This window comes from Dendrobates tinctorius, unplaced genomic scaffold (genome assembly GCF_039654945.1).
Source record: "Dendrobates tinctorius isolate UK_male_01 unplaced genomic scaffold, ASM3965494v1 ptg000047l, whole genome shotgun sequence".
Lineage (NCBI taxonomy): Eukaryota > Metazoa > Chordata > Amphibia > Anura > Dendrobatidae > Dendrobates > Dendrobates tinctorius.
The window spans coordinates 4,263,756-4,335,844 of NW_027361715.1; positions in this window are offsets into that span (position 1 = coordinate 4,263,756).

Here is a 72,089-nt window from a genome sequence, read left to right on the forward strand (position 1 = left end):
AGACACCATGTCACGTTTGAAGAGCCCCTGATGTGCCAAAACAGTGGAAACCCCCCACAAGGGACACCATTTTGGAAACTAGACCCCTTTGGGACCTTATCTAGATGTGTATTGAGCACCATGAACCTCCCAGGTGCTTCACAGAAGTTTAAAACTTTAAGCCGTGAAAATAAAAAAATTAAAAAAAAAACAATTTTCCCCACAAAAATCTTTTTTAGCTACATATTTTGCATTTTCACAAGGGCAAAAGGAGAAAATGGACCCAAAATATTTTTACAATTTCTCCTGAGTTCAGCGATATGTGGTTGAAAGCTACTTTTGAGGTACAGTGCAAAGCTCAGAAGGGAAGTAGCGCCATAGTACAGTTCAGATTTTGCTGCACTTGTATGAGGGTGCTCTGTTACATTGACAGAGCCCCTGAGATGCCAATGAATTTATCTAGGGGTGCAGTGATTATATTGACATCACAGGTGTTTCACAAACCTTTATACAATTGGGCAGTGAACAAAAAATAATTTACATTTTTACCACCAAGATTGTGGATTAGCCCCAAGTTTTACATTTTCACACTGAGAAATGGGTAAAAGTGGCTCCAGAATTTGTCCCACAATTTCTGCTGAATGTAGAAATACTCCATATGTGGCTGTACAGTACTACTTTGCCATACGGAGTGACTTGGGAGGGACAGAGGGTTATTTTCCTCCTTGGAGCGCAGATTTTCCTAGACTAGTTTGTGGATTCCATATACAAAGCCCCTAAGTGCTAGAAAAGCAGAATCCCTTTATCTACAGATGTAGTGACAATTTTGACTTCTTGGGTGTTTTCCAGAAGCAGGCAGCAGTGGATGTGGCTGAGTGAAAATTGCAAACTGCCATTGTAGTGATCAGTACGCTGTGGTGACCAGTACATTGCAGTCACCAGTATATTATGCCCAGCACATGCTTCTGGAGACACGCACCTGTAAATTAGGTGGGCAGTCACCACAACAGAAATGTCAAACATATGGGCGCTATATGTGGTTTAGGCACACTGGGGCTCAGAAGGGAGGGGTGGGCATTTGGATTTGGGAGTGGGGAATTTGCTGAATTTCTATTGGTGGGTGAGGAGCCATTTTGCTTATCCAGAGCCTTTGTGCTACCAGTAATGTGGAAGCCCCCTATATTTCCTTTAGCTCCTTCACAACCAATGACGCCACATAGGCGTCATGAAAACTGGTACCAATCTGACCAGTGACGCCTATGTTGCGTCATGACTTTAAAGCAGCCTCTGCAGGTCGGGTGACCTAGGTCACTGAAAGGTCACCCGACCTGCAGATACGGGGGGCTTTGTACTTCACCACGGGGGGCATGACTTCGCCCCCACATGGCTACGATCGCTCTGATTGGCTGTTAAAAGTGAAACAGCCAATCAGAGCGATAGTAATATTTCATAATTGAAAATTGATGAAATATTACAATCCAGCCATGTCTGACGCTGCTGTAGCATAGGATATGGCTGGTGACACCGATCCGACCCCCCCCACCGGTTAACGGGGCGATCTGCCCCCCGCCACTGAATGACAGCGGTGATGTGCCGCCGCTGTCATCATCTGCCCCCCCGCCTTCCGATTGCCCCCTCCCACCCCCGGTACTCACCGAGTGCCGCTATGGCTCCCGGTGTCCCGCGGTCCCGGACCATGGGCGCCGCCATATTGGAAAATGGCTGGCGCATGCGCAGTGCGCCCGCCAGCTGCAATTTCCTTTCATTCATTTTGATCACTGTGATAAACTCTCACAGTGATCAAAATAGAATGAAAAGTAAATAAACCCCCCTTTTATCACCCCCATATGCAGGAACAACTAATAAAATAAAGAATTTATTTTTATTTTTATTTTTCCATTAGGGTTAGGGTTAGGGTTGGAAAGAGGGTTAGGGTTGGAACGAGGGTTAGGGTTGGAAAGATGGTTAGGGTTAGAAATAGGGTTAGGATTGGAATTAGGGTTAGGGTTAGGGTGGAATTAGGGATAGGGTTGGAATTAGAGTTAGAATTAGGGTTAGGGTTGGAATTAGGGTTAGGGTTGGAATTAGGGTTAGGCTTGTGGTTAGGGTTATGGTTAGGGTTGGGATTAGGGTTAGGGGTGTGTTGGGGTTAGGGTTATGGTTAGGGTTGGGATTAGGGTTAGGGATGTGTTGGGCTTAGGGCTGTGGTTAGGGGTGTGTTGGGGTAAGGGTTGAAGTTAGAATTGAGGGGTTTCCACTGTTTAGGCACATCACAGGGGTCTCCAAACGCGACATGGTGCAACCATTGATTCCAGCCAATTTTGCGTTCAAAAAGTCAAATGGTGCTCCCTCCCTTCCAAGCCCCGACGTGTGCCCAAACAGTGGTCTGAGCCATACACCATTATACCTACAGACTTTAATAATACCAAGGTATGCCTCATCAGCAAGGATGGAGGAGAAACCTCAGAGGCGGTCTCAAGAGATCATCTAAAAGTGTGCCCTGATCAACTGAAAGACAAAGAGGAAGTCCAAGACACCCCCTCGGCACACAGTAGAGGTGGAAGAGAAGATCCATACTATCCTTGGAGAATTTCCTCGATCGTGGACACAAGCGAATCAGGCTATAGTACCAGTACTAACCTTTCACCAGCCTACTGCACCAGATGAAGCAGAGACTCTTAATGAAATGGCTCCAGTAACAGATGCCACATCTGCAGTGGAAAGTGGAAATCTGCCCCCTACTAGCGGTGAATCGGTCAGTCTCATGGTGAGTCTAAGGGTGAGTGCACATGTTGCGGATTGTGCTGCGGATTTATCCGCGTGGATATGGCCAAATCCACAGGTAAATCCGCAGGTCAAATGACCTGCGTTCTACCTGCGGATTTAGTGCGGATTAGCCTGCGGTTTTCCCCTGCGTTTTGTCACCTGGTGATGGAGCAGGTGTCAAGCCGCAGTGGATTCCGCACAAAGAATTGACATACTGCGGATTTAAAACCGCAGCTAATCCGCGCGGAAAAAGCCGCAGCATGTACAATGCGTTTTTCAATTTCCATTGACTATAAAGATACTGTACAATGCAGCAGAAATGGCTGCGGATCCGCAGGGCCAAATCCGCTGCGGATCCGCAGCAGAATCCGCAACGTGTGCACACACCCTAAGAGTCAGGAGAAGGCAGTCCAGAATACCAATACTACACACTTATAGCTTAGTGACTAGTGCACTCGCTGCACCAGCAGTAGACACTAGAGAACAGGTCAGGTCATCGGAGATTCCTGTACTGCGTAGATCCACTCGTAGTACCAGAGGTCAGATCCCTGTCCGTTATAGATAATACATAATGTAAATAAGTTAATAAGAATGTATAGTTGTAACCAATAAGCATGAGAGTCTACAGAGACTTACTGTATGAACTTTTTAAGTATTCGTAATAACCAGTTGAAGGACAATTGGGCCAGAGGACTATGTGTTGTCAGGACTTTATTTGTAAATAGTCACCACAACTTGGCCTTGAAAATAAGCCGCCGGTGTGGTCGAAAAACCAGGTCCATCTACAGAGTGCCCTGTAGCCACACCCAGGGATGACACACAAAGTGGGCTAAGGCAGTTCTCACCAACCAAACCCCAGGTACAAGGACAAAGACAATTCCTGGATGGCAGCGTAAGGACTGCTCACTGCAGTAATTGTGTTATTGATTTTTTTAGGTTTTGATAATTTTTACATTTTTAAGACTTTGTAGATTTTTATTTATGGTTGTTAACATTTCTTGTTATGTTACCTCAGTCTATGAGTACTGAATTTCACTGGGGGGAATGTGGCACCCCAGAGTCCAGTTGCCACGGTGACTTTGCCTCCCTCTAAGGGGTGATGTCATGCCTGGAGGCAAGGGGGTCCCCATGCCAGATATTACAGTGTACATGTCAATTCCTGCTCCAGGCCAGAAAGGGGAGCTTCCTTATAAATTATGGCCAGCAGGTGGGGTTAGTGAGTCAGAAAGAAGTCAGCTGAGAGAGTAAACAGGGGAGTTGTCATGGAAATGGGAGCCAGTTGGCACTCGGGACAGGACAGTGATTGAGGAAAGTTGGTAGTTGGTCTGTGGAGAGGGAAGGGACAGGAGCAGAGACAAGAGCTCAGGGGAATAAAAACTGCATATAGCTGATAAAAAGGGACGCCAGAGTCCTTGGCTGGGTGGGTGCTGTATGCTCTGACAGTCGAATCTGGAGGGCAGGGGACTGCAAGCTCCCTGACCACACCGAATAAAAGCTGCATATAGCTGACCCCAGGGTGGAGTGTGTTGTGAGCTCATTTTCTCGTTCACCTTTGATGTCCGATGAACTCCCTCTGCTGGTGAAAGGAGGTGGTGAAACTGATTTGGATGGGAGAAACCTGTCACCTGAACAGGTGGATTGCGATTGGACATCCGGAATCTCTGAGTGGATATAAGGCAGCCGATGCCCTGTAGGGTTGCTGGTGATTTCTCTGCTCTGTGCTCTGGCCTCCAGTTCAGTTCCTGTCTTCTAAAGCTAAGTTTTGCTCTGTTATTGTTCCATGAGATTTTGTCTGATTTGCTTAGTTTTGTGTTCTGCCAGCCCCGGCTGGGGCTCTGCTGAATTTCCATTTTTGTCCCTGATCAGTTAAATCTCTTTTGCTCTGTCTTCAGAATATATCGGAGTGCTGATATAGGGATTTTGAAGTCTAGTGACTTCAGGGCCGTTTTTCCTATCAGACGTGTTGGGACATTTTTGGTAGGGTTTTTGTGGATTGCAGCCAGCATCTTTTCTGTCCTTTCCTATCTAGTTAGTTGGGCCCCATCGTTTGCTCTGCCTGTCTTTCTGTCTGTGTTTGTGTTTTCATCTGTTTTCACCGACAATACATGTTGGGGGCTGACTATTGCTTTGGGGTCTGCTCTGGGGCAGTTTAGATTTCCCCTTTCTTTCTTTAGGCTTATTTAGTTCTCCGGCTGTGAAGAGGCATCTAGGACCACCGTAGGAACGCTCCACGGCTACTGTTAGTTGTTGTGAATAGGATCAGGGGTCTGCAATCCGCTAGCTACCAACCTCTCCGGTTTTCTTGACTTATCTTGCATTTTTGTTTTTTCCTCCTCCGGTGACTCATTCATAACAGGAGTGCTGACAGAAAGGTATGCCAGAGTCCTTTGCTGGGCAGGTGCTGTACACCCTGACAGCCGACTCTAGAGGGCAGGGCACTGCAAGCTCCCTGACCATACTGAACACTTGAAGGAACGGCAGCAGACTAAGAGCCCGGGACTGACAGTGAAAAGGACAGTGCCCGTGATATAGGCTCATGCTGTCTGCCATATAGGTTAGAAACCATCACACAGGAGAGGGACGCAGCTTAGCTACAAGCAGCAGGGACCCAAATAGAGAGCGCAGAAGGAAGGTTCCCAACCCCACCTGGCAGGGTGGATCCCCTGAATGCCTCCAGACAGACCGGACTCAATCCGTCATCTTTAATTGGTACCCCAGATTACATCTACTTTTAAGTAAAAGGTAAAGAAAACTGCACCTCTCTGTGTCCTTCACTTATTCTGTGTCCTTCACTTATTCTCTGCACCCCAACATTCACCACCATCTGAACAATCAAATATATTTGGGGCCGCTGCTGACTGGAGCCCCGCTCTACCCATGGGGAGCTGAACCATCTTTGCTGCATCATCATCAGCCCCAGTGTACCAAAACCGCAGCGTCGGCCACCCATTGCCAAACACCACGGGTAGCGTCACGATTAAATACCACATAACTATCCTCTATTTTATGCCAGGGCCACGGAAAAGGATCATGGCCCCGTGACCTCTCCCATAGAACTGTCCGGTCCGATTCCGGGTACCCCACGGCCCTGGTGGGCACCTCATTTGGCGTCACAAACAGGAGCTTCGGAGCCCGGCATAGCCGGGTACTGTGTGCCAGAGACTTTATTAAATTGTGTGCCAGAGACTTTAATAAGCTTTCAAATCACCGCCATAACTGCATCACATGGTGCATGTGATTGAGTTTTCAAATTCACCACCATAACTGCATCACACAGTGCGCTTGAGCAGAGAGGAGAGTGCCGTCGTGGGCGGAGCCAGAAAAAGAACATGAAGCGAAGCCCTGCCCTCGCTCTGACGTCTGCAGGTGAAGTGAAGCTGGAGCTTCGCTCTATTGTGAGTGAGTGAAAAGCAGGATGTCTTGACTTGGATACCAGGAGGAGCTCAATCCAGACCGTCGGAGAGCAGCTGCTCACAGCGGTAAAGGTAAACGGAGCTTGGCTGAGGTTTACTGAAGGGGAAAGAAAATGCCCAACTCAGAAGGCCATACTGAACACTTGAAGACACGGCAGCAGACTACGAACCTGGGACTGACAATGAAGAGAACAGTGCTCGTGATATAGGCTCACGCTGTCTGCCATGCAGGTTAGAAATCATCACGCAGGAGAGGACCACAGCTTAGCTACTAGCAGCAGGGACCCAAAAAGAGATCTCAGAAGGTCCCCAACCCCACCTGGCAGGGTGGATCCCCTGAATGCCTCCTGACAAGCCGGACTCAATCCGTCATCTGTAATTGGTACACTAGATTGCATCTACTTTCAAGTAAAAGGTAAAGAAAACTGCACCTCTCCGTGTCCTTCACTTATTCTCTGCACCGCAATGTTCACCACCATCTGAACAATCAAATATATTTGCCCTGGGGCCCTGCTCTACCCATGGGGAGCTGAACCATCTGTTATGCATCATCATCAGCCCCAGATGACCAAAGCCACAATGCCGAACACCACGGGTGGTGTCACTATTAAACACCACATAACTATCTTCTATTTTATGACACCGCCAAGGCCATGGAAATGGATCACAGACCCGTGCCCTCCCCCATAGAACTGTCTTGTCCGATTCCGGGTACCCCACAGCTGCTGTGGGCGCGTCATACACCACTGCTAAGCCCCACACCACAGATAATAACAGCAAATGGACTTCAAACGCCAAATGTGGCTGACACCAGAGAACTGCTCCTGCTTGGCTAGTCTCCAGAAAATAACTGTATCACCAACAGTCAGCTGATGCATCAGGCGACCTTTCACCGGCTGGTGGGAGTAGTCACCACCCACATCAGCTACCCCAGCAGCACTGCAATAACACAAGATTGCCAGCGGGGAAAAACTGACATTAATCCCTGATGGTCTAAAAGGAAAAAAGTTTCAACTGAGTGGAACCAGAGCTGCCACATATCCAAAAATGGATCGTGACTAGTGTTGAGCATTCCGATACCGCAAGTATCGGGTATCGGCCGATATTAGCTGTATCGGAATTCCGATACCGACTTCCGATATTTTTTCAATATCGGAAGTCGGTATCGGAATCGGAAGTTCAAAGTTGATTGACAGCCTGACGTCATCATGATGCGCGGTGTGTGCGCATCATGATGCGCCGTCATTTCGGGCCTTCCGGGGGTCTCTGCCGGCCTGCCGGGGGGCTGTGCCGGCCTGCCGGGGGGCTGTGTGGACTGCCCGGGGTCTGTACCGGCCTGCCGGGGGGCTGTGCCGGCCTGCCGGTGGTCTGTGCACCCTGTGGGGGTCTGTACCGGCCTGCCGGGGGGCTGTGCCGGCCTGCCGGTGGTCTGTGCACCCTGTGGGGGTCTGTACCGGCCTGCCGGGGGGGTGTGCCGGCCTGCTGGGGGGCTGTGCTGATGTCCGGGGGTCTGTGCAAGCATCGTCCGATGGGACTACAAGTCCCATCTGGCGATGCCTGCTACCATGACAGTGATTGACACATTAGCCAATGATGGAACAGTAGTAGTCCCATCATCCGGCTAATGTGGTAAATGTTAAAAAAAAAAAAAAAAAATACTACATACATACTACATGCATGCTACATACATACTACATGCTACATGCATACTACATACATACTACATACATACCACATACATACTACATATATACTACATGCATGCTACATACATACTACATGCTACATACATACTACATATATACTACATGCATGCTACATACATACTACATGCTACATACATACTACATACATACTACATACATACCACATACATACTACATATATACTACATGCATGCTACATACATACTACATGCTACATACATACTACATACATACTACATGCATGCTACATACATACTACATGCTACATACATACTACATATATACTACATGCATGCTACATACATACTACATGCTACATACATACTACATATATACTACATACATACTACATACATACCACATACATACTACATACATACTACATACATACTACATACATACTACATATATACTACATGCATGCTACATACATACTACATGCTACATACATACTACATACATACTACATGCATGCTACATACATACTACATGCTACATACATACTACATATATACTACATGCATGCTACATACATACTACATGCTACATACATACTACATATATACTACATACATACTACATACATACTACATGCATGCTACATACATACTACATGCTACATACATACTACATATATACTACATGCATGCTACATACATACTACATGCTACATACATACTACATATATACTACATGCATGCTACATACATACTGCATGCTACATGCATGCTACATACATACTACATACATACTACATGCTACATACATACCACATATATACTACATACATACTACATACAATACATTCATACAATACATACATAGACATACAGTACATATAACATAGAGTAACATACTTACCAATACTTGTCACATTGTTCCCCGAAGCCATTGTCTTTTACGGAATAAATATTAACATAACAAACCACAAAAATACTCACCCACGATCCGAAGCAGTCCACGAGTGTGTCCCACGACGATCTTGGGTAGAGAACTGCAGCATCAGCTGTTGCTGCAGTTCTCTACGGGCTGCAGGAATCCAATGACGGAAGGTAGGTATCCTTCCGCACTGTATTCCTCCGCCACTTAAAAAAAAAAAAGTCCCAAGTCTCACTTTATGCCATTGCTGTGTGGGACAGCAATGGCATAAAGTGAGACTAGGGACTTTTTTTTTTTTAAGTGGCGGAGGAATACAGTGCGGAAGGATACCTACCTTCCGTCATTGGATTCCTGCAGCCCGTAGAGAACGGCAGCAACAGCTGATGCTGCAGTTCTCTACCCAAGATCGTCGTGGGACACATTCGTGGACTGCTTCGGATCGTGGGTGAGTATTTTTGTGGTTTGTTATGTTAATATTTATTCCGTAAAAGACAATGGCTTCTGGGAACAATGTGACAAGTATTGGTAAGTATGTTACTCTATGTTATATGTACTGTATGTCTATGTATGTATTGTATGAATGTATTGTATGTAGTATGTATGTAGTATATATGTGGTATGTATGTAGCATGTAGTATGTATGTAGTATGTATGTAGCATGCATGTAGCATGCAGTATGTATGTAGCATGCATGTAGTATATATGTAGTATGTATGTAGCATGTAGTATGTATGTAGCATGTAGTATGTATGTAGCATGCATGTAGTATATATGTAGTATGTATGTAGCATGTAGTATGTATGTAGTATGTATGTAGTATATATGTAGTATGTATGTAGCATGTAGTATGTATGTAGCATGCATGAAGTATATACTGTATGTAGTATGTATGTAGCATGTAGTATGTATGTAGCATATATGTAGTATGTATGCAGCATGCATGTAGTATATATGTAGTATGTATGTAGCATGTAGTATATATGTAGTATGCATGTTGCATGCATGTAGTATATATGTAGTATGTATGTTGCATGTAGTATGTATGTAGTATGTATGTTGCATGTAGTATATATGTAGTATGAATGTAGCATGTATGTAGTATGTAGTATGAATGTAGCATGTATGTAGTATGCATGTTGTATGTATGTAGCATGTAATTTTTTTTTTTTTTTACATTCAACACATTAGCCGGATGATGGGACTACTACTGTCCCATCATTGGCTAATGTGTCAATCACTGTCATGGTAGCAGGCATCGCCCGATGGGACTTGTAGTCCCATCGGACGATGCCTGCACAGACCCCCGAAGCCTGCACAGCCCCCCGGCAGGCCGGCACAGCCCCCCAGAGCCTGCACAGCCCCCCGGCAGGCCGGCACAGCCCCCCGGCAGGCCGGCACAGCCCACCGGAGCCTGCACAGCCCCCCTGGCAGGCCGGCACAGCCCCCCGGCAGGCCGGCACAGACCACCGGAGCCTGCACAGACCCCCTGGCAGGCCGGCACAGCCCCCCGAAAGGCCCGTACAGACCCCAGAGAGGCTGTACAAGGGAAAAACAGGATTTTTCTTATTCCAATACCGGAAGTCCCATAGACTTGAATGGGACTTCTGGTATCGGAATCGGCGATACCGATACTTTTTTTAAGATCGGCCGATCCATTCCGATCCGATACTTTGAAGTATCGGACGGTATCACTCAACTCTAATCGTGACACATAGGTTCTGTCTGAATCACGTATTTCAGAGATTTACACAGAAACCCCAGTGCCAGCGCTCAGCGCAGACCGCAGGATAATTGTGCGCCTAGCCTTACTGCGATCTTTGGAAGGTTGAGTGAAAAAAATTAACAGCATGTGAAGAATTGATTTTATTTATTTTTTTATGCCGTTCCTCATGCAGTATAAGTGATTAGGCAACTTTAACCTAGGATCGGTGCGATTACAGCGATACCATATTTATATCTGGTTTTTACATTTGGCTGCTGTCACACACTAAAAAGACACTTTTTATTGCGAAAACTAGTTTTTACATCACCATATTTTGAGAGCTATAATTTTTTAATATTTCGGCTGACAGAGTCATGTGAGTCCTTGCTTTCTGTGGGACGAGCTGACATTTCTATTGGTACCATTTTCGCGCACATGACATTTTTTCATCACTTTCTATTCCGATTTTTTGGAGACAGAATGAACAAAAACCAGCAATTCAGGAATTTTTTGTCTTTTTTAACACATTTTATTGCACTATATGTTCGGCGGTATGATGATAAAGCATTGTTTTTTTGCCTCGTTTTTTATATATTATTTTACGGTGTTCACTGAAGGGGTTAACTAGTGGGAAAGTTTAATAGAGCAGGTCGTTATGGACGCGGTGATACCAAATGTGTATTTTATTTTTATTTACATAAATAAATTTATTTATTGGAAAAATATTTATTTTTTTGTTTATTTATTTAGAGATTTTTTAAAAATATTTTTACACTTTATAATATTATTTTTTTAAACTTTTTTACATTGTCCCAGTATCGGATATTACTATATAACATCAGATCCTGATCAGACACTCTGCACTGCAGAATATCAGATCAGCATCTGACAGGCAGGGAAGGTGGCATGCTGGCATCTGCTCTCAGCAGGAGCTCATAAGCCACCTTCCCTGCAGGACCCGGAAGGTCCCCATGACCATTTTGGTGCCAGGGGTCTCCAAGGAGACCATCGGGACATAGCGATGCGATCGTGATGTGCTGATGGAAGCGCAGGGAACCCCCTCCCTGCGCGATGCTTCTCTATGTCACTACCACTACTGATAGCGGTATCAGAGGGGTTAAATGCCCACAATCTGTGCTAGCACCGATCGTGGGCATTGCTGCAGGGTGTCAGCTGTCACATACAGCTGACACCTGCACGTGGTCACTGCGGTGCTCAGCGTGAGGCCGCTCGATTGTGCCACCGTACTAGTACCGCTCTGGGCACAGAAGCTCCTCCCGCAGAGCAGTACTAGTACGGTGAAGGTCACAAAGTGGTTAATAAAGTTCATTTTTATCCTTTTGTCACTAAATTATCATCTGAGAGCAGCATGATGTAGGCAAAGAGACCATGAATCCTCTGATGTATCACTTAGTTTGCTAGGTGTAGCAGTTACAACACAATCAGAAATTTTAGATTTAGCAATGCAGCAGAGCTGAGATAGCTAGCCCCGCCCACATTAGGCTCTCTGGATATATATTTTCAGTGAACAGCTCTCAGATGAGGAAGCCAAATCCTGCTGACAGATTCCCTTAGGTTAAATGTGTCACTTAGGCTGGTTTCAGGCTAGCGCATTTTACATGCAGCGCACGGCGCCGCTAAGCCCCGCCCCGTCCGGTCATTTCCTCCTACTATCACACACGGCTGCATGCGATCTGCGCACCCTATCTTTAGCATAGGGTGCGCAGACCGTGCGCTTGTAGGATTTTTGCGTGTGCTGCGCACTTTTGAAGGTGCGTCGGTGTGCGCCGAACGCACCATGTTCATTTTGGTGCGCTCGGCGCACCTTCAAGAGTGCGCAGCGCACGCAAAAATCCTACTAGCGCACGGCCAGTGCACGGTCTATGCTAAAGATAGGGTGCGCAGATCGCATGCAGCCGTGTGTGTGATAGTGGGAGGAAATGACCGGACGGGGCAGGCAGGGGGCGGGGCTTAGCGGCGCTGTGCGCTGCATGTAAAATGCGCTAGTCTGAAACCAGCCTTATATTTTCTTTATACTAATTAAAACCAGTTAGTAATCAATTCTATTTTTTCTATAAGTGTTGATTGTTTTACTTTATTTTTGGTACGTTATTATAGGGAGGTCAGGTTGCTTGAGATCCTAACAGCATTTAAAATATATTTACAAGAGCTATATGGACCACAGGAAAAAAATGGTGTGTAAGATGTTTATTAATTTCTATGGGAGAGTGTTGCTGGCATCATTGGCAAGCTGTGCATTGGTCGTTGTACATGGAGGGGAAGTGGGGTGTGGGAGCCACGACCATAACCTAAAGTTAATGGTCTAAACCTTTGCCTCTATATGTAATGTTATCAGTCATTGTAATCCTGCCTCTGATGATATTAAGAGGACTTCGTTACAGATCAGGAAATGTCAGCTTAAATGAAACTCAAGATTTCCCACTTTTTTTAATTTCTAGATATTAAAGTGGAAAATAAAAAAATACCCTACTTTTTTTTTATATTATCATAAAAACTTTGCAATAACATATTCCCTTTGATCTTTCACAGAAGTTTTACTCTAATAAACTAGAAGAAAAAAATTCCCATCGTACTCACACTTGGAAAACACCTGTCTGTATTTTCTGGAGTGCCATTCTCATACTGCGGAAGAACCACAAATGTCCAACAAATAAAGAAAGAATTGATAGGTTCATCAAATAAAAAAGTTTAGTTTTCAAAAACAGAATTTGATTGAAAGATCCTTTCATCTTCTGGCCTTTATATGATTTGTCTCTGAGCTTGTGTCCAGAGTCTAGCTGCTATGATATCTCCAATTCACTGCGCACATAGACATCCTGTCTGTATATAGTACATATTCAAATGAAGCTGCAGCAGCACTGAGGCAATTGTAGAGCAGTACTGAGCAGTGCGGCTGTGAATCCAGCACTGTGGTGAGAAAAACAGTCAAAGCAAAGCAACATTACCATCTCTTTGCTTTCATCTCTTGCTTTGCTCCTCTTTCATACCCCTTTTCTCCTTTTACACTTCAATTGGTAACTGTAATTGTTTCCATTAGGCTAGTTTCACACTAGCGTTTTGAGGTGCAGCGCACGCTCGCCGGTCAGCTCCGCCCCTGCCACGCCTCCTCCGGTCAGCTCCGCCTATCGGCGCATGACGTTGCATTCGACCTGTGTACCCTACCATTAGCATTGGGTACGCAGGCTGTGCGCAGGTACGCTTTTGCCGGCACATGCGTCCTCTTGACGGTGCGCCAGCCGCGCCAAAATGCAACACGATGCGTTTGGCGCAGGTCGGCACACCGTCAAAAGGTCGCATGCGCTGGCAAAAGCATACCTGCGCATGGCCTGTGTACTCAATGCTAAAGATAGGGTACACAGGTCGCATGCAGCGTCATGCGCCCATAGGTGAAGCTGACCGGAGGAGGCACGGCAGGGGGCGGAGCTTCACGGCGAGCGTGCACTGCACCTCAAAACGCTAGTGTGAAACTAGCCATAGTAAAATAGTTATTTTTTCTTGGGCAATATGGATTTTAGTTGTTTTTTGAAAGAACAGGAAAACTATTCACTCATAAATGCAGAAAGACACATTAATGCAATGTTTGTTGAAATGACATTGATCAGTTTAACCTTTTTATCCCTCTATATAATATTTCAGACATGTAGAACTACAGCAGACAAACGACTCATGGCAACTTATCGACTCTCCATGGTCACATTGTGGTGGTGACGATGGGTGCTTGCGTAACAAGGGCGACCAGGGGAGGGTAATCAGAGTTCTTAAATGCACAGTACAGGAATAGAGTCCACTGAGCCAACTGTCTGCGAGAACTCAACTGGTCCCTGGTACATAGACAGTTGGGACCAACACAACCTTCCTCACAACGTACCTTGTTCTTGCTTCAGCCGCAGCAGCCAGGGCAAAAACAGAGGCAGAAGAGGCAACCGTTGACCAACGGGGAAAACTTGTTTAATGTAAATGGATATAAAGAATAAAGCAACAAAAATACATCACTGGAGTCCTGATATTTCCCTGACGCTGACTACACGCGTACCCACAACGGCTGCATAGCCAGAGATCACAAAACTCCACACTCTGGAATCTCGGTGCTTAAGACCCCTTCAGAATGGGGACCTCATGAAGTCCTGGAGACCCGTGGTGCAGTCCTTTAATCCTTATTATGTAGTCCTTCAGAATCCAGGGCCACAACTCTCTCCTGTCCGGAGGCCTGGTAGTCCTCTGGTCATATACGTGTGCCCTGTTCAATGATCTGGGCAGTTCTGGAGGGAAACAGCAGTTTCCTGTGGCCTTACTGCTGCTGCTGGCCCAGCCCCCTGTTAACTATTACTATCCCTAACACTTAGGACATTTAAAGAGCACACCACATTAGCACAGCAGGCAGATTGGCCCCATAACATGACATAACACATCATAATACAGATACAGCATATACATTTTATTACATCACAATGCAGGAAACACATATAATACATTGCATTAGGGGAACCACACAGCAAGGAGGAGAGAGTGCACCCGAGGGCACCTGCCACCTCCTTACACTTGGAATGATGCACCCTTTTGCCTGTGCCTTATATGTCACATTCAGTTTTTGACAGCGGAATTTAACATCTAAACAGGCATGGGTTAAACACCAAGCTTGGCTGTTAGATGTAAATGATGGTTGAATATCTCAGCCATCATCTGTCAGGAAAGATGCAGGCTTAGTTTCTGAGCCTCCTGCAAAGCAAGGCTGATCTTCTGTGCTTCTATTAGAAAGAATGGAGAGCCAGTGTGCATGATCGACTTTTGCTCCAAATCTGAGCCCTGAATCTCAGGATCAGTGTAAGCCACTGCAGTTAGACCCGCAAAGACCAGAAAGTTGAGCACGCCTGATTAGCAATTTATTTATTTTTAAATGGAATCTGTCACCTATTTTTGGGCCTATCAGCTGCCAGCACCGCCATCAGAATGCTGTAGATAAACTCCCGATGTACCCTGAAAGAGAAGAAAAGTTAGTTATATTACACTCACCCAGGGGTGGTCCGGGGCCTGGTCCGGAGGGAGTCGTGGTCCAGTCCGGCGCCTCCCATCTTTATGCAGTGACGTCCTCTTCTTTGCTTCCCGTCCCAGCTCCGGTGCAGGCACACTGCTCTGCCCTGTTGAGGGCAGAGCAAAGTACTGCAGTGCGCAGGAAGAGGTCCATCGCCTGCGCACTGCAGTACTCTGCTCTGCCCTCAACAGGGCAGAGCAGTGCTCCTGCTCCTGCGCTGGGACGGGAAGCAAAGAATAGGACATCACTGTTAGAAGATGGGAGGTGCCGGACCGTACCGTGACACCCATCGGACCAAAACCGGACCCGGACCGCCCCTGGGTGAGTATAACATAACTCGTTTTTCTTCTCTTTCAGGTTACATCGGGGGCTTATCTACAGCATTATGTAATGCTGTAGATAAGCCCCTGATGGCGGTGATGGCAGCTGATAGGCCCAAAAATAGGTGACAATTAAGGTAGATTCATGACTGTTCAATGAAAAAAGTTAGTATGCACCCTACTATGAAATAGTTAAATTTTATTGAAAGAAAAGCCTAAAAAGCATAAATAGATGGTTCAGCAGGGAGGTTTTCACCTGTCAAATGTTAGCTGGGCAGCTGCTGCCAAGCATGCGGTATACATTTTTCCACAGAATTTGGCAAGGCAAAGGCTTATCTGTTCCATGCAAAATTATGTATATGAAATCCCAATGCCGACACAAGACTACCTAAATATTACTTCCAGACAAAATTTAACTGAAAAAGACCTGTGTACAACTAAGAGCAAACATTGAAATCGATCCTTCGGATATCATTCTCAAAGATCTTCTAGAAGTGATATAATAGATGCAAAGAAAATATCGGCAAACAGCTTATTTTTAGTTACAGATGGTAAAAGTTACTAAAATAAGCTCTTCAATAATTACCGTACTCTTTACTTTTATAAGTTTGAAGGATGTTATATTTCTGTTGTTGCTTGGAAGGTAATTCGAATGTGCAGTGGGAAAAATAAGTATTGGATACACTGCCTAGCTTGCAAATAATGGAGAGGTCTGTAATTGTTATTGTAGGTACACTATAACTGTGAGAGAAAGAAACTAAGACTAAAAAAACAAAAAATCGCATTGTATGATTTTTAAATAATTAAATTGCAATTTATTGCATGAAATAAGTATTTGATCACTAACCAACAACAAGAATTCTGGCTCTCACAGATCTGTTAGTTTTTCTTTAAGAAGCCCTCCTACTCATTACATTATTATTATTATTTATTATAGCGCCATTTACTCCATGCCACCTTACATGTGAAGAGGGGTATACATAATATAAAACAAATACAGTAGTCTTAAACAATACATGTCAAGAGGACTGGTACAGAAGGAGAGAGGACCCTGCCCACAATCTTCAAAGGATGGGTGAGAATACAGTAGGTGAGGGTAGAACTGGTCATGTACTGGTTTGGTGGTTACTGCAGGTTGTAGACTTGTCAGAAGAGGTAGGTCTTCAGGATCCTTTTGAAGGTTTCCATGGTAGGCGAGAGTCTGATATGTTGTGGTACAGAGTTCCAGAGTACGGGGGATGCGCGGGAGAAATCTTGTATGTGATTGTTGGAAGAGCAGATAAGAGGAGTAGAGATGGAGATCTTGTGAGGATAGGAGGTTGCGTGCAGGTAAGTTCCGGAAGACTAGGTCACAGATATATGGAGGACATAGGTTGCGGATGGCTTTTGTAAGTCATGGTTAGGGATTTGAAATGGAGTCTTTGGGTAATGGGGAGCCAGTGCAGGGATTGACAGAGGGGAGAGGCCGGGGAATAGCGGGGGGACAAGTAGATTAGTCAGGCAGCAGAGTTTAGAATAGATTGGAGGGGTGCAGGAGTGTTAGAGGGGAGGCCACAGAGCAGGAGGCTGCAGTGGTCAAGGCAGGAGATAAGCGCATGGACTAGAGTTTTTGTAGATTCTTGGTTGAGGAATGTATGAAACCAGGAAATATTTTTGAGCTTAAGTAAGCAGGAAGTAGAAAGGGCTTGGATATGGGGTTTGAAGGAGAGATTAGAGTCAAGGATTACCCCAAGGCAGCGAGCTTGAGGGACTGGGGAGAGTGAGCAGCCATTTACTGTAATGTATAGGTCCATTGGGGGGTCGAGTGAGATGGGGAAAGATGATGATTTCTGTTCTGTCCATATTGTTACGGAAATGTAACGGAGAAGAAGGATGAAATAGCGGACAGACATTGTGGGTTTCTGGCTAGTAGGGAGGAAATATCTGTTCCAGAGAGGTAGATCTGTGTGTCATCAGCATAGAGGTGATACTGAAAGCCATGAGATTCTATGAGCTGTCCCAGACTGAAGGTGTAAATGGAGAAGAGCAGGGGCCCTAGGACTGAACCTTGCGGGACTCCTACAGATCGCATTTTATTAATTGCACCTATCTGAACTTGTTACCTGTATAAAAAAAACACCTGTCCACAAATTCAATGAATCACACTCCAACTTGCATGGCCCATGTGCTGAACTTGGTTGTACAGCATTTTTTTAAAACCTACCTTGACTTGTCAGACCTACTTGCCAAGGTTCACCGTGTCTGCGACCATTTCCGAAAGTCATCTCAGGATTACACTGGTCTGGCTTTATTTAATTTACCTCATCACTGCCTGATTTGTGACCTACCCACATGCTGGAATTCGACCTATGTTGGCAAGGCTTAGTGAGCAACAGAGGGCAGTGTCTGAATTACAGCTTCTCAATGCCCCCACACATACCAACTGCAGAATGGGGTGGATCGCTGACATATGTGAGGTTCTTCAAAACTTGGAGTTCTGCACCAAGATGGTGAGCGCTGATGACAATAGTATCAGTGTAACCATCCTGCTGCTCTGTCTTTTAAAATGTTCGCTGCAGAATCTCAAAGAAGAAGCTGTGAATGCCGAGCAGTTGGCTATGGAAAAAGATTTTACAGTGACTGATACCACACAGCCCAGCCTCACACATTATTCTCAGGCCACATTGGGTGATGATGAGGAACAGGAGGAGTAGGCAAAACAGGAGTTTTTGATCTGCACTACAGAGTGGACTCCCAATCCTAGCTTCATGCCTGTCCAGCATGGATGGCCTGTAGAGGAGGAGGAGGCAAGGCATTGTGAGGAGGGGAAGGTGGTTAGTGTTCCTCTTTGGGGATACTGAAAGTTTGACTGTGTAGTCTGTCACACATGGCACAGTTTATGTCCAGATGCCTTTCGCCAGAACCTCGTGTGAAAGACATTTTGTTCACCATGAAATAGTGGCTGTGCACCTTTCTTGAACCACAGTACAAGGAAAAATTTCCTTCTCTCATGTTAGAGGCAGACGTGCCATTCTCAGTACATGCATGCCAGCAGGCCATTGTTGAAGAGTTGCTGAAAAGATTACCCTCAGACAACGCTGTTGTCAGAGTTACTGGCTCTAATCACCCACAAGCAGGGTCAGACTGAGGCACCGGGATACTGGAGCATCCTCCGGTCGGCCCCTCCCCCAGCCTCAGCTCCTGCCTCCTTTATTAGTCCCTGTCCTGCATGTCCATAGTGCCTACAACTGATGGGCCCGCAGTGTGCAGATGTCACACACACCGGCGGCTGGGCACAACTCCTAGACTAGGCACATACTCACCTCATCCAGCTGAGAACACTGTGCCAGCCATTTCCACATCATCCTATAAATCCCAACAATGAAGTCGCTGGGCTGCTCTGTGTGCACATGACCTGTGATGAGGTCACAGGAGGGCAGGCATCAGGGGTCACATAATCAGGGGCCTCAGTGGATGCAGGACTCTGCTGTGCTGGTTGTCATGGTGGATGACGAGGGGAAGTTTATGTGTGGGAACAGGAGGGGTTTACAGTGTGGATGTAGCAGAGCTGTGTGTACAAGGTGTACAGAACGGAGCCGTGTGTGCACGAGGTGTACGGAGCAGAGCCGCATGTTTATGGAGTGTATGGAGCAGAGCCGCGTGTGTGGGGTGCGTGGAGCAGAGCCGCATAAGTACAAGGTGTACGGAGCGGAGCCGTGTGTGTACTTGGTGTATAGAGCGGAGCCATGTGTGTACGAGGTGTACGGAGTGGAGCAGTGTGTGTATGGGGTGTATGGAGCTGAGCTGCATTTGTATGGGGTGTACGGAGCGGAGCCGTGTGAGAATGTAAAAAAAACACAAACAGAACATACAACACATAACATACAGTACATACACATGACATACAACACATAACAGAGTACATACTCACCGCACACACCTAATTCCCCGAAGCCAGTGATCACCTGTAATAAACATAAAACAATAAAGCAACCTATACTCATCTCTACGCTGTAGCCCACTAAAAACGAGGGTCCCACGTCGATCTACCGTGGAGAACAGCTGCATCAGCTGATGCGACCACTCTCCACGGGCTCCAGCGATACAGTGATGGAGATAACCCTCCGCCGCTGTATCACTCCGCCGGAGGACACAGGAATTTACCTGTGACCTACGGCAGCACTACAGTGTGAGAATTTTCTCACGCTGCAGTACTGCCATAAAGCAACTCCAATGACATACTGCAGAGGTTATCTCCAGTCAGTGTGTCATTGGAGGCCTATAGAGCAGTCACATCTGCTGATGTGACTGCTCTACACTGTGTGCAGAATTATTAGGCAAATGAGTATTTTGATCACATCATCCTTTTTATACATGTTGTCTTACTGCAAGCTGTATAGGCTTGAAAGCCAACTGCCAATTATGTAAATCAGGTGATTTGCATCTCTGTAATGTGGAGGGGTGTGGTCTAATGACATCAACACCCTATATAAGGTGTGCTTAATTATTAGGCAGCTTCCTTTCCTTTGGCAAAATGGGTCTGAAGAAAGATTTGACGGACTCTGAAAAGTCAAAAATTGTGAGATGTCTTGCAGAGGGATGCAGCAGTCTTGAAATTGCCAAACTTTTGAAGCGTGATCACTGAACAATCAAGCATTTAATGGCAAATAGCCAACAGGGTCGCAAGAAGCGTGTTGTTAAAAAAAGGCGCAAGATAACTGCCCATGAATTGAGGAAAATCAAGCGTCAAGCTGCCAAGATGCCATTTGCCACCAGTTTTGCCATATTTCAGCGCTGCAACGTTACTGGAGTATCAAAAAGCACAAGGTGTGACATACTCAGGGACATGGCCAAGGTAAGGAAGGCTGGAAAATGACCACCTTTGAACAAGAAACATAAGATAAAATGTCAAGACTGTGACAAGAAATATCTTAAGACTGATTTTTGTTAGGTTTTATGGACTGATGAAATAAGAGTGACTCTTGATGGGCCAGATGGATGGGCCCGAGGCTGGATCAGTAATGGACAGAGAGCTCCACTCCGACTCAGACGCCAGCAAGGTGGAGGTGGGGTACTGGTATGGGCTGGTATCATCACAGATGAACTTGTGGGACCTTTTCAGGTTGAGGATGGAGTGAAGCTCAACTCCCAGTCCTACTGCCAGTTTCTGGAAGACACCTTCCTCAAGCAGTGGTACAGGAAGAAGTCGGTATCGTTCAAGAAAAACATGATTTTCATGCAGGACAATGCTTCATCACATGCATCCAATTACTCCACAGCGTTGCTGGCCAGTAAAGGTCTAAAAGAAGAAAAAATAATGACATGGCCCCCTTGTTCACCTGATCTGAACCCCATAGAGAACCTGTGGTCCCTCATAAAATGTGAGATCTACAAGGAGGGAAATCAGTGCACCTCTCGGAACATTGTCTGGGAGGCTCTGGTGGCTGCGGCATGCAATGTTGATCGTAAACAGATCAAGCAACTGACAGAATCTATGGATGGAAGGCTTTAGAGTGTCATCGTAAAGAAAGGTGGCTATATTGGTCACTGATTTTTTTGTTTTTATTTTTGAATGTCAGAAATGTTTATTTCTAAATTTTGTGTCGTTATATTGGTTTACCTTGTGAAAATAAACAAGTGAGATATGTATATCTTTGCTTTTTATTAAGTTGCCTAATAATTCTGCACAGTAATAGTTACCTGAAAAAACAGATATCCTCCTAAGATAGCCAAATCTAAATCTAAAAAAACCCACTCCAACTTCCAAAAATATTAAGCTTTGATATTTATGAGTCTTTTGGGTTGATTGAGAACATAGTTGTTGTTCAATAATAAAAAGAATCCTCTCAAATACAACTTGCCTAATAATTCTGCACACATAGGGGAGATCATCGTGGGACACTCGTTATTAAAGACGGTGTCGGACAGGGAGTATAGGTTGGTTTGTTTTTTTAAACTTTTTGCAGGTGATCGTTGGCTTTGCTTAGATAAGGGCGTACAATAAAAATTATGAAAAACCGTCTTGTGTTTTATTTCATTAAAATACTTTTTTCATATGAGTGTGTGTTTTTTTTAACCCTTTATTAATATAAGATTAATAATGGATTGGTGTCTTATTGACGCCTCTCCATTATTAACCGGGCTTAGTGTCACTTTCCAATAGCAAGGTGACATTAACCCCTTATATTACCCATATCCCACTGCTACATGGGAGTGGGAAGAGAGGGGCTGAGTGCCAGAATTGGCTCATCTTATAGATGCACCATTTCTGGGGCAGTTGCGGGCTGGTATTTGTAGCCGGGGGGAGCCAACATCCATGGCCCTTTCCTAGGCTATGAATATCAGCCCGCAGCTGTCTGCATAGCCATTCTGGTTATAAAATATAGGGGGACCTCACATCATTTTTTTTTGGGGGGTCCCCTATTTTAATAGCCAGTAAAGGCTATGCAGACAGCTGCGGGCTGATATTCATAGCCTTGGAAGGAGTCATGAGTATTACCCCCTTCCGAGGCTACAAATATTGGCCCCCGGTCATCAGCTTTCTCCCTCTGGTGCAGAAAATTGCGCGGGAGCCCAAGCCATTTTTTTTAATTGTTTTTTTTAAAGAAACTGTTCATTAATAAACATGGATATGGATATATCTATGGATATATCTATGGAAATATCTATAGATATATCTATGAAAATATTATTATTATTATTATTTATTGTTATAGCGCCATTTATTCCATGGCGCTTTACATGTGAGGGGGGTATACATAAAAACAAGTACAATAGTCTTAAACAATACAAGTCATAACTGGTACAGGAGGAGAGAGGACCCTGCCCGCGAGGGCTCACAATCTTCAAGGGATGGGTGATAATACAGTAGGCGAGGGTAGAGCTGGTCGTGCAGCGGTTTGGTCGATCGGTGGTTACTGCAGGTTATAGGCTTGTCGGAAGAGGTGGGTCTTCAGGCTCTTTTTGAAGGTTTCGATGGTAGGTGAGAGTCTGATATGTTGTGGTAGAGAGTTCCAGAGTAGGGGAGATGCGCGAGAGAAATCTTGTATGCGATTGTGGGAAGAGGAGATAAGAGGGGAGTAGAGAAGGAGATCTTGTGAGGATCGGAGGTTGCGTGCAGGAAAGTACCGGGAGACGAGGTCACAGATGTATGGAGGAGACAAGTTGTGGATGGCTTTGTATGTCATGGTTAGGGTTTTGTAATGGAGTCTCTGGGCAATTGGGAGCCAGTGAAGGGATTGACAGAGGGGAGAAGCTGGGGAATAGCGGGGGGACAGGTGGATTAGTCGGGCAGCAGAGTTTAGAATAGATTGGAGGGGTGCGAGAGTGTTTGAGGGGAGGCCGCAGAGCATGAGGTTGCAGTAGTCAAGGCGAGAGATGATGAGGGCATGGACTAGGGTTTTTGCAGATTCTTGGGTGAGGAATGAACGGATGCGTGAAATATTTTTGAGTTGAAGTCGGCAGGAAGTGGAAAGGGTTTGGATATGTGGTTTGAAGGAGAGATCAGCATCAAGGATTACTCCGAGGCAGCGAGCTTGTGGGACTGGGGAGAGTGGGCAGTCATTTACTGTAATTGATAGGTTCGTAGGGGGGGTCACGTGAGATGGGGGAAAGATGATGAATTCTGTTTTGTCCATGTTGAGTTTCAGATATCTAGTGGAGAAGAAGGATGAAATAGTGGACAGACATTGAGGGATTCTGGTTAGTAGGGAGGTGATATCTGGTCCAGAGATGTAGATCTGTGTGTCATCAGCATAAAGATGATACTGAAAGCCATGAGATTCTATGAGCTGTCCCAGGCCAAAGGTGTAAATAGAGAACAGCAGGGGCCCTAGGACTGAACCTTGTGGGACTCCGACAGATAGGGGGCGAGGTGAGGAGGTGGTGTGTGAGTGGGAGACGCTGAATGTCCGGTCTGTTAGGTATGATGAGATCCAGGAGAGGGCCAAGTCTGTGATGCCGAGGGATGAGAGGGTCTGTAATAATAGGGAATGGTCCACTGTGTCAAAGGCAGCCGACAGGTCCAGGAGGAGGAGGACAGAGTAGTGTCGCTTGCTCTTGGCAGTTAAGAGGTCATTGGTGACCTTAGTAAGGGCAGTTTCAGTGGAGTGGTGTGACCGGAAGCCAGATTGTAAGCGGTCGAAGAGGGAGCAAGAAGAGAGATGGGAGGACAGTTCAAGGTAGACATGTTGTTCCAGTAGCTTGGAGGCGTATGGGAGAAGTGATATAGGGCGATAGCTAGATACAGAGGATGGGTCAAGAGAGGGCTTTTTGAGGATAGGTGTGATGGAGGCATGTTTAAAGCTTGAGGGGAAAACACCAGTTGTTAGTGATAGGTTGAAGAGATGGGTTAGGGTTGGGATGAAGACTGTGGTGAGGTTTGGGATGAAGTGGGATGGGATCGGGTCGAGTGCACAGGTGGTGAGATGTGATCTTGAGAGTAGAGTGGAGAGTCGATCTTCTGTAATGGTGGAGAAGTTGGTTTTGAAGGTGGAGGGCTGGGAAGTCGGGAGGAAGGGCTCTGGGGGTTGTTGACCAAAACTGTCCCTGATGTTATCAATTTTCTGCTTGAAAAATGAGGCAAAGTCTTCAGCTGAGATGAGTGGGGAGGGAGGAGGTGCTGGGGGGCGGAGGAGAGAATTGAAGGTGTTGAATAACTGTTTAGGGTTGTGAGACAGGGAGGATATGAGAGATGAGAAGTAGGTTTGTTTAGCTGTGGCGAGTGTGGTCTTGAAAGTAGTGAGGGACTGTTTGAATGCGATGAAATGCTCGTTGGAGTGGGATCTTTTCCATCTGCGCTCAGCAGCCCTGGAAGCTCGCCTCGCCATAGATATATCTATAGATATATCTATGAAAATATCTATGGATATATCTATGGAAATATCTATGGAAATATCTATAGATATATCTATGGAAATATCTATGGAAATATCTATAGATATATCTATAGATATATCCAGTTTCATGAGTTGATGAAAATTGAAAATGACTTAATATTCCTAAAAGGCACAAGTAAAACCAAGAAGAAGCACCTGAAGAGGTGCTGAACTATATACAAATAGAGTGTCTGGATCACTCAGCGTTCATGATCTCCACAATCTGTGCCTAGATATAAAACTGAAGAAACTGGAAAAACTTGATAACAAATACCCTCCTGGGTAAACTTATGAACATGGACTTACTGGAAAAGTCAGTTCAGTTCTCTGATTAGCTTTTCTTCCTATTGACTAGAAGCATCTGGCTTTGGTCGCTTCCAGGGTAGAACTTGGGTAGTCTTCTTTATGGGGTAGAGGAGACTGGCATTATCTGAGATTATCTGTTGCAGAGCTTCAGTTAATTGAGCTGCAGTAACGTTTGCTGACTTTCGTACTACAGTAGCAGTTGGTTGCGAAGTTGCAGCCTGTGTCATTGCTGCTGTTGCCCCCTGTAGGTTAGACGAGACATTTTGTTGTTCCAGGATTGGTTCTTGTTTTGATGCCCCCTGGTGGGCAGACGAGATTAGTTGTTTTGACATAGATTCTTGTGTTGTTTCTTGCGCTATTTCTTGCGCCCCCTGCTGGGCAAGTAATTCGGCGGGAATCCTGTGAACATGGAGGGCATACCATCCCCTGTCAACAAGATGGCGGGTGAAAGAGACGTATTCCCCCTCAAACAGGTCGCGCTCCTGGTGTCCGTGGACTAGATGTGCTTCCACGTCCCGCCGGTTCACAAACAGATCAGGACCCCTCCTGTAGTCCTGAATAAATTCAAACCCCCGGTCGTTGTCAAATCGGGGGACCAGACCCCATTCCATTGGGTCGCGGTGTTCCAGCTGCTCCCTCTGGACCTGCTTCTTATGGAAGAGGTCCCGCTCCGCCAGGGCCTGCTTCGGCTTTTGGCGCTCCCTGTCCTACTGTTCAAACTTGAGCAGCTGCCTGTGGCAGAGCTCCTCTGTGGACAAGGGGAACCCTTGGGCTTCAGCTCCCTGTACTTCCTCACTGACGACCGCCGGCTTGCTACACGCGGTGGTAAGTGGCTGCAAGATGGGAGCAGGTTCCAGTACACCCCCCTGGGTGCCATCCTCCGGTCCCAGGCTATGTCTAGTATGGCCTGACTGGATTTCGGGGTCAGAGGAAGTGCCTCCCAGGTCCCAAGGGAAGTGGACATACCTGCTCCTTCAGGACCGCGGTGATCCTCATCAGCCTCCGGTGATGGGGAGAATTGTGGAGTATTGGGTACTGATGATGGTGGTACCGGGGAAGTGCAGGTGGGTACCGGTGGTAAGGGTACCAGAGGGCTGGCTGGAGGTACAAATGGTGGGGATTCCAAGACGGCGGGTGCTTCCTGGGCAGCCTGGCATTGTCACTCCAGCAGAGCCTGTTTTTCCTGTAGTTTCCTGTGCAGCTCCTCTACTTCTTTCTCCAGCTGCGACAGGCTGAGGTCTGCTGAGGAGCTGGAGCCTGATTCCATGGAGCCGGGAGAAGCTGACATCTCTCCACCACACTCCACAGGCCTCCTGCTGTTCTCCATCATGGCCTCCTGGTACTGTGTCTTCTCTTCTGCTCTTTTTCCCACCGTGGGGCCTCTCTCCACCCCCAAGGGGCGGTGTCTTTTTCCTTTGCCACCATACCAGACTAAGATCCGGACCCCTTTCTGGGTCGGCCATGACACAGTAGCATAGAAGTTCAGGCAGGGGAGGTTCATGTTTTTTCGCACTCTTTCTTGGATGCCGCCCACGATGGCACACCTAACTTCACCGCCATGGCGGCCATCTTTACAGTCAAAATCACAGTCCAATTCACTATTCAATAAATCAATTCCTTTGCACATTTTAGGTTTAGCATTTCTCAAATCAATCAAATCTTCAGCACACAAGACCCGGTGGCTTTGTAATCCTGTTCTTGACATCAAAATGGCTCACTCCCAGGGCTGTGGGGATTACTCTCACTTACTTGGTACTGGGCCGGTGTCTTAAAGGGGAAGTGTCACGGTGGCGGAGACCCGGTCCATTTCCCTGGGTGTCCATGTAGCAAAGGTGGAAATGAATAAAGTTTATATGTAGGTAGTTCATGACGCCACCTGTGGTATCTGGTCAGAGGTGACCAGCGCTGCAGTGCAGATCCTCTGGGACAGATGGTGTGGTGCAACAAAGATGTAATAGTTCTCCACAGGCAGAGCTGTAGTCCCAGGGCACTAATAGTTGATGTTGAGGTAGATGGTGTAGTGTTAGGGATAGAGATGTAGCGGTGCTGAGAAGGCCGGCATAGGAAGAAGGCAATGACACAGCTGAATGCAGTTCCAATACTTTACTCACGTTTCTGGCATAGACAGATGCCCGCTTCAGTGCTGTGTCCTCCAGGTCACGGGCTCAGCCAACTCCCAGGCAGATGGATTAACCCTTCCAGCACACCCTTCCAAATGTGCCTTTTCTGAATGTCTCCTTACAAGCGCTAATCTGAAGTACTTATTACACTCAAGTTCCTCTTTCTTGCTCTCTCCTTAGAACTCCACTCGAATGGCAGGCAGCTGTAGCCTACTTCAGGGACTCCTTACAAGCATGTTCCTGCTCACACACACGTTGCTGCTGTGCTATCAAGTCTTAGGTGGTGTAGGGATTCGCTCTGGTAGGTAATGACAGGGCGCAGTAATGAGGCAACACACAGGCATAAAGTCCACTTTCAGTGGTTTTAATGTTACTTAGTAACCAGCCGGTTAACAGAACATAAGGGAAAAAACCATACACATACTCCAGCTTGGAGAACCACTGGTCCCAGACTCACCCCTTGCACAGGACGGGCTTAACTAAGTGGCTGCCAGGTCCTGCGGCATCCACCAGGTGCCATTCCCAGGGTTCTTACAAGTCTTGCTGCTATAGTCCTACAGCATGTGGATCTTGTATACAAGTTTCAGGCTGAGTCCAGCCAAGATCCTGTAGCTTCCAGAAACACACACCTTGTGGCAATTACCAACCTCCATTACATAGGGCCCAACCCCTCCCACCAGTGAGATAGACATCACATGGGCTGATCACATGACCCTGACATCATCGCAGGTCCTGTCTTTAGGGAAAAACCCAGCCAAACATGAATCTGCTGGGAGAAACATATCTCCCATCCAGTAAAACTCCCTTTACTGTACCACATACCTCCCCCCTATGTTCAACCCTAAGGGGGTGGACACATGACATACAGTGAACTCTGGACAGGGCATCTGCATTCCCCTGTAGTCTGCCTGCGCGATGTTCCACTGAAAACTTAAAATTTTGCAGGGACAGGAACCACCTGGTGACTCGGGCATTCCGCTCCTTAGCTTCACTCATCCACGTAAGTGGGGAATGATCTATCACCAAACGAAATGTTCTCCCCAGCAAATAGTAGCACAATGACTCCAGTGCCCACTTGATGGCCAGGCACTCTCTCTCCACAATACTGTATCGGGTTTCAGCTGGGGTAAGCTTCCGGCTTAGGAAACTAACGGGATGCTCTTCCCCGTTAACTTCTTGAGACAGCACGGCACCGAGCCCTATCTCAGAGGCATCTGTCTGCACAACAAACTCTTTTTTGAAATTTGGAGTGATCAGGATTGGAGTACCACACAGTGCCCATTTTAACTTTGTAAAGGCCTCCTCTAACTGATCATTCCAGTCGACCATCACAGATTTTTTTCCTTTTAAGCAATCTGTTAAAGGCGCGGACAGGGTTGCAAAGTTGGGAATGAACCGCCTATAATATCCCACCAAACCCAAAAAGGCTTTTACCTGTTTTGCGGTGAGGGGACAGGGCCAGTTCTGAATTGCCTCTACTTTGTTTACTTGGGGCTTGAGAACTCCTCTCCCAATGACATAACCCAAGTACGGAGCTTCTTCCAACCCTATGGAACACTTCTTTGGGTTGGCAGTTAGCCCTGCTTGTCGCAGAGAGTCTATCACTGCCTGTACTTTTTCTAAGTGGCTTTCCCAGTCGGTGCTGTACACAATGATATCGTCTAGATAGGCTGAGGCATAGCGGCGATGGGGACGGGGCACAATATCCATTAACCGCTGGAACGTTGCTGGAGCGCCATGCAATCCAAAGGGTAACACCTTATACTGGAACAGCCCATCAGGGGTTACAAAAGCCGTTTTTTCCTTCGTCGCCTCTGTTAGGGGTACCTGCCAATAATCTTTTGTGAGGTCCAGAGTTGTAAAATACCGTGCTTCCCCAAAGTGCTCTATCAACTCGTCAACCCGGGGCATGGGGTAGGCGTCAAACTTTGAAATGTCATTGAGTTTTCTAAAATCATTACAGAATCTTAGAGACCCATCAGGCTTGGGTATTAGGACTATTGGGCTGGCCCACTCACTTTGAGACTCTGCTATGACCCCTAACTGTAGCATAGCTTTTACCTCTTCCGAGATGGCTTGTCGCCGGGTCTCAGGCACCCGATAAGGCTTTAGTCGGACCTTGCCTGTGGCTCTGTGACAATGTCATGTTGGATTAGGGAGGTGCATCCAGGGAGCTCCGAAAAAACATCTGTATTTCGGCTAATGAACTCCCGGACCTCCTGATCCCGTCTAGGAGACAAAGTATCTGCAATTTTGACCGCGGGTTGGGCTTCTCCTGCCTCGCCCCGAGGTAACGGAGCCTTTTCCATCTGAAATGCTGGCAGAGGACTATCCCCACCAAGGTGCTCTCTATCTTTCCAGGGTTTAAGCAAATTAATATGGTAAACCTGTTCTGGCTTTCTCCATCCTGGCTGGTGTGCCTTGTAGTCTACTGGCCCCACCTTCTCCATGATCTCGTAGGGTCCCTGCCACCTTGCGAGAAATTTGCTATCTACAGTAGGCACCAGCACCAACACCCGATCCCCAGGGCTAAAGGTTCTTACCCGAGCCTCCCGGTTATAGACCCGACTCTGTGACTGTTGTGCTGCCTCCTTATGTTCCCGGACCAAGGGTAGGACTGTCTCCATTCTCTCTTGCATTTTTGCAACATGTTCTATCACACTTTTGTGGAGGGTAGGTTAGTTCTCCCAGGCCTCTTTGGCTATATCGAGTAAGCCCTGCGGATGTCTGCCGTACAACAGTTCAAAAGGCGAGAACCCCGTAGATGCCTGAGGAACCTCCCGTACTGCAAACAGCAAATATGATAATAAGAGATCCCAGTCCTTCCCATCTTTGGAAACTGCCTTTTTTAACATGCTCTTTAGCGCCTTATTGAACCTTTCTACCAGACCATCTGTTTGGGGATGATAGACCGATGTGCGCAACTGTTTAACATTTAACAACCGGCAGAGTTCCTTCATAATTTTTGACATAAAGGGGGTTCCCTGGTCTGTTAAAATCTCTTGCGGAATTCCCACCCGTGAAAACATACCCATGAGTTCCTCTGCTATAAGCTTAGCTGATGTGTGGCGCAGAGGAATGGCCTCAGGATATCGGGTAGCATAATCTAGAACTACAAGAATGTGTTGGTGTCCCCTTGCCGACTTATTGAGAGGCCCCACCAGGTCCATAGCTACTCTCTCGAAGGGGCCTCTATAATTGGCAAAGGCACCAAAGGGCTCCGAAAGTGAGGCTGGGGACTGGTTACCTGGCACACTGGACAGGAGCTACAGTACCGTTTAACTTCTTCATGAACCCTTGGCCAGTAAAATCGCTGCAGAATTCAGTCGAGGGTTTTCTTTTGGCCCAAATGCCCCCCAAGTACATGTGCATGCGTTAAATCCATTACCAGCCTCCGATACGTCTGAGGTACCAGTAATTGTTCTATCATTTCCCCCCGTATTTTCTCCACTCGGTACAACAAATCCTGATTCAGCTCAAAGCGTGGCAACACCGTATCTGCCCCAGGTTGTTGGGGTTCCCCATTGACAAACAGTACATTTTCTCTAGTCCGGGCTAACGTAAGGTCTCGGAGTTGCGCTGTACCAAAATTGTCACCTGATACATTCAAGTCTGACAACTCAGGTCCCGGCGGCAAGTCTTCCACCTCTCCAGCCGATACTTCCCTGGGAGAATTCTCCCCCTCCTCCACCAAAGGGAAGGTTATTCCTACAGCCAGCACTTCTTCCCCTGGGCCACCAGGTTCATGCCCCACTTCTGGAGAATGTAACCTGGTTGCCTCTGGTTCCGACAGTTGCTCAGTGGGTGGGACAACAGACGGCCACAGCACAGAAAACAACGGAAAGTCTCGTCCAATTACCACTTCATAATGTAAATTAGTCACAACCCCCACCTCGTGGCACCGCCTCCCCGCTGGGGTGCTGATTACCACTAGTACGGTGGGATAGTCTTTTAAGTCTCCATGTATACACAACACCCCAATTTTCTGACCCGTATACTCGCTGGTGTGTATCCAGCTGGCTCGTACCAGGGTTACAAGACTCCCTGAGTCCAAAAGGGCCACCGCCGGGGTACCCTCCACTTCAACCCGACATAAATGTTCCATATTGGGACCTTTCGGGGTACCCATTACACACATCGGTTCGGCATAGTGGGACTGGCGGTACTCAAAATTTGTGTCCATGGGCTCAGTCAGATGGGGGCAATCAGCTCTCCTATGACCTGGTAACTGGCACTGCCAGCAGATTATGGGGCTCCTTACTTCCCCAGATAAGTCCTGAGCAGCCTTCCTGGGCTCCGCTTGCTGAACCAGGGATGGGGACTTGGTTACCTTCCTGTTACCTTCCGGGGGGTCCCTCCCTGTAGCTCTTTGGTGGCCCCATACCTTTCTATGAGGTCTATCATCTGCATGGCATTAGTAGGGGATGTCTGTCCGACCCTTGTCTGGAGGGAGTGGGGCAAAGCCTTCCAAAATTTATCAGTCACTATGCGGTCCAGCATGGCCATGGGGGACAACACCTCAGGCTGCAACCTCTTTTGTAACTGGTGCAAAAGGTCGTAATACTGGGACCGGGCCGGCTTGGAGGGGATAAACTCTCACTGGTGTACCCGCTGGGCACGCACTAACACATTTACCCCAAGACGTGCCAGTATCTCACCCTTGACGACCGTGTAGTCCGCCCTTTGCTCTGTGGGTAGGTCCTGATATGCTTTCAAAGGTCCTGGAGTCAAAAACGGAGTGAGGAAATCTGCCCAATGGTCCCGGGGTAGCTTCTCTCTCTCAGCGACTCCTTCGAACATCTCCAGGTACGCCTCCACATCGTCCGATTTCTCCATCTTGGGAATCGCTATATGAACCGCTTTCCGGACCTCATGGATTCCCTGGTCAGCTCCTTTTGTCTGCGCTGTTGTGATATGCTGTATCAACAGCTGATTGGTTTCCTGCTGCTGCTGCATAGCCTGCTGCTGCATAGCCTGCTGTCGCATGGCCTACTGTTGCTGCTGCCGCATGGCCTCCTGTTGCTGCTGCATAGCCTGCTGCAGCTATGTAGCCTGCTGCTGCTGTCACATGGGCTCTATGAGTGTTTTTACCGTGGCCTCCATTTCTGGAAAGTTCCCCGCCTGGGTCTCTGCCACTCGTTTCACCCAGGTCATAGGCTGGGGTACAAATCAAAAATAAGAAAAAAAGCCTGGCCTCACTGCTTCTGCCCGCATTCTCCACCAATTGTAGGGATTCGCTCTGGTAGGTAATGGCAGGGCGGCAGTAACGAGGCAACACACAGGCATAAAGTCCAGTTTCAGTGGTTTTAATGTTACTTAGTAACCAGCTGGTTAACCGAACATAAGGGAAAAAACCATACATATACTCCAGCTTGGAGAACCACTGGTCCCAGACTCACCCCTTGCACAGGACGGGCTTAACTAAGCGGCTGCCAGGTCCTGTGGCATCCGCCAGGTGCCATTCCCGGGGTTCTTCCGAGTCTTGCTGCTATAGTCCTGCAGCATGAGGATCCTGTATACAAGTTTCAGGCTGAGTCCAGCCAAGTTCCTGTAGCTTCCAGAAACACACACCTTGTGGCAATTACCAACCTCCATTACATAGGGCCCAACCCCTCCCACCAGTGAGACAGACATCACATGGGCTGATCATGTGACCCTGACATCATCGCAGGTCCTGTCTTTAGGGAAAAACCCGGCCAAACATTAATCTGCTGGGAGAAACATATCTCCCATCCAGTAAAACTCCCTTTACTCTACCACAGTGGGAATAAAGTGGTCACAACTTCCATTCTTCCGGTTTCTGCTGTAGGATCATTAGTATCACACACAGCCTCAAATACCGGCGCCCGGCCTTTAGCACAATAAACTTAGGAGAGGGTTCTGCTCTAGCTCCGATCCCAGTTCTCTCTCCTCCTCACGTTCCGTACTTTTCTATCTTCCTTCTGAACAACTGATCTTTCCTTTCTCTCTTCCCTTGCTAGCAGCTCCAGCTCACAGGAGGCTGCTGCATCTATGTCCTTTCCCTCCTCCCCCAGTGGGAGAACTGACCTAACTTCCTGTCAGCTTTCCCCTCTTAGTGTCATCTAAGTTCCACCCACCACCCAGCACCCTTCATGAACCAAAGCAGCTGCCATAAAGGGTTTTCTGCTGTTCTAAGGTGTCTGTGCTGGATGTAGGTGCTGGAGTCTGGTCAGGTTTTACCATCTTACCTGGGGAGTAGGATACTACACCTAAGGAGGAGTAAAAACACATGTGACATGCACAAGTGTGAACAAGTCTGTAAGACAATGTTCACGCCACCCATTGACTGAAACACAAACAAAGCACAGAATGAAAAATATGCAAAAATACCTTGCAGTAAGACAATAATAGTAGTCAGCAAGTGCTGATAAAAAGATGACAACAATTACAGGGTATTTAGTTGATAACTTTTTTTGCAAAAAAATATATGCCAAGCTGCTCCTCCACGTCAAGGTAACCCCTATCGAAGCAGTCCCTATCTAATATATTTAAAACCTGAACAAGTGAACAGTGTCTAAATGAGCAGGATTAAGACTGGCACTTACCTGTATGGGCTCATGGCATGAGACAGCTCCTTTTGTGCATGTCACACAAGAGAGGGGTGGGGTCTCTCAAATCATGCATAAGCACGGAAAAAACTGGATTAAAAACACATGTGACATGCACAAGTGTGAACAAGTCTGTAAGACAATATTCACGCCACCCATTGACTGAAACAGGTTTTAAATATATTAGATAGGGACTGCTCCGATAGGGGTTACCTTGACGTGGTGGAGCAGCTTGGCATATATTTTTTTGCAAAAAAACGTTATCGACTAAATACCCTGTAATTGTTGTCATTTTTTTTTATCAGCATTTGCTGACTACTATTATATGCCTTACTGCAAGGTATTTTTGCATATTTTTGATTCTGTGCTTTGTTTGTGTTACCTCAGGAGGAGGTGCAGTACCTCTGTGGCGACTGAACCCTCAGGGGCGCCACGTATTTCCATACATATAGCTATAGATATTTCCATAGATATGTCCATAGATATATTTATATACATGTTTCATGGATATTGGCTCCCCCTTGCTACAAATACCAGCCCACAGCCTCCCCAGAAATGGCGCATCTATAAGATAATGGAGAGGCGTCAATAAGACACCGATCCATTATTAATCTTATATTAATAAAGGGTTAAAAAAAACACACACATAAGAAAAAAGTATTTTAATGAAATAAAACACAACACGGTTTTTCATAATTTTTAATGTACGCCCAGATCCAATCAAAGCCATCGCTCACCTGCAAAAATTAAAAAAAAGCACAACCTATACTCCCTGTCCGACGCAGTCCCTCTTTAATTACGAGTGTCCCATGGTGATCTCCCCTATAGAGCAGTCACATCAGCAGACGTGACTGCTCTATAGGCCTCCAATGACACACTGACCGGAGATAACCTCTGCAGTGTGTCATTGGAGTTGCTTTTTGGCAACACTGCTGCGTGAGAAAATTCTCACGTTGTAGTGCTGCCGTAAGTCACAGGTGAACTCCTGTGTCCTCCGGCGGAGTGATACAGCGGCGGAGGGTTATCTCCGTCACTGAATCGCTAGAGCCTGTGGAGAGCGATCGCATCAGCTGATGCAGCTGTTTTCCATGGGAATTCGATGTGGGACCCTTGTTATTAATGGACTACGGTGGAGAGGTGAGTATAGGTTGCTTTATTATTTTATGTTTATTACAGTTGATTGATGGCTTCGGGGAATTAGCTGTGTGCGGTGAGTACGTACTCTATGTTATGTGTTGTATGTTCTGTTTGTGTTTTTGTTTTTTTTTGTTTTTCTACATTCTCCACATTAGCTGGATGATGGGAATACTACTTTCCCATCATCCACCAATGCTGCCACTGTAGCAGGCATAGCCAGATGGGACAAGTAGTCCCATCGGACCATGCCCACAGAGAGCCCACAAAGGCCCCACAGAGCCCGCACAGAGCCCCATAGAGCCCCACAGAGCCTGCACAGAGCCCCACAGAGCCCGCACAGAGCCCCACAGAGCCCACACTGAGCCCCACAGAGCCCACACAGGCCCCACAGTGCCCGAACAGAGCCCGCACAGGCCCCACAGAGCCTGCTTAGAGCCCACACAGAGCCCACACAGGCCCACAGAGCCCGCACAGACCCCACAGAGCCCACACAGGCCCCACAGAGCCCGCACAGAACCCCACAGAGCCTGCACAGAGCACCACAGAGCCCCACAGAGCCTGCACAGAGCCCCACAGAGCCCCACAGAACCCGCACAGAGCCCAACATAGCCCACAGAGAGGCTCAAAGAGCGCCACAGAGCCCGCACAGGCCCCACATAGCCCGCTCAGTGCCCCACAGAGCCCACACAGGCCCCGCACAGAGCCCCACAGAGCCCACACAGGCCCCCAATCGGCCCGGCAGAGTCCGCACAGACCCCCAATCGGTCCGGCAGAGCCCGCACGCACAGCCCCACAGACCCCCGCACACACATTCTCCACCCGCACACACATTCTCCACCCACACAGATAGTTTCCGCCCATTACTCGCATTTCCCATAGACATACAGTGCATTGGACTCGCTACTCGTTACAAGTACCCGAGTATTAGGAGCTACTCGTAACGAGTACAGCGAGTCCGAGTATTTCACTACTCGCTCATCCCTAGTGGGGAGCATTCATACCTCCCAACCGTCCTGGATCCAGCGGGACTATCCTAATTTTGAGAGTCTGCCCACTGTCCCGGCCGGGAACTTACTTTTCCTGTGGACACAGGAGTACACGGTGGAGCCCTGAGGAGCACTTTAAAACTCACACGTGACTTTCCACCAGAAGTGACATGCTGGAAGCTGACCGGAAATGAGGTAATTTCGGGAGGAGATTGTGACGGAACAATGGAGGCACTTCAGGGAATGCTTCAGATCCATCACCGTGTCCTCCACCAACAGCATGGACAGTGGGATTGCCTTGGAATTGGGAGTGCCGGTCATGTGAGTGGATCAAGATATGTCCTGCACCAGTAAGCTCAGGTGAGCATTACAATGGGAGCCGAGCTGCTATAGTATGTTTATAGAATCTTTCTCTCCCTGTTCTTTCTTTCCCTCTCTAATCTTTCTTTCCTTCTTTCCTTTCTTTCTTTCTTTTTTTCTTTCCCCTCTTTCTTTCTCTCTCTCTGTTCTTTCTTTTGCTCTGTGTTCTTTCTTTCCCCTCTTTCTTTCTCTCTCTGTTCTTCCTTTCTCTCTGTGGAGGGTATACTTGGTAGATTTCTTCTTTTATTAAGTTCCACTACGCGTTTCGACGGATAACCTCCATCTTCATCAGGTGGCATGAAACTGTCACATCAGCAAGGGCTATCTGTGGGTGTAACTATGACAAGGAGGGAAAGTTGACCAGTATGGTTAACAAGTACTTAAGTGACCATGCCAGTGTCCTTCCTGATTCTTCAGTGCCCTTTAACTATTGGTTTTCCAAGCTGTACACTTGGCCCGACATCACTTTGTATGCCTTGGAGGTGCTGCCATGCCCTGACACAAGTGTGTTGTCTGAGCAGGTTTTTAGTTCATCCGGTTCAATCATAACGGATAGAAGAACACATCTGTCAATGGAAAACAATTCAGACAGACTGACTCTTCTAAAATTGAACAAGGGCTAGATTTCCTCTGAGTTTGTAAGCCTTATGGATGACAGCAGCCCAATGTAAATGCAGCCCAAATGTTATTCTTGGAATTTGTCTTAACATCCATCCCTTACCATCCAAACTCATTTTGGTCTGGAAATCACGTCCTTCTCCTCCTAATTCTGCAAAAAGTACTTAGTGGTCATATATGTATACCCTACGTGGGTAATGTTTTTAAATTTGTAGATCTTTGTTTATTGTAAACTTGTACTCCCTATCTCTAGCCATTATAATAACTGCAAAATCTATTGTAAGGTCCCCATCATAGTCTCTTTCAGTGTGTATGATACAGACCACCTGGCTAATTTTTGGAAACCTTTGTAGATTGTGCAATGGTCAAATTTCTACTCTCAATCTCTATATATTCTATAATTATTGTCACAATCAATTTTTGGATTTGTGGCAGTTATGGCTCTACTAATTTAAAACTTTTTTCCTTTCAGGCCATAGGGGGTTAATGTCAGCTTTTCCCCCTGGCACCCTGGTGTTACTGCTGTGCTGCTGAGTCAGCTAATGTGGGTGGTGACCTCTCCCTACATCCTTTAAAAGGTCACGTGATGCATCAGCTGACTGTTGGTTATACAGGTCCTTTCTGGAGACCAGTCTAGCAGAAGCAGCTCTCTGGTGCCTGCCACGTTTGGTGTTAAGAGTCCTGTTGCTGTTGATATCTGCAGTGTGGAACTTTGCAGCGATGCACAAGCTAAGTGCTGTAATTTTGTTATCTTGTCCCTTTGTTGCCTGTCACTTCCCCCTGGGTGTTTTATCTGCAGAGGTGAGGCTAGAGCTCCTGACCAGCCAGTGCACTAGCCAGGGCAGATCTAGGTAACAAATAGGGACAAGGTATCCTGACGTTGGCAGAATTTCATGAATCATGTTTTTTCAGATTTTCTTGGCATTTCATGGTAATTTATTTGGATTATATCCTCATATATTCTTCTGACAAACAGAGTCACATGGGCCACCTCCGTGCAGTTCTTCTTTAGTTGCTTAGGGTGAAATCACTGTTTGCTAAACCAGAAAAGTTTTCATTTTTTGCTCAGGAATTGTCCTTTCTAGGGGTCATTTTATCTGCTGAGGGGTTTCGTTTGGACCCTAGGAAGGTACAGGCTATTGTGGATTGGGTGGAACCCTGAGATCTCAAGGGTTTTGCTAATTATTATAGAAAAGTCATTAAGTGGATTTCTCAGGTGGTCAAACCCCTCATGGATTTAACTCGCAAGGGGGCTGATAACAAAATCTGGTCAGCTCCAGCTTTGGTGGCATTCTTTTCTTTGAAGAACTGTTTTATGACTGCTCCTGTACTGATTCAACTTGATTTGTCTAAACCATTTATCGTATAGGTCGACACCTCGGAGGTGGGAGTGGGGACTGTGCTGTCCCAGGGGCCTACCACGTTGACTAACTTAAGCCCCTGTGCCTTCTTTTTGAGGAAATTTTTGTCTGCTGAGAGGAATTATGATTTGGGTAACCGGGAGCTACTGGCCATTAAATTGGCGTTTGAAGAATGGAGGCATTTTTTTGGAGTTGTCCATCGTGTCACTGTCTTACATCGAGTCCTCCAAACGTTTGACTCCGAGACAGGCAAGGTGGTCATTTTTTTTCCCGATTTCAATTTTCTATTATTTTCAGACCAGGGTCCAAGAATGTGAAGGCTGATGCTTTATCTCATAGCATGGATCCAGTTTCATCTCATTCCTCCATTCTTCAGCGCGGAGTGGTGGTGGCTGCGATGTCCTCGGCATTGGAATGAGAGATTAAAGAGGCCCAATCTCTTGCTCCTTCGTCCATACCTGTTAATAAGCTCTTTGTGCCTATTCAGTATCGGTTAAGGGTGCTTCGGGAGTTCCATGACTCGGCTTTGATTGGGCATCCTGGAATCTCAGCCACGCATAAAACTATCACTAGGATGTTTTGGTGGCCTTCATTGGCTTCTGACATCACTGGATTTGTGTCTTCCCGCGAAACTTGTGCTCGAGCTAAAACCTCCCGTAACTGGATGGCTGGGGAACTGGTGCCACTGCTAATTCCAGATAGACGATGCACTCATCTGTCCATGGATTTTATCACTGATTTCCCCACTCTAGTGGCAAAACCGTGATCTGGGTAGTTGTTGATAGGTTCAGTAAACAGGCGCATTTTGTACCTTTGGCGGGTCTCCCTATTGCTGAGACTCTATCTAAACTGTTCAATGAGCATGTGGTCCAATTGCATGGTGTGCCTGTCAGTGGGGTGTCTGATAGAGGGGAGCAATTTGTGGCAAAATTCAGGAGGGCCTTTTGTAAAAAGCTGGTTATCAGTCTGATCTTTTCATTGGCCTACCATCCTGAGACCGACGGTCAGACTGAAAGGACTAAACAGTGTTTGGATCAGATATTGCGGTGTTTTGCTACATCCAGACAGGATGTTTGGTGCTCTGCGGTACGCATGGCGGAATTTGCTTTCAATAATCATGTCAATCAGTCCACTGGTACCTCCCCATTCTTCTGCAACTATGGGTTTCACCCTAACTTTGGTGAGTTTTCTCAGCTGGATTCTTGGTGTCAAGGAGCTGATTCGGCCATACCGCAATTGGGGGAGATCTGGAGAGAGGTTCAGAGAAACAATGGGGAGGCTCATGCCAAGTATAAATTTTTGGCGGGTAAATGACATTCTGTGGGGCTGACTTACCATATAGGGGATAAGGTATGGTTATCCACCAAGAATATTAGATTGAGGACTCCCTCTGCTAAGTTGGGTCCCAAGTTTATTGGCCATCATGAAATTTTAAAGGTGGTTAATCCTGTGGCCTTTCGCCTGCTCTGGCCTCCGTCATTGCGGATCCCCAATGTATTCCATAAGGCACTTCTGAAGCCATCGGTGCCTTCCTCAGGTGAGTCTCCCTCTCACCTGCCGCTTGTTGTGGTGGATGGCAAGACCGAGTACGAGGTGGAACGGGTGGTGGATTCTTGTATGCTCCGCCGTTCACTGCAGTACTTGGTCCATTGGAAAGGTTATGGTCCTGAGGACCAGTCGTGGGTTCTGGTGCATTTGGTCCAGTCGGATCGGTTGGTCCGGGCCTTTTATGCTCATTATCCAGGGAAGCCTGGGTGTCCGATGGCCCCCATTGAGTGGGGGTACTTTTCATGATCCAGTCCAGAGTTTGTTTTCTGCTGTCTTCTCTCTGGACTGGTCATGCGGGGTTAAGCCCCTTTGCCTTATTTTGGAGCTGGCTGGGCTATCTCAGTCTTCTGCAGCCTGCGGGCAAGTGTCAGCTGTAGTTCAAGCTTTCAGGCTAGAGTCGCTGACCCGTATACCCTAGTGATCCTTCTGCCTCTGACTTTGTGTACTCGTGTATGACTGGGTCTGATCTCTGGACTCCGATTCTTGTTTTCCGTCTCTGATACCACGCTCCCCAACTGGCTTTGACTTTGGCTTGTACCCAGACTACGTCTTTTATCTCACGCATTGGATACTACGTCCCCAGTAAGCTCTGACTTCTGGCTTGTCTGACCACTCTTTCATTACCTGTGACACCTGTGCTGCTACTCTGTGCTACTACACAGTGTATGTGCAACCTCTCTTCAGTCACCAGAACCCCCTGGTGGAGGTTGTGCTATACTGCACTGCAGCAGCATATCACAATTTGTCTTTATGCTGCTTGGCTTACATGGCACAGTTCATGTGTAAGTTTCTGTGGCAAGACCCTCGCATGATGATCCAACAATAATTACTGGTTGGCCACCTTTCTCGATCCGCGGTACAAGGAAAACTTTCCTTCTCTTCTTTAGGGGTCACCAAAGAGTTTTACAATGGAATCGTTCAAGAGGGCCGTTGTAGATCAGTTTCTGAAAACATCACCCTCAGACAATGCTGGTTGCAGAGGTAGTGGCTGTTTTCAACACCAAGGGATAATGGGGAGAGCCACGAACACAGGTCCAACAGAGGTGGGGGGAAATGTGCACAAATTGGGCTACTTTCAATAAACAGCTAACATAGAAAAAATTCAAAAAAACTCACACAACAAGATATGGCCTTACCAGAACCCTGTCTGATGACAAATGCACATATAGCAGGATGCACCTGGCCTCCACTAACAGAGGCAAGGGGCAGCTCAGGTGCAAACTACTGATAAAAGCAACCACCCCACACCTAACAAACCATGGTGGGGTTGGCTGCCTAGTAGGAAAAATGCACATAGATAAGGCTTGCATAGGACGTCAGTCACACATATTCAAGTGTGATGCAAAGTGTCTGGTTTGCAACCTATTAATGACGCCCATAGTATTAGCAGGCGGGCTGCTACAGCACTAAAATATGCAACACACAGTGACAGATGCCCCAATAGACCAAGCCAACACCTGAGCTGTGTGAGTTACTTTCAATAAACCACCACTACAGCAAGGACTATGTGTGCCTGTAACAATGACAAGGAGGGAAAAGTTGCAGAACATGGTCAAGGGGTACTTAAGTGAACATACATGTGTCCTTTCTGATGCTTCAGTTCCCTGAACACTTGGCCTGACCTCTCCTTATACGCCTTGGAGGTGCTGGCCTGCCCGGCTGATTGTGTGATATCAGAGCATGTTTTCAGTTCCGCCGAGTCAATCATCACTGATAGGCGCACATGCCTCTCCACGGAAAATGCAGACAGACTTACTCTGATTAAATTCATGAAGTACTGGATATCTCCACAGTTTGCAATCGCTCCAGATGACAGCAAGCCAATCTAAATTCACCAAAAATGCTAATTCATGCTACTGCTATTAACATCAACCGCTTCCCATAAAAATCCGTTTCCTTCCTTTGTCAACCATGACTCAGCCCATAGAGCTAATTTTTACAAACCCTATGCGCATTGTGCAGTGGACAAACCAGGACAGAATTCTTACTCCAGCCTAACTTCTATTTGTGATTGGACTCCCTGGGGTTGGTGGCTTCATGCATTAACCATGACTCAGCCCATAGGGCTAATTTTTACAAACCTTATGCACATTGTTCAGTGCACAAATATTGAATGTAGAGTGGTCCTACCAAACTAACATTTGTCATTGGAGGCGCTTGTGACAGGCTGTCCCTCATTGTGACTGAGATAGGGGATTCATATTCAATAGAAATTTAGGTTTGGTAGTTGTTCTTGTGCATCTGTAAAAGTGGCGTAATACTGCAACAAACTTATTCCCAGAAACCATATGTGAGTCAGAAATGCATGCAGACATATTCTCAAGGCTTTTCCCATTCTGTTTCATCAATTTCCCATCCATTTCAGCCTTTTCCTCAGGCCCCCAGACCCCTTTGTGGGGTCCAGCAGAAAATTACTCGCATTTCCCATTGAATTGCATTGTACTCGCTATTCAGAATGAATAAGCGATTTTTACAAAGTACTCGTTACGAGTATAGCGTTTATGTATATTATGGTACTAGCTTATCACTACTTATAGGATGAAACCTTTTAGAGTCAAAAATTTTTCTTTGACTCTTTCCCTGTGTCTAGCACTCATTACATAATGTCTGTTATGGCTTTGACTTCCTTTTTGCACTCTTGCAAAATTGAGGGATTTCAGATTTTTCTAGGACTAGTCTACTAAACAAGACATCAAGTCTATTGAGCGTAGAATAATCTGCATTTGACGCCTTTATGAACACAGTTTATATCTGATTAGTGCTAAAATTGCTTTAGACAAGTCTAGCTGTAAGATGGCAGACAGATGTGATGTCATAATGTTAAAAAAAAACTTTTCCTGTTTTCCTACTTGGTGGAGTTACATTTTCCCCAAGCTCCTATGACTAATTCAGAAGTCCAAAAACAAGACAATTGTCCTACTATCTATGGCTGATAAGTTAATGGAAAATTTAAAGTCACATTCTAATATTTCTTCAATTCATTGGAAAGTTTTACGCTGAAATGTTTCTATATTTACAGAATGTTGTATGTTTACCATGGGAGCGATTTACCCAGATGTTACATAGCAAAACTTCATGTCTTTTACATTAGAATAAAATTGCTGTTGACAACTATTGCCTAAAAATGTAACTGTGTTTATGATAGCCGCTGTCCATACTGACTGTAACTTTTATGCTCTACAGATGGGGAAAAGTTATTAACTTAGTTTATGAAGTATTCTGGGAATCTTACCAGTTTCTCAAAACATGAAGCTGGCAATAATTATGGTAGCCAGGTTACTCAATTTAACCTATTACTGGACTCCTTTTGATAAAACACTTTATCAGTCTGCACTTACACAGTTGGGCCACTTTCATATGGCAACATTTTGGTAATTATTTTACGAAAGTATTTGTAAGCCAAAAACAGGAAGAAATGAAGGAGTGAATTGTGCCTCTGGAGGCTTTCAGATTATTATACAAAGTCCTGTCCTGAAGGCTCTCAGTCCAACATGAATTTTAGGACCTGAGACAGGGACCAGGTAAACGAACGGGGAAGTTTTAAGAAATTAAATTTCAAGAACAACTATAAAATCTGAAGCCTGGTGTACATTGTTGCCGACATCAACGCCAGCTCGTAGCTGGTGTAAATTTATTTCTGGCACAAGGAAAACCCGAAGGATGTATCAAATTTATTAAGAGTTGTTCATCATTTAATAAATATGGTGCAACGTACGTCCAGTTGGCTGTAGGGTCCAAACTGGAGCATGAAGCATGTAAATCCAGATAGGCTTCTTGTTTGTGGATAATTGTTTCACTTTAACTGCCAACTAAAATACACAAGTTTGAAAGTGGTCCTAGACTGTGTTCACATGGGGAGTTTTCATGCAGCTTTCTCTACTACAACTTTTTTTATGGAGAGGGCTAGATTTGTGCTATTAGTACTTTTTTTTATACCTCTTGTGGTTTTCAGTTGGGTGTATTGTCACTTTACGCAGACATACACCTAACTTATTTTCATTCAAAAGTGAACGCTATGTCATTGTACAATTTTGTTCTCTTTAAGCTAAATAAGTTCAACTTTTTTGTGCTAACTAACTTGCTAATATGTGTACTGTTCATAGGGAAAGACTTGTCAATAACCTGTAGTTGGGCTGGGAAGAGCCAGCCGAGGACAAAGCTAGACTTGTCTGGTCTCTAACTGTGGTCCCCGGCCAGATCTTCTAATTACCACCTCAAATTCCCAAAAAGTTGAGGATGCTGTGGAAAATGTAAATACAACTATGCAATGATACGCATATAATAAGTTGAAATGCATTTTTCCATTCATTTGAAAGAAAACAAGTCACTTAGAAATCAATAGCAGCAACCCATCTGAAAGAAGTTGGCACTGGGATGACAATAGTAGGCTGGACAAGTAAGTGGCACTAATTAAAAACATCTGGAGGGTTAATTTTCAACTGAGCTACAGAACAGTCTATTAAAAAGAGTGAGTTAGAGAGGCAGAGTCTCCCAGAAGCAAATATGGTCAGAGGTTCAACAATGTGGCAACTGCCTGTAAAATTTGTGGAACAATTTCAGAAAAATTCTTTTCAACATAAAATTGCGTCAACTTTGAATATTGCTCCATCTACAGTACATATCATCAATTCAAATATTTCAGAGAAATCCATATGCACAAGGGACAAGGCTGACAGTCAATATTAGATGCTTGTGATCTACGTGCCCTCAGGTGGCACTGCCTTAAAAGCAAGCATGAATCGGTCATGCAGATCACTATGTTGGCTCAGGATTACCTCCAGATATGAACATAGTTTGCTGTGCAATCCATAAACAGAAGCTAAAGCTCTAGTATAGAAGAACCCATATGTCAACACTTACGGTACCGTTACACTTAGCGATGCACCAGCGATCCCGACAACGATAAGGATGGCTGGTGCATCGCTAAGTGGTCGCTAGTGAGCTGCCACACAGGCAGATCTCACCAGTGACATAGCAGCAGTCGGGGGTCGCTACTTACCTGTCAGACGCGGCGATCCTGGCGTCCTCCCACCCGCGTCCACGCGTCGCTCATCTCTCCACAGGAATCCCAGCAGGAAGTGGCCGACGAGAAATGCTCCAGGACAATCTCGCGCGACCAACGATAAGCAGCGGGGGAGCCGGTCGGAGGTAAGTATCAGACATAGCGATATCGCTAGCAATATCGCTTCAACGTCACAAAATCGGTGACTTTACAGCGATATTGCTAGCGATATCGCAATGTGTAATGGGGGCTTAACCCTGCCATGTTCTTTAGGCCAAAACTCATACTCAACAGACGGAGACAAAATGGAAAACTATTCTGTGGTCAGCTGAATAAAAATGTGAAATTTTTCATGGATACCATGGATGCTTCTGCTTTTAAAGAAAATCATGCCAATAAATTAGCTTTATAAATGCTTTTTACATCAATTTATTTCACTATCCCACACATTGCAATAGGGCTTGCAGAAATCCATAAACAATGCCTTTCCGATACGTGGAATTAATTTTTAGTCCTACAATAAATCTGCTATGTGTGAACATACCCTTAAACATTAGTTAAAACAAATGTTTTTTGTTTTTTTCGGTAGAAGGCAACAGAATTGTGCCACCCTGTCTTTAATCATAGGAGACATTGTTAGAAGAGCGCATGATTCATAATGATTCATAATTAGTCATGATTTAGTGTAATAACTACGGAAGGTTAAATAAGTAGAATAAAATATAAAATTTGTGCTGCTTCAAAAACCAAGTATTCACGGTCTATTTGTCCTGGAGTTAGGAAGAACTCAGTAAATGGTCTGTCTCCATAAATTTGATATCTGAATAACCCCCAATAATGCCGTAAATAGTGTATTCTACTCCACCTTACAAACCACAATGCTAATGTCTCGCTGATTACAGGTCGTCAGCCATAGGATATGCCGCGTAGACACGATCCTGTCTGATTATACCGGGAGACTATAATTTACTGTCTGTTTTACAAATATTAATGTGAGGAAATCCACTCTGAAAAAAAAAAAATGACTTCAGCATGCAGGAAATATGAGTAATTTTGAGTACACTAACCTAAAGGAAGAATAGCGAGATGGACAGATGGTTTACATTTAAAAGAAAAAAAATATATGGATATAATGGAATTTTCCGGTAGTGCAATATAACTCATTAAACCTTGTGAATCATAATTTATTTGTGCTGCACAGAAAGCTCCAGGGGCGGTAGAAAAGTTATAAATCTGACTTTTTTTTGCATTGTGCTACATTTCAAAACTTTTTAAGATGATGCCCTCATAATAAGTGTAATCTCTCTGCTACTTTAACATATTATTAGTAAAAAAAAAAATAATCTGGTTACCGTATATGAAAATGCGTTTCTCAAGTATCTTTGGACCTAAAGAAAAATGTCGACAAAGCAAATGTTTAGCAAATACTATAAAACACTTAGCGTAGAATTTCGGCGCAGAACTTTAATTCAAAAAGTAGGTTTCAAATAGAGTTGGGCAAATTTCTTAGAATGGAATTGAATTCTACAAAAATTTTCCAAAGCTCTGGATTCTCCAGAGTTGAGGATGTGGATTTATTTGTAACTTGTTGGGAGTAAATTCAGTAAAATGATATCCAGTTGGCCGTCATTTTTGCTGAACCATAAAGAGCATCACAGAAAAGCAGCAGCATTTACAAATACCAGGTAACAATACTCATGCAGTACTGGATGCAACAGAGCACCATAAGAAAAGCAGAGGTAGTACAGGTGTAAAATACTGATGACACATCTACAGGGTGGGCCGTTTATATGGATACACCTAGGTGGGCCATTACTAAAGATGCAATCCAAAATGGCCAACTTCAAAATGGCTACCATGGTCACCACACATTTTGAAAAGTTTTCCCCCTCACCAACGATTCCCATTTTATTTAGGTTTATCCATCTAAATGGCCCACCCTGTACTCACACACCTATCATTGATAGAGGGGGTACTTTGCATAAATGCACAGAGATGTTACAAAATGAGCAAATGTAAGTACACAGAGCTATATGGTATGATTGATACAAATTTTGATTTGAGTACTTCTTTAATGGTGTATTATGCCTTCAGTTTTGAAATAGTGGTGCAACCTTTCATTTTAATACTAGCTGTGATAATAATTGGGTGACTGCTAGGAAATTAAATTTACCCCATCCTTTGTAAGGCTCAGTAGTCATTTGAAAAACTGCACACTTCAAGTTTATTTTTCTAACCCAATTATGAATAGTTGAGGACAGAGGTGGACACTGACAGCTTGGGGCCTTTGTGAAAGAAATGTGTCTGGGTCCCCCACCCTGCCCGGTATGCTGCTTATGATAAGGGCAATCTGGCAAGGGGACCCCTGGGAGCTTCAGACTCTGAGAAACAAGCCTGATTGCCCTCATTATTACTGCCCTGCAAGCAGGGGCATACGTAGCAATCACAGGACCCCAGAGCAAAAGTTCTATTTGGGCTTCCCCACACCTCTAAAAAATATATACTGTATATATACTGTACATAGAATTTGCTCTGCTGGTTCCAGCACAGTCATACTTGCAGGTCTTGGCACCTGTCCACACTGCCAAACGTAGCAATACCAGGTTTAAAAATAACAATATCACTGTGCTTGATTGGCCAGTAAACTCTTCTGACCTTAACCCCATAAAGGATCTATGGTGTATTGTCAACTGGAAGATGAGAGGCATCTGACCCAACAATGCAGACGAGCTGAAGGCTGCTATCAAAGAAACCTGGGCTTCCATAACCCCTCAGCAGTGCCACAGGCTGATCGCCTCCATGCCACACCGCATTGATGCAGTAATTGATGCAAAAAGGATCCCCCAAAAAGTATTGAGGGCATTTACTGAACATACATTTCAATAGGACACCATTTGGGATTTTAAAATCATTTTTACAGCTGGTGTTATAAAGTATTCTAATTTACTGAGATAATGACTTTTGGGTTTTCATTGGCTGTAAGCCATAATCATCAACATTAACAGAAATCAACACTTGAAATAGATCACTCTGTAATGACGCTATATAATATAGGAGTTTCACTTTTTGTATTGAGGAACTGAAATAAAGTAACTTTTTGATGATGTTCTAATTTTGTGAGATGCACCTGTATACTGTGCTGCTGTTGCCAGTGCTGGCCACCCACAGCCAGACATCTCCTTGCCTGTTCCTATTCTATACTGTGCAGCTTCAGCAATTGCCACTTGTGATAGACGGTTACTTTAGCCACACATCTCCTGTCTGTCCACTGTATTTTATAGCTTAACTGTACTGCTAATGCAAGGGCTGCCGGCGCTAGCCTAATACTGCCAGGTATCTTTTTGGCTTTACCATCGTATTCTATACTGTACAGTTGCTGCCGCTGCCATATCTGCTGCCGATAGATGACAACACATTTCCTACTTTTCCTTTGTGTTACACGGCCGTGCTGTTTTTCTGCTGGGAGTATATTTTAAATGAGCTATTGCATTACCACCAGATACCAAACATTTACCCATAGCCAAATATGCTACGGTCACTTTGATATTACTTTGAGATCTCAGACTGTTACACATCTACCCTGTCCTATTAACGGTTTTGCCTTACATGCAATTTGTTGCAACTTAAATTGCTGCAAATTGAAAATTTTTATACATTTTCTACAAAGTTGTTAAGTTTAAATTTCAAAAGGTTTCATCATCTTTATTGATCTTCATTTGACAAATTATGGGATTTTTTAGAAAATATATTCTTTTCCACTGAATCCCACATTTTTACACAATAAAATTTGAAGAGGGCGTGGGAAAATTTTTCTGATCGTCTTGTACAAACCTAATCTTGGATGACGCGTGTTACATAGTATCTGCATACACTGGAGTATATGGACTTCTGTATAGTGATGCTCCATGCTACATTATTAAATTGATCTCCGCTAGCTCTTGCTATAATCATTGTCACACATTAAGCACACGAGACGCTTCCATGGGATTATTTTCATTACATTCCTTGGTGTCCCTTGAAATGTGTACACTCCGAAACACTTCACAGACCCTTCGCTCTTAACAAATAATTAACTAGGATTGAAGCAGCAGCAGTTTCTTGCATGTCATCTGTTTGATATGAATAATGAGGCTAAAAGGTTAACACGGGGTCACAGACGGTTTCCTATCTTTAAACTTATTTATTCAGTGAAATGAGAAATTGATCACATTATTTTCTATAGAAGAAACTGATTCATTACAATCAAGTTTAAATTGGCAGCTATGGCTGAAGGGCATTTGCAAAACATTATTTATGCCTGAACAGGCAGCGGTAAGGTCATTAAACAACTTGTTATCACCTCACTGACCCTTTCATGACCAATTTTCCAAAAAACGTGCTTGAAACTAATTGGAAAATGACGAAGGTATAAATACCAGGGTTGTATGAATATTGGCAGCAAGTCATGTGCATAACAGTTATAAGGCACACTAAACTCGAGTCTCCGATTGAATATTCAGAAGCTCAATAAAAACAGCAAGGTACAAGACTGATAACAATCTTTAACAACATGGCCAACATCTATGGAACCTCTACCTTACTGTCACAAAGAGAACTTCAGCTACTCCAAGTGGAGGCATTCAGACTGAAGAGGGTTTAAAGACATAAATAAAACAACAGCAATCGCTGGTTGCATCTTTGATTATTATCAACATATGTCATCTCATTTTACACATTATCTCCCCCTTAATAGTTGGGTGCACATTAGCGTTGCCCCCCTTGTTAATAGCTAGATGCATTTTTTGCACATTATCCCCTTCCAGCTATTTACAGAGGTGTGTATGTGTGGGGGATAAATATCTGGATGCACAGTTGCACATTGCAAGGAGTGGGATAATGTACACAAATTGCATCCTGATATTTATTGCCCTCCCCCTGTAATGTGCAAACTGTGCATCCAGAATATGTATCCCATCCACCATAATGTGCTCAACATGCAGCCAGATATTCATCCCCTCTCCCCTGTAATGTATGACTTGTGCATCCAGAATATGTATCCCCCTCCCCTATAATATGCTCAAACTACATCCTGATATTTATCCCCCTGTGGTGCCCCTGAGGGTTCAGTGACCACAGGGGTACTGCACCTCAGCTAGAGGTGTGGAGCTCCACTCTCAGGTAAGGAGGGGGCACTACCCAGAACCCACACACTTACATCCAACACTGTACCTCTCAGGGCCCATGAGGAGCTAGGTAGAGGGTGTGGGTGGAGAAAGTAGTAGGGGAGGAGTCAGAAGGAGTTGTCATGGAAACAGGAATCAGTTGGAGGGAGATAGTTGGTGCTGGGGTCTGAAGGAGAGAGGAGTACGTCCCTAGACTAGCACAGCGTGAGAGAAAAGAGGAAAGAAAGAAGGGGTCCTAGGGGCACGGGAAGTGAGGAATCCACCCGTGGTGCCTGAATCCAGACCGACAGCAGTAGGTGGAGGGACCAGGTCGTAGTAGGGGACCGGCCCCAGACTAGTGGCGAAACTAAGGACTCAGCTAGCTAACCAGAGGCTGCAGTATCTGCATGTGCTGAAGCCATATCTGCAAAGAATCACTGAAAAGGCAACCGTATAGGATCAAGGTGACCCAGAGTACGTCGCCCGACAGGATCCAGGGCTGCTGGCTCGGGACACTGTGTGTGAAGGTGTTGGACAGGAGAAGAGGGAGCCAGCGCAGTGAGACAGCCAAGGAAGGAACATCTGAAGGGAGTTCTGACACAAGGTACCCCAAATTACTTGAGAGCTGGCTGGACCACCAACCTGGAGGACACAGCGCCCTGGCTGGGGAATGCAACTGGAGAACTGTGAGTAAAAGTGTGGAAACTGCACTCCGCTGTGTCCTCGGATTTATTTACTGCATCACCTGCCTTGCACCACAACGACCATCATCATCTCTAACGCCTATAACTGCCCTGGGGCCTAGTTCTGCTCGTGGAGGGCTGTAACAACTCTGCTGCATCATCAACAGCCCCAGCGGTCTCTTTTGCAGCGTTGGCTATCACCTTCATTGCCGAACACCACAGGTGGCGTCACGAATATATTTCCCCATAAACCACTACCCCCTTCTATTATTTACATTGCACGCCCAGGGTCACAGACCGGGTCACTGCTGCTGTGACATATCCCCTAAAGGACTGACTGGCTCCGTACCGAGTAACCCCAGCACTAGGGGGTGCTGCACCCCTCTCTCCTGTAATGTACGAATTGTGCATCCAGGATAGGTATCCCCCTCCCCGTAATATGCTCTAAATGCATCCAGATATTTATCCCCCTCTCCCCTGTAATGTACGAATTGTGCATCCAGATTATGTATCCCCCTCCCTATGTAATATGCAAACTGTGCATCCAAAATATTTATCCCCCTCTCCCCTGTAATGTTCAAATTGTGCATCCAGAAAATTTTTCCCCTCCTCCATTTAATGTTCAAATTGAGCATCCAGAATATTTATTCCCCTCTCCCAAGTAGCTGGATCAGCAATTTTTTGGAACACAAAAAAAAGTAGGGAGGTGACAAGCGGACACATAAAAAAAATCAAGTTAATTTTAGTACCACTGCTGGGCCCGGCTCACCGTCTTGCATCTCCACAGTCCGTGGTCGCCATTTGTCACATGTATAAATTGCAACTAATGGATTCCAGCTTCTGGGCCCTGGGTATAGCTCCTCTCTGGCTGGAAAGCTGCATCAACTAGGAGGTGTGCTGTGCTTATGCAAATCCAGCCAGAGAGTGGTGTTGGTGGCAAAACATTAGGAGTTCCGAGGACTAGGAGGTGCGAAGAGGTTCATGGCAGTGGCAGTGGCGCTGACATTTATCAAGAGGTTCATCAAAGGCACACACACAGAGCAGCCACTGGACTGCACCAGACCCCCATACCTGTCGGGCCCCATAGCAGTCGCGTGGCCTGCCACCATTAGCGGTAATCCACTGGTTCAGTCAATTTTTTGGTCTCCAGCTATATTAGTTGTATCTCCCATACACATAAGCTCTCAATTTACTTAATGCTCTGTGTTCTCTATGAGAGAGCAAGTCATTTTGGGTAGCTGCTTATCTTAGGGAGAACTATATGAGTGGCAGTCCGAAATTAGACATACCAGATTCTTATCTCCAGTCATCTGATCGGGGTCTTCATATTCATTACACCATCAGCTAAACCCATGCTATTGCCTGTTTGGCCTTTGTTAGTCTACTGCATTTTGGGGCCTTACAAGGATCTATTAGCTTACTATGCTGCTGTATGTAAGGGCAACATATTACAGCTACATGTCTGTCCTAGTAGCCATAATGGCACAAAAAAGGCTGATGAGGATAAGTATAGATTTGGTATATTAATAACCGTGAGTTCCTATTAGCCAAATTGAACAAACTTTTGTATGCCATCTTGGCCACTAGAAGTGCAAATTTGTAGGTATATTAAGTTGCTTTTCATAGGGTTGGATAATAAAAGGTTTATCTCATAAGCAACATTTATCACCCTGCACAGACAAGTTGATAAATGTATGATCTCTAGAAGTCCTACCCGGTGAGTCCCCATATGAAGATACAGTACCTTTAGGTTAAACCCTGTAGGCTAAAAGATCTGCTTCAAATCAGTAGGTTGACTGTAATGGTTGGACAATTTGGGTCCTCCAGAGGGAGATATGATTTTTGGAGCCACTCTTCTCAGGAAAGTTAAAGTTAGCAAATTAAGTTGACAACTATAACTTACAAATAAAAACTCTGTAGTGGAGCTACAAAGAAATTGAACACTTCTGGTTATGTTCTCCCACAGATATTACGTGACTACTAGATGTCCAGGCAGCAAGATACCCTATTATTAGCAGATTTTGATGGAACTTTTCATGTTCTCCCCTCAAGTTTAGTGAAGGGTCTGGTTTTACCAGCAAATTCACAGACAATTGCAATCAATTATATGGTTATTGAAATTGTTAAAAGTTATCATCTGCCACAGATAAGTGATGACTTGGGTATTAGTGGGGGTCTTGGCAATGCAAATAAATGTATACCACTGCTTCATTTTTTCAATGCTTTACTCAGCTACGTGGCCATCCAATAGAGAATAAATTGTCCTCCCATCCTATTGGGCAATCACAGAATTGGTGGGAGCTCCTCTAGTGGCACATTCACCTTTCCTGAGGGTACGAAGGCTATCCTGAAGGCTTCTCTGGATAGGTGTTAAGTCATCTTTAATTATGGGAATGACCATTTTTCTGGCTTCAAATGTAAATGGTGTCATAATCAAATTATGGATCTTTCATGTGGATTTTGGACAGGCCAGTTATGGATTTAAGAATGTAGATTATTTATATATACGTTGTCTTTGGATAAAAGATGATTGAAACATTGAAATATTATCATGGTCCGAACCTTAGCAAGTTATCGGAGAAGTAATGACTTTTCAAAATGACTTGTCTAACCAGTAAGTATTTCCTCATAAAATTCAGTGTCCTGCACTAATGAGATCAAATAAGGTGAAGATTATTATATAAGCGATAAACAATTTGTACATTTTTTTCTCTCCATTTGGATAGTCAGGTAAAATATATCTAACTTACCAACAACTGGATGGGGGGAGGAAATACTGACATATAACAAAGTATTAATGCAAAGACATTATAATAAAATAAAAACCTGACATCATAAAAGTTACACGTCATCTGTACAAATCAAGAGTGGACTGAAGCTGGCTCGATGCAATGTTAATTGGAATCTGTTATCCGAAAATGTCCACCAATAAGCCTTTTTATACTGACCTGAGGAATAAATATCTGCAAATCCCCAAGAAACAACTATGTCATGTTGTATACTATAGCTTACACACTGTTCCATTGACCACAATCAATGCTATCATGGCATCTTAATCCCTTAGATGCTCTAGTCGAGTGTTCCCCAACTCCGGTCCTCAGGAGCCACCAACGGGTCATGTTTTCAGGATTTCCTTAGTGTTGCCCAGGTGATGGAATTCTTGGCCATCCAGAATGAAATTATCACCTGGCAATACTTGGGAAATCCTAAAAACATGACCTGTTGGTGGCCCTTGAGGACCGGAGTTGGGGAACACTGCTCTAGTCAATAGCACCTTGCCATCGCAATAGTGTGGTCTTCATTGGTGCCATGACAACTCAAAGCCAGTTGATGACTTTGGGATCTGCCAACTGAGGTGGCCAGATAAGTAGTTAGCAATGTCTTCGTGAAAAAACATAATTTTGCTATTTTTCATTCCATTGGTTAATTACTGTGATGCACCTAAAGGGTTAACAAAATTCCTAACAAAAGGCTTGAGTGATTTGAGGTGTTCTATTTTTATATACTGTATGTCAATTTTAGGAGGTTTTCAAAGGTAAGTGCTTCCAAAAGTCAATTCACAATGGAATAGGTCACTTAAAAGGGTTTGTACATTTCCTTAAAGAAATGAAAAATTGCTTCCAAACTTTTGATTCTTCTAACATAGACATGCGGTAAATGAACTTTATAAACTAACTATTTTTTAGTGGTATGGCTATTTGGTTTAAGATTATAAACATTTAAAGTTTCAGAATTTCAAATTTTTCAAAATTTTCATTAAATTTCAAAGATTTTGATAAATAAACGCAAATCATGTCAACCTTAAAGAAGTTGTCCACTACTTGGACAACTTCTTCTCATGCTTCACACTTGGCCCTAATAAAATAATAAAGCTTATACTCACCTCCCGTCCTGGCACCATTTCCACCATGTCCTCACTTGCTGTCCTCGGCACTCTCTCGCTGTTGTTGTGACTCCAATTAGCACCAGCGTCACTTTCGCCAAACTCTTATCGAACAGAGCATGAAGAGCAAGTCAGAGATCAGCTGATCCCAAGCTTCCTCTATGTTCGATTTGTGGGCACAGTGATGCCAGCGCTGATTGATCACTGGCAAGGCCGGCTCCAGGTTTTCCTGGGACCCGGGCGAAAGAGTCTCAGTGGGCCCCTTTAACACATACCACTATTCATGATGCACAGATACAGCGGAGAAACATAGGTATAGTAATGCCAATGAATTCACCTGCTTCTTACATTACATGAGTTATAGCTATTGTAAATTCTATAATAAGTCAGAAACCAGCAAATCCTCACAACACACAGCTCATTCTCCCCCCGGCTCATTCTCCCCCCACCCCCGGCTCATTTGCCCCCTTGGCTCATTCTCCCCCCACCCCTGGCTCACTCTCCCCCTGGCTCATTCTCCCCCCACCCCGGCTCATTCTCCCCCCGGCTCATGTCCCCCCAGGCTCATTTCCCCCCCCGGGCTCATAACCCCCTGGGATCATAAACCCCCCCAGGCTCAAACCCCCCCTCGGGCATGTCTGGTAACTTTTGCCAGTGAGAGTGCGCAGTCATGAGGTATCACTCATTAAGGTCATGAATATGGGCGTCATGCCTATGAGAGTGGAGTGGCATCCATATTCATGACCTTAATGAGCAGTACCACGTGACCACGTGCTCACACAGGGAGAGGATTCTGGCGCCGGAGACCATTGGAGCTGCAGGCACCACTGGAGGAGGTGAGTATGATGTCTTGCAGAGGGCGGAGGGAGGAGGAGGAGGAGGAGGGAGGCTGAGGGCAGAGGGCGGGGGGCCAACCCCGGACTTATAAAAAAAAGCCTTACTCAGGTACCGAGTGGGCCCCCCGTCTCTCCAAGGCCCTGGCACTTGCCCGGGAGCGTCGGGTGCTGACGCCAGCCCTGGTCACTGGCATCACATGTCACAACACCACGAGTGCCAAAACCGCGGAAATGGTGCCAGCATGGGAGGTGTGTAAAAGCGTTGTTATTTTATGGGGACTAAACAAGAAAGGCTTGTCATAGTAGTGAACAATTCTTTTAATTTATCAATAACATAAAGTATAATGTGTCATGAAAAACCGTTCTCAGAATCACGGGGACATGTTGAAATATTTCAGAGTATCTTCCACATAAATTAATACGTCACATTTGAAAAATTGGACTTGGTCACTAAGGGGCATAATATGTTTTTACAATAAATGTGTATTTTAAGGCATTTTGGTGACATTTTTTCTATTTTCCATATCACTATGCATATTTATTTTTAAAAATCCTGAGAGCTTGCAGTTTTCACATTCTTACAATGAGCTGACCCTTTCTGTTCTTTAGTGATCACTTTTCAGGAGTCGTCACATCATTACTGGCAGAATTACAATGAAAGGTAACAGCTAGTGATGAGCGAGTATACTCATTGCTCGGGTTTCCACGAGCATGCTCGGGTGTCCTCCGAGTATTTTGGCGTGCTCGGAAATTTGGTTTTCGTCGTCTCAGCTGCATGATTTGTGGCTGCTGGACAGGTTGAATACATGTGAGGAATGCCTGTTTGTTGGGGAATTCCCACATGTATTCAGGCTGTCCAGCAGCCGCAAATCATGCAACTGGGGCAACGAAAAATAAATCTCCAAGCACGCCAAAATACTCGGAGGACACCCGAGCATGCTCGGGAAAACCCGAGCAACGAGTATACTCGCTCATCACTAGTAACAGCCATATATAGATAAACAAGAGTTAATCATTGACATTAGGTGATGGTTACAGCTCCCCTCCTCTCCTTCCTGCAAAGTGACCTCTGCACAGATCACAGAATTTGTCATCTTCCATAGAAGTCAATAAACATGTGCAGAATATAGAAATCTCAGTAGCCACAATTACTGTAGAAATATATATGGCGCTCCAGTAAACTATATAAAATTAACCAATAGAAAACAAAAAGTATATGCAAAAGGAGAGCTGTAAAGAATGGAACTTATGAAAAAAATAGTGCAGAGATTAAAAACAGTAAAAAACACAAAAGGTGTCTCCTGATGAAGCTGCTGTGTGTGGCGATACCCGTTGGGCCTCTCTGGCCACATCCTTCTTGTTTTCAAATATGGTTGGCTAAATATGCTTCTTTACTTTTTTCATGTATGGGTTGATGATGTCTTTATTACTTACAAGTTTTCTGTACTCTATTTCTCCATGCATGTTTTTTCTGTCTTGACCAATATAACTGTTGCTGCTACAAACCTCCAGGTTTCTTTTCTTTTCTTATTCTCATCATCTTTTTTAGGCTCTGAAACATATTTACTGCACCCTCATTTTTCAAATATTTTTGAATGTTACTATATTATTTTTGGGGGTATTGCTTTTTTATTTTTTTGTATTCCAGCTACTGTACATATCTGTACCCAATAGTCTGGTTTGAGGGTGTGCTCTTTTCTTGGTCAATATCTTGGGCTGAATTATAATAATCAAATAATAATCAGAATATTTATATAGCACCCAACATATTCCACAGCACTTTACAATTAAGCGGGTACAAGTACAGACTATAACAACATTACCGAGTAACACAAAATTCACCAGTTACAGGAGGAACGAGGGTCCTGCTCGCAAGCTTGCAGTCTATAAGGAAATGGGGGGACACAATAGAATAAAAATTGCTTGTTGTGTGTGGTCCAACCATAATTATAATAAATAAGGGTTATGATATAAAGCTGGATCCGGTCACCAGCCAGTATCTGTCTAAGTACACTTACCAAGGTGCATGGAGGATGTGAACACAGATCAATAGGAGGGTCCGGTTTCTGACGAAAGTTTAGCAAGTGGGAACATGGAAGAGTTAGATAGGCCTGTATAGTATGTGTTTTTAAAGAACACTTAAAAATATGAGCGCTAAGTATTAATTGAATTGCCAAGGTTAGAAAATTCCAGAAACCTGTTGCAGTATGGGAGGAGTTTTGAAAAAAAAGTGGGAGGTTCAGATTATGGAGGATGTTAGTCTGAGATATGTTATTACTTACACCTTTGGTGTTTTTAATTGTTTTATTTGCTATGTTTTATTGATTTTATAGCATAATAAAAATTTATTTTTTGGATTCAGTTATCCTTTTGCATATACGTTTGTTTTCCAACATACATCTGCATTTTGCTGTTACTTATGGTCTACATAACTGCTGTAACTCAAATCTCTTTGATTAAAGAAACTCTCTAGATGTCCAGTAAAACAATCATATATGGAAAGCAGAGTTAAAAAAAGTCTACAATCAGAAAATACAGTGGGTACAGAAATTATTCAGACCCCTTTACATTTTTCACTATTTGTTTCATTGCAAAAATTCTACATTTCTGTTTTTTTTCCGTCAAGATGGGGTGCAGAGTGTACATTAATGAGAAAAAAATGAACTTTTTTGAATTTACCAAATGGCTCCAATGAAACAAAGAGTGAAAAATTTAAAGGGGTCTGTTAGGTGTTGTGGTTCTCCCTCTGCACAGGAGGAATCCTGAGCCTTGCCTTCTCCCATTCAGTCCCGGCCACAGAGGAGCCTGCTCAGCAAAGACATCATTCCCAGCATCTTGCTCAAGCTAGTGCTGTCTGGTTGGTTGCTGCTGCCATCCCTGGTTCAGCTATAGCAGCCTTCACTAGCCAACAGCGAGCAGCTCCTGGGACTAAGTCCCTTTTTCACTCCACTGAGCATGCCCGTGGCTCGGCCTCCCATTGGAGTTCAGGGGTCACATGCGCAGGTCCCGTCCCTGTTCTGATTGGACCATCAGGAAGGTCCCGGAAGGATGCTGCTATAAAAGGTTTGCATGGTGGCTCGGCCATGCGCTAGTATAGACAATATTAGTCAGTGGTATGTGTGATGATGGATGCATGAGACTGGTGACTGACTCCTTATGACTCCCTCCCTCTGGTTGTGCTTGTTATAGGGTTTAGAGTTAGAGTCAGAGCCAATGGGTGGCTATGCTCTCACCACCGTGCACCAAGCGACAGCACACACTAGCATCCGGTGGTGTCATTCTGCACGAGGCACTACCATACCGTGCCAAGTCATTGCACCCGCCAGTGCAGCGCCATGTGCAAGTTGTGCGCTGGTTAGTCCAACCCTGGGCGATTAGTGGTGCATGCCAGAGTGGCGCCGTGCACACTTGCATGTTACTTGTTTACTTGTATATTTATATTGCTTCCTTGCTGGCATCGCAGCCGCGGCGCCGAGCACTGGTGGTCTAGAGGGACCCTTTCCCTTGTCTCTGGAGCAGGGTCCTATGACCATTTAGTAGCGCTCCCCCTGCTGAGTCCTGTGAGGTTAACAGGCTCTGGCACTAGTTCCAGCGGCTCTGTGAAGTAACAGAGTTCGCTCCTGTACACACCGGGTCAGAGGTTAACCCGCCGGTGTTCAGGTAGGACTCCGCCATTACCGAGCAGCAGTATATCATCTCTGCACGATGGACCCCGGGTTGCGATCGCACTCTCTTATATTTTATATTTAGTGTGATCCGCAACCCTAACAGGGTCTGAATAATTTCTGTACCCATTGTAAGTGGCGATGAGCAAACCCGAATTGTAAAGTCCAGGGTTTCTACCACAACTTAGAAGAGAGAGAGGGAAAAGGAGAAAGCAAGTTTGCATAATAACTATGTTATTTCATGGCCATAGGATCAGAATCCTGCAAACATCTTCCTACCTGTCATCATCCATGGCATCTCTTTTGATTGGTATGCATTACAAGTCAGAAGTTGTGGGGGTATTCTGGCATATAGGAGAAGGTTTGCAGGAGCCTTAATGGCCACTAAATACTGATATTGCAGCTGCATCAGGAAAACACAAATCAATTTGAAAATCTTTTATGTATTGTGCAAACAATATAAAGCAAAAAACATGGAATTCAGAACTTAAATCATCAGCTACAGCTGTGGTGGTGCCAACAAGACCTAGGTGCATTACAGTAGCAGTAAGGCATTTTGTGCTATGAGCAAATCTTGGCAGCTCCCCTTCAATGATATATTCAGGACTTTATGGAAAACAATAAAATGTGACTAAACACTAACAGGCCGGTAATCGCAACTTACGTGTTGTGCATAACGCCGTTCTTCCCCGGCACAGAGCGTTCACAGACCGTTCCTGCCAGGGATTCAGCTGCCTATTATGACACGATGGGGTGGGACTTCCGCCGTGATTCTGATTGACAGCCGACTCTCCCAGTTAGGCAGCGAGAATCTGGCTGCCAATCAAAATTATCTCAGAAGTCCCACCACATTAACAGAGGTGATCGGAAAAGAAGCTTTCCTTCTGTAGACGTGATGTCAGCAGAGGCTGATGACTCCCCGGCAGAAGTGGTCTGTGACCGATCTGTGCCGGGGAAGAATGGTGCCGTGCACAACAGGCAGGTAAGCTGCCATTACTGACTGTCTGTTACGGGCTGGCGGAACGCACCAAATAATAAAGATGGTATTTAGGTGCGTTCGCAGCCCGGGGTCCACCGTGCAGAGGTGTTAACTGCTGCTCGGTAATGGCGGACGCTATATGGCGGTATAATAACGGGACACACGGGGTTAACCTCACTCAATGTGTACAGAGGCGGACTCTTATCTCTCAGAGCCGCACAACCACCAAATAATAAATGCCGTAGCCTGTTATTGCTCACAGAGCTCGGCAGTGTGAGCGCTAGCGTATAGTCACAGAACTCAGCCTTTAGACCACAGGACTGAAGTCCCTCTAGACCGCTAGTGCTCTGCACCGCGACTGCGATGCCAGCAAGGGTTAAATCACGTGTGCAAGTGTGCACAGTGCCACTCAGGTGGACGCCACTAATCACCCTGGGTTGGGCCAGATAAGCGCACGGGTTGCGCAACGCGTTGCACCGGCATGGCTGCCACTTGCCGCGTTTCGATAGTGCCCTGCAGTGGGCGACATCATCGGACGCTAGTGTGCAGATGGCTGGTATGCACTGTGGCCTATAGACTAGCCACTGACAAGCGCTGACTCGGACTCTAAACCTTAACCACATTCGTATTATCAGAGGGAAGGGGTTTCATAATGAGTCAGTCACCAGATACATGCATCCATCATCATACACTCCAAACTATTTCAGTCTATACTAGCGCATGGGCGAGCGGCTATAAAAAGCCACGGGCGTCCGGGACCTTCCTGGCTTCTGGAATGGGCCAATCCGAACACGAGCAGGACCTGAGCACGTGACCCTCGATCTCCAATGGGAGATCACTCCACGGGCATGCTCAGTGGCCCGACATGAGGACATAGTCCCTGGAGAATCTCGCTGCTGAGCAGCATGTATTGTCATAGCTGTGGCAGAGGTGGCAGCAGCAAGCAAACCCACGGAGTTGGCCTGGGCAGAGCATTGGGACCGACAAATCTGCTGAGCAGGCTTCACTGTGGCTGAAGAAGAATGGGAGACCGCTGGGTGCAAGGCTCTGGATTCCTGCTGTGCAGTGGCAGGAACCTGATGCCTAACAATTCCCCCCCTCCCCTCTGAGCGTCGCTACGCTTAAATGCCACAAAGAGGAGCGGAGCGTGGATGTTCTCTACTGGCTCCCAGGTCTGAGCCTCTGGACCATGACCCTTCCAATAAACGAAATAAAACTTTTTGCCCCGCATCACCTTTCATCCCATGATGGCATTGACCTCAAACTCACCCAAAGACAAGTCTGATGTCCCAGCAGATGACTCAGAGAACCGGGACAAGTGAACAGGCTTAAGGAGGGACACGTGGAATGTATCAGAGATAGCCAAGTGTGGTGGAAGGGCCAGACGGTAGACCACAGAGCTGATCTGCTCGAGGACCTTGAAGGGGCCAATGTAGCGCAGTGCGAACTTAGCGGACTCTACCCGCAGCCTGATGTTTCGGGCGGAGAGCCACACCAAGTCGCCAGGGGCAAAAGTCGGAGCAGGGCGCCGGTGTGCATCAGCGGAGGTCCTCATTCTCTCCTTGGAAACCCGGATAGCATTCTGGGTGGGATCCCAAATGTCGCGTGCCTCCACCGCCCAGTCTGCCACCCTGGAGTCGGTGGATGACACGGACATGGGCACAGGGAAGCGCGGATGCTGGCCGTAATTTAGGAGGAAAGGAGTCTGACCGGTGGAGTCGGCCACAGCATTGTTTAAAGCGAACTCTGCCCACAGCAGCAAGGATGCCCAGTCGTCCTGCCTGGCCGAGACAAAATGTCAAAGATATGTGATCAGGGTCTGGTTGGCTCTCTCTACCAACCCGTTCATCTAGGGATGATTGGCCGAGGAGAGATTCAGCTCAATGCTGAGCAGGGAACAAAGCTCTCTCCAAAACCGGGACACAAACTGAGGACCCCGGTCACTGACAATCTTGTCTGGCATGCCATGCAGGCGGAAAACATGCTTAATGAACCACACTGCCAGGCCCCGCGCAGAAGGTAACTGGGAGAGAGGTACCAGGTGCACCATCTTAGAGAAATGGTCAGTGACAACCCAATTGACTGTGCTGCCACTGGACTTGGGCAGACCCACCACAAAGTCCATACCGACCATCTCCCAGGGCCTGTCCGCTACCAGCAGAGGATAAAGAAGCCCAGCGGGCCACTGCCGAGAGGACTTATTCTGGGTACAAGAGATGCACGCCTGAATATAGTCCCTGACGTCACGGGCCATATGCGGCCACCAGTACGTCCTCGCCAGAAGCTCAGAGGTCCGTTTTTTGTACCAAAATGTCCACCCACCCTGGACGAATGAGCCCAAGAGAGGACCTCCGGTCGCAGACGGGCAGGGACAAATGTCGTGCCCGGAGGTACTGACTCAAGGGCAACCAGAGCCACAGTCCTCAGGCTCTTGGATGGGACGATCAGCCGAGGCTCCTCCTCCTCTTCCTCCGATGACACCACAGAGCAGGGGAGAGCATCGGCCCTGACGTTCTTCTCCCCGGAGAGAAAATGGAAGGTGAAGTGGAACCGGGAAAAGAACAAAGACTATCTGGCCTGGCAAGAATTTAGCCGCTGGGCTGTTTGTAAATGCACCAAGTTTTTGTGGTCGGTGAACACCTGGAAAGGATGGCGATCCCCCTGCAGGAGGTGTCTCCACTCCGAGAAGGCCAACTTCATCGCTAGCAACTCCCTGTCCCCAATGGCATAATTCCTCTCCGCGGGTGTGAAGGTCTTGGAGAAAAAGAAGCATGGGTGCTTCCGACCTTGCGTGTCCTTCTGAAACAGGACCGCTCCAGCACCGATGGAAGAGGCATCCATTTCCAGAATGAAGGGCTTATCTACATCGGGGTAATGAAGAATGGGAGTGCTAGCGAAACGGGACTTAATGAAGGAGAAGGCCTTGGAGACCGGTTCCGACCACAACTTGGGGTTTGCACCCTTCTTGGTGAGGGCTACCAAGGGTGCTACCAAAGTCAAGAAGCGGGGGATGAATTGGCGATAGTAATTTATGAACCCCATAAAGCGCTGCACCGCTTTCAGAGAATGAGGTTCCTGCCAATCCATCACCGCCTGTAGCTTGGCAGGATCCATGGCCATTCCCCGGGGGGGGGATGATATAGCCTAGGAAAGGCAAGGACTCCTGCTCAAACACACACTTCTCCAACTTGGCATAGAGGGAGTTTGCCCGCAGGCGATTGAAAACTTTGCAAACATCTCTCCGGTGGGAGTCAATATCTGGTGAGTAGAAGAGAATATCATCCAGATAGACTACAACCGAGGTGGTAAGCATATCCCGGAAGATATCGTTCACTTAGTCCCTGGAGAATCTCGCTGCTGAGCAGCATGCATTGTCATAGCTGTGCCAGAGGTGGCAGCAACAAGCAAACCCACGGAGTTGGCCTGGGCAGAGCACCGGGACCGACGAATCTGCTGATCAGGCTCCACTGCGGCCGAAGAAGAATGAGAGACCGCTGAGTGCAAGGCTCTGGATTCCTGCTGTGCAGTGGCAGGAACCCGACGCCTAACACTGTCAGTGTTTGGGTGCAATGTTTTTTTTTTTTAATAACGTCCCAGATATCCCCTTTACTTTGATTGAGCAGTATGCCAATTATCAAGTTGGCTGCTGGTACATCCACAAATTTTACAAACAGATACTTCTAAATAGGGTCATTGTCTTAATACAGCTCTATGTAGTTCGCCTGCATTCTGATTAGTTAAGAGAGTCAAAATTAAAATTTGTTGTGTATTAGGAAGTTGTATCCACTGTTGATTACTCTCTATGGGGGTATGGTTTTAGGAGTTGCAAAGGGTGAACGAAATAATTCCTTAAGCTCCATTTATTACATATTTAGTTGTTTCCACAAACAGATATTCATGAATCACATAAATAAATGATTTATTGTCCATTATCAGACTCACACTGGGTTGCATCTTAGCACAATGTATGTGTTACCTATGCTTATGTTGATATTTTGGCCAAAATATGTAAGCTCGTAATCCTCATCACGGATCCTCACGTTTACGAGTCCCAAACGCTAAACAGCAATAGCACAAAAAGAGGACTTGAAAATCCTCCAAAAATTCAAAAATACAGCAAAAAAAGGCAGAGATGCTTACCTGCCAAGGCCTCCAAACAAATGCACTATCAGGATGCAGTGGACTCATATAGTTAGTGCCAACCTCTTCTGGATTCAGCACGTATGAGTGATCAGCTAGTTGACATTGTTGCCTATATTGAGGAAATCTTCACACCTATATCTATTGCTGAGTCTATTTCCCACCCTTGTGGATTTCAACTCTGTTCCCATTGCTTCAACTCTTTTTCATCGATTGCCATGATTCTAGCTCTACCCATCCGGTTGCCATCCTGCATGTTCCGTTTTGATCTCCCTGCCGCATCATCACCATCTGTCCGCGCTGTGCAAGAATTGCTCATGCAAACCAAGGGATGTGACAATCTACCTCTCCAGGTGAGAAATAGCACTATGAGGTAAGGTTTTATAAAAGTGTAAGTTCCCTTTAACGCTAAGTACATACTTTGTCTATAAATCTAGTTGTTTCCCCTTTCTAACATTTCATTTACTACATAAATAAATTATACACAGAACATAAGCATTGAAGTTCTGCACAGCCAAACTCCTATAAAACTGCACAATACAAATCAAATCAGATTGCATTGAAAGTTTTAAACATTTTCTCTCTGAAGAAGAAGAAAAAAAAAAGAAGTTAACAAGTTCTAGTAAATTTACATGTTCATTTCTGAGCAGAGTGTAATCAGCTAAGCCACTCTAAAGACAATTTTAATAAAGCTCCATTTAGAGAACTATAAACCATGCAGGTTGTAACAATAATGTTTAGTGCCGGAGCTTGATAAAGTGGCAACATTTGTACTGTATGTTTTAAATTACAAGCAAAGAAAACTAGCTCTTGTGTTATGAAGCTTGACATTCTTAAGCCTTCTGAGACCGAGAGAATTGCAGTGTATTAAATATTCCTTGTAATCTTAGAAGCAACTGTAATTGAAAGGTACAGGGCTACCTAGGGCTACGGGGAATTTACTGCAGCGTGTTTAAATGGGTTAATTTTCTTCTTTCCTTTATTGGCGGTATTAAAAAGAAAACCCTCTTTGGCGTCCGTACGTGTAAAAAATAACCAGACGATATGATGACATTTGCAAATTGTTTTACGGCGCTTATTCATTCGGAAGGACACGGTCGTATGTTCTCAGGAAACATTTGTAAAAATCTTTAAACCATTATAATATGCTTCATAATTAGAGTTGAGCAAATTTTTCAAAATTGGGTTCCGATTATGATCGCCGGCAAATACTGTTTATGCATTATTCGTTGAATACAGCCGAGCATCATTGGAGTCAATGAGAGTAGAAATTACCGAATATGTTCGGAACCCATCATCAAACATAAATTCGACCCGAATAGGGTACCGATATGGCACAAATATGGCAAATTCAGATTCGGCGACCGAATCCGAACATAGTCGCTCAACTCTTGTCCTAATCTCTTCCTTCTAGCTTTAACATATTGTTGTTAGTGTGGCAGTCCAAACGGTTTGAATATTAGGGAGTTGTGCATATAGAAATTCACTTCTTTAGACCTATTATTACAATGAGATTATTTATAAGACGGTGGAGCCAGCTTCGGTAGTTTTTTTTTTTAATGTAATTTGATGGGTGAATTTATTTGCGTAGAGTTGAATTCCACTCGAATTTTACAAGAAATGTGCATATTGGAAAATGCAGATTTTGGGGGGAATTTGCTCCATACAAATTCAGCGATATGGTGACCAGCTGAGGTTGCTCTTTTGATGAAAAGTGAAGGGCATGCACAAGATTAAAAAAACAAACATACCTGGTTCTTTATCTTTCTGGTCTTCCCTGTCTCTACCTGCCAAGTATCTTTTCCTCTGTGCCTACAATGTGTTGCATCTCCGGACTGGTGTTCACTCTAAACTGGGCTTACAGCTGCAAGAAGGCCCCGAAGTTCACTGCACTTGCTATAGAACCTATTTGTGGCCAGAAGCCCTAGCATAGAGTGAACACAGGCTTGGAGAAGCAATGCGATGAAGGTGTGGAGGACTTGGCAGTGGGTCAGTGGCAGAGGGGATAGCAGGATACATGAGTGATGAGCACATATATTTGATTAATACTTACCTGGCTTTATACCTCTCCAGTCACTCTAACTGTTCCCTACGCATTGTCTGGTCCTTCTTGCCTCTGTTGACCCACATTTATGATAAATTTATAAGTCTTAGCCAGATTCTCAGCCAAAAACAGGCCCTGAAGTTCACTGCTCATGCTCGAGGCTACTCACAGCCTTACTTAGAGTGAACATGAGATAGGATGAGATGGAGGCATGGAGGACCAGCATTGAGCAGGGAGCAAGGAAAATAGTCCAAACGCCGGGATGAGAATAAGCAATTTTTTTATTTTTTACATTTTAAGTTTATTATGCTCTGGGGTCTGGAAACAGTATCACAAACCTCTGTTTCCATTAAATTTCAGTACTGCCACATAAAGACTGACTATCATCTTCCTCTTCTTGCTAGCTCAAGAGAAAGCAATATTGAGGACAAGGCAGCTGTTATTACTCTATCATTCTAATTGAATTATAATAGCAGAAGAAATGCTTAAAAAGTGGGCTGATGCTTAAAATTAGTATTTTCATTTGTTGACTAGGTTTACCTTTCAGGAAACACATACCGTTATTGCTTTGCATCAAAAGGGCTTTACAGGTAAAAAACAATCGTGCAAGTTCTCCCACTTAAAATGAAGAGAGAGGCCTGTAACTGACATCATAGGTAGACCCCTACTATGAGAGTCAAAATGAGAAAACAAATCCAGAAACTCACCTTGTCTGATTTGGCAACATTTGTTTTGCAAATTATGGTGGAAAATAAGTATTTGGTCACCTAAAAACATGCAAGATTTCTGGCTCTCATAGACCTGTAACTTCTTCTTTAAGAGGCTTCTCTGTCCTCCACTCATTACCTGTAGTAATGGCACCTGTTTGTACTTGTTATCAGTATAAAAGACACCTGTCCACAACCTCAAACAGTCACACTCCAAACTCCACTATGGTGTAGACCAAAGAGCTGTCGAAGGACACCAGAAACAAAATTGTAGCCCTGCACCAAGCTGGGAAGACTGAATCTGCAATAGGCAAGCAGCTTGGTGTGATGAAATTAACTGTGGAAGCGATAATAAGAAAATGGAAGACATAAAAGACCTCTGATAATTTCCCTCGATCTGGGGCTCCATGCAAGATCTCACCCTGTGGGATCAAAATAATCACAAGAACGGTGAGCAAAAATTCCAGAACCACATGGGGGGACCTAGTGAATGACCTGCATAGAGGTCGGACCACCATAACAAAGGCCACCATCAGTAACACACTATGCCACCAGGGACGCAGATCCTGCAGTGCCAGATGTGTCCCCCTGCTTAAGCCAGTACATGTCTGGGCCCGTCTGAAGTTTGCTAAAGAGCATTTGGATTATCCAGAAGAGTATTGGGAGAATGTCATATTGTCTGATGAAACCAAAGTAGAACTGTTTGGCAGAAAGCAAACTCATGTTTGGAGGAGACAGAATGCTGAGTTGCATCCAAAGAACACCATACCTACTGTGAAGAATGGGGGTGGCAAAATCCTGCTATGGGGATGAATGGGGCCATGTATTGTGAGATTTTGAGTGCAAACCTCCTTCCATCAGCAAGGGCATTGAAGATGAAACATAGATGGATCTTTCAGCATGACAATGATCCCAAGCACACCGGCAGGCCAATGAAGGAGTGGCTTTGTAAGAAGCATATGAAGGTCCTGGAGTGGCTTAGTCAATCTCCAGATCTCCACCCCATAGAAAACCTTTGGAGGTATTTGAAAATCCGTGTTGCCTAGCAACAGGCCAAAAACATCACTGCTCTAGAGGAGATCAGCATGGAGGAGTGGGCCAACATACCACCAACAGTGTGTGCCAACCTTGTGAAGACTTACAGAAAACGTTTGACCTCTGTCATTGTTAGGGCTGGCGGAATGCACCAAATTATAAAATAATAGTAAGTGCGTTCACAACCCGGGGTCCACCGTGCAGAGGTGGTACACTGCTGTTAAGCAATGGCGGAAGAATAGAGTGGCGTAAAAACAGTCACACGTGGGTTACGTCACCCAATGTGAACAGGTGCGAACTCTGTTAATGTACAGAGTCGCACAACCGCTGAACGTAAATGCCGGAGCCTGTTTAGCTCACAGAGTCCGGCCAAAAGAGCGCACAGTGTACGGCCACAGAACTCTACCCCAAGGACACGGGGTTAGAGTCTCTCTAGGCCCACTATAGACGCTGGCTATGAAGTGGAGCACGTGCACTGTGGCGTGCTGAGTCCCTGGTGAGGAATGATGCCTGACACAACCTCTCTCCTACCTACACCTTAGCCTGGGTGCTAGCAGGCTAGGCTGCACAACACATGCGTACCAAGGGTAGGGGTTTCTTTAATGAGTCATTCACCAGAGACATTCATACGTGCATACATCACTCACTACACATAGTCTGTAAATACAGTCTATGCTAGCGCATGGCCGAGCGGCCATGGGAACCTTTTATAGCCGCGAGCGTCCGGGACCTTCCTGGCTTCTTGGATAGGCCAATCCGAACACGAGCAGGACCTGAGCATGTGACCTTCGATCTCCAATGGGAGATCACTCCACGGGCATGCTCAGTGGCCTGACATGGGGACTTAGTCCCTGGAGAATCTCGCTGCTGAGCAGCATGTATTACCATAGATGCTCCAGAGGTGGCAGCAGCAAGCAAACCCACAGAGCTGGTCTGGGCAGAGCGCCTGGACCGACGAGTTTGCTGAGCAACCTCCTCTGCGGCTGGCGAGGAATGGGAGACCGCTGGAAGTAAGGCTTGGGGTTCCCGCTGTGCAGCGACAGAAATCTGACACCTAACATTACCCTCCCTCCTAGGAGAGAGAGAGGGGGTCTGAGCCTCACTCCGCTCAAATTCCACAATGAGAAGAGGCGCATGGATGTTCTCCACCGGCTCCCAGGTCCGAGCCTCTGGACCATGACCCTTCCAATCCACCAAGTAAATCTTTTTGCCCTGCATCATCTTGCATCCCACAATGGCATTGACCTTAAACTCGTCTGATGACAGGTCTGATGTCCCAGCAGATGGCTCAGAAAACCGGGACATGTGCACCGGCTTAAGGAGAGACACATGAAATGTGTCCGAGATAGCCAAGTGTGGTGGAAGAGCCAGGTGGTAGACAACAGGGTTGATCTTCTCGAGGACCTTGAAAGGGCCAATATAGTGTGGTGCAAACATAGCAGATTCCACCCACAGCCTGATGTTTCGAGTGGAGAGCCACACTAAGTCGCCAGGAGCGAAGGTCAGAGCCAGGCGCCAGCGAGTGTCAGCGGAGGACCTCATTCTCTCCTTGGAGGACCGGATAGCATCCTGCGTGCGATCCCAAATGTCACGTGCCTCCACCGCCCAGTCTGCCACCCTAGAGTCGGTGGACAACACGGGCATGGGCACGGGGACGCGCAGATGCTGGCCGTAATTTAAAAGGAATGGGGTCTGACCGGTGGAGTGGGCCACAGCGTTGTTCAAGGCGAACTCTGCCCACGGCAGCAAGGGTGCCCAATCATCCTGCCTGGCCGAGACAAAATGTCGCAGATATGTCACCAGGGTCTGGTTGGCTCTCTCAACCAACTCGTTCATCTCGGGATGATAGGCCGAGGAGAGATTTAGCTCTATGCTGAGCAGAGAACAGAGCTCTCTCCAGAACCGAGGCGCAAACTGAGGACCCCAGTCGCTGAGAGTGGTACCAGATGCCCCTTCTTGGAGAAATGATCGTTGACAACCCAAATGACAGTGCTGCCACTGGACTTGGGCAGTCCCACCACAAAGTCCATACCGACCATCTCCCAGGGCCTGTCAGCAACCGGCAGAGGGTAGAGTAACCCAGCAGGCCGCTGCCAAGAGGGCCGATTCTGGGCACAAGAGATGCATGCCCGTATATAGTCCCTGACATCACGGGCCATATGCGGCCACCAGTACGTCCTCGCCAGAAGCTCAGAGGTCCGTTTGGTCCCAAAATGTCCACCCAGCCTGGACGAATGAGCCCAAGAGAGGACCTCCGGTCACAGATGGGCAGGGACAAATGTCTTGCCTGGAGGTACAGACTCAAGAGCGACCGGAGCCATGGTCCTCAGGCTCTCAGATGGGACTATCAGCCGAGGCTCCTCCTCCGATGACACCACAGAGCAGGAGAGAGCATCGGCCCAGACGTTCTTCTCCCCGGAGAGAAAATGCAGGGTGAAGTGGAAATGGGAGAAGAACAAGGACCATCTTGCCTGGCGAGAATTCAGCTGCTGGGCTGTTTGTAAATAGACCAAATTCTTGTGGTCGGTGAACACCTGGAAAGGGTGGTGAGCCCCCTCCAGGAGGTGTCTCCACTCTGAAAAGGCCAACTTCATTGCTAGCAACTCCCGGTCCCCGATGGAATAATTCCTCTCTGCCGGTGTGAAGGTCTTGGAGAAGAAGAAGCATGGGTGCTTCCGACCTTGCGAGTCCTTCTGGAACAGAACCGCTCCAGCACAGACGGAAGAGACATCCACCTCCAGAATGAAGGGTTTATCCACATCAGGGCGATGTAGAATGGGAGCGCTAGCGAAATGGGATTTAATAGAGGAGAAGGCCTTGGAGACAGGTTCTGACCACAACTTGGGGTTTGCACCCTTCTTGGTGAGGGCTACCAAGGGTGCTACCAAAGTTGAGACGTGGGGAATGAATTGGCGATAGTAATTTATTAACCCCATAAAGCGCTGCACCGCTTTGAGAGAATGGGGTTCCTGCTGATCCATCACCGCCTGTAGCTTGGCAGGATCCATGGCCAAACCCTGGACTGAGATGATATAGCCCAAGAAAGGCAAGGACTCCTGCTCAAACACACACTTCTCCAACTTGGCATACAGGGAGTTTGCCCGCAGGAGGTCGAAAACTTTGCAAACATCTCTCCGGTGGGAGTCAATATCTTGAGAGTAGATGAGAATATCATCCAGATAGACTACTACCGAGGTGGTAAGCATATCCCAGAAGATATTGTTCACAAAGTCTTGAAAGACGGCTGGGGCATTGCAGAGCCCGAAGGACATCACCAGATATTCATAGTGCCTGTCTCTGGTGTTAAATGCCGTCTTCCATTCGTCCCCATCAAGATGCGAATCAGGTTGTAAGCCCCCCGCAGAACAAGTTTGGTAAACACTCTCGCTCCCCGTAGGCTATCAATCAGCTCCAATATCAGGGGTAGAGGATACTTATTCTTAACGGTGATTGCGTTAAGACCCCTGTAATCGATGTAAGGACATAGTTCCCCACTCTTCTTCTGGATGAAGAAGAATCCCACCCCCGTTGGTGACACTGGCTTCCTAATGAATCCTCTTGCCATCTTCTCCCTGATGTATTGAGACATGGCCTCTGTCTCCGGGAGAGATAGGGGATAGACTCGACGCCAAGGAGGATCAGCACCAGGCAAGAGGTCAATAGGACAGTCATGGGGCGATGCGGTGGAAGTGTCTCCGCCGCCTTTTTGGAGAATACGTCCGCATACTGTCGATAGTGTTTGGGAAGCGAGGAAAGATCTGCGGGGACCTCGGTGGAGGCAACCTGAACGCATTCCCTCAGACATCTACCCTCACATGACTTACTCCAACCAAGAATTCTCCCCGAGGACCACTCTATATGGGGAGAGTGATACCGCAACCAGGGGACCCCTAGAAGGACCTGGTCGATACCCTCGGGCTTGACGAGGAGGGATATCATCTCCTGATGAGATGGAGACACCGAGAGTAACAGTGGAGCGGTTTAGTGGGTAATCTGTGAGAGCAGAGTCGCGCCATTCACTACTCTGGCGGTGACTGGTGTAGACTTCATAACCAAGGGAATAGCGTGCCGTTGAGTGAAGGCAGATGACATAAAATTGCCCTCTGCTCCGGAATCCACGCAAATCTCCACCGCCAGAACCAAACCCAAGTGTCCCCTTAAAGGACAACTTGGAGGAAAACGCCGCGTATTCTAGTGAGTCGCCTCCTACGGCCACTAGGGGCGAGCGCCTTCCCAGCCGCTGTGGGCACTGGTTGGCAAAGTGACTGGACTGCCAGCAACCATGACAGATCACAGGGG